This window comes from Barbatula barbatula (genome assembly GCF_947034865.1).
Source record: "Barbatula barbatula genome assembly, chromosome: 12".
Taxonomy (NCBI): domain Eukaryota; kingdom Metazoa; phylum Chordata; class Actinopteri; order Cypriniformes; family Nemacheilidae; genus Barbatula; species Barbatula barbatula.
The window spans coordinates 4,961,324-5,031,396 of record NC_136775.1 but is presented as its reverse complement, the minus strand read 5'-3'; the positions used below and the strand labels follow the sequence as shown (position 1 = coordinate 5,031,396).

General features: G+C 39.3%; 6 protein-coding genes across 16 annotated transcripts; 4 read left to right on the top strand and 2 right to left on the bottom strand.

Annotated features, from left to right (window-relative positions):
* The first annotated feature begins 4,920 nt into the window (after positions 1–4,920).
* gbp (glycogen synthase kinase binding protein) lies at positions 4,921–7,182 on the top strand. Its single transcript, XM_079468608.1, has one exon. The coding sequence runs from the start codon at positions 5,609–5,611 to the stop codon at positions 6,062–6,064; it is 456 nt and encodes a 151-aa protein (XP_079324734.1). The 5' UTR covers positions 4,921–5,608; the 3' UTR covers positions 6,065–7,182.
* Positions 7,183–18,069: 10,887 nt separating this feature from the next.
* Positions 18,070–24,022, bottom strand: kcnv1 (potassium voltage-gated channel modifier subfamily V member 1). The gene is made up of 3 exons (XM_079470327.1): positions 23,606–24,022; positions 21,623–22,594; positions 18,070–19,105 (listed from the first exon to the last, which is right to left on the bottom strand). The coding sequence occupies exons 2-3, from the start codon at positions 22,560–22,562 to the stop codon at positions 18,594–18,596; spliced, it is 1,452 nt and encodes a 483-aa protein (XP_079326453.1). The 5' UTR covers positions 22,563–22,594; positions 23,606–24,022; the 3' UTR covers positions 18,070–18,593.
* Positions 24,023–24,910: 888 nt separating this feature from the next.
* On the top strand, positions 24,911–30,633 carry dek (DEK proto-oncogene). Of its 7 annotated transcripts, none has more exons than XM_079469320.1 (11): positions 24,911–25,393; positions 25,834–25,983; positions 26,477–26,682; positions 26,775–26,869; positions 27,119–27,239; positions 27,491–27,820; positions 27,970–28,092; positions 28,191–28,305; positions 28,392–28,537; positions 29,525–29,591; positions 29,685–30,633. In XM_079469320.1, exons 2-11 carry the CDS (start codon positions 25,857–25,859, stop codon positions 29,708–29,710), a joined length of 1,356 nt encoding a protein of 451 aa, XP_079325446.1. In that variant the 5' UTR covers positions 24,911–25,393; positions 25,834–25,856; the 3' UTR covers positions 29,711–30,633. The 7 variants fall into 7 exon arrangements, with proteins under 7 accessions (XP_079325446.1, XP_079325444.1, XP_079325447.1 ...); XM_079469321.1 differs by having other exon boundaries at positions 25,297–25,389; positions 29,685–30,625; XM_079469324.1 differs by having other exon boundaries at positions 25,349–25,393; positions 25,834–26,288; positions 29,685–30,625.
* On the top strand, positions 30,556–54,969 carry scap (SREBF chaperone). 4 transcript variants are annotated; one of them, XM_079469315.1, is made up of 23 exons: positions 30,556–30,633; positions 34,215–34,415; positions 36,363–36,483; positions 37,741–37,898; positions 38,007–38,215; positions 38,311–38,416; positions 41,243–41,415; positions 41,771–41,897; positions 42,802–42,914; positions 43,125–43,219; positions 43,310–43,408; positions 43,507–43,719; positions 46,579–46,943; positions 47,278–47,424; positions 49,387–49,588; positions 49,674–49,789; positions 49,877–50,378; positions 50,705–50,790; positions 50,891–50,973; positions 51,288–51,454; positions 51,661–51,741; positions 51,859–52,065; positions 52,527–54,969. In XM_079469315.1, the coding sequence occupies exons 2-23, from the start codon at positions 34,294–34,296 to the stop codon at positions 52,770–52,772; spliced, it is 3,738 nt and encodes a 1,245-aa protein (XP_079325441.1). In that variant the 5' UTR covers positions 30,556–30,633; positions 34,215–34,293; the 3' UTR covers positions 52,773–54,969. The 4 variants fall into 4 exon arrangements, with proteins under 4 accessions (XP_079325441.1, XP_079325442.1, XP_079325440.1 ...); XM_079469316.1 differs by lacking the exon at positions 30,556–30,633 and adding an exon at positions 31,165–31,330 and having other exon boundaries at positions 49,886–50,378; XM_079469314.1 differs by lacking the exon at positions 30,556–30,633 and adding an exon at positions 31,165–31,330.
* Positions 54,970–55,476: 507 nt separating this feature from the next.
* On the bottom strand, positions 55,477–66,389 carry ptpn23a (protein tyrosine phosphatase, non-receptor type 23, a). 2 transcript variants are annotated; one of them, XM_079468669.1, is made up of 24 exons: positions 66,251–66,389; positions 65,455–65,529; positions 64,906–65,033; positions 64,738–64,814; positions 64,554–64,603; positions 64,291–64,422; positions 64,115–64,195; positions 63,766–63,897; positions 63,206–63,253; positions 62,847–62,962; positions 62,648–62,727; positions 62,280–62,394; positions 62,037–62,102; positions 61,809–61,954; positions 61,330–61,635; positions 61,096–61,250; positions 60,844–60,995; positions 60,543–60,722; positions 57,715–60,394; positions 57,410–57,594; positions 57,194–57,298; positions 56,948–57,086; positions 56,744–56,857; positions 55,477–56,660 (listed from the first exon to the last, which is right to left on the bottom strand). In XM_079468669.1, the coding sequence occupies exons 1-24, from the start codon at positions 66,332–66,334 to the stop codon at positions 56,067–56,069; spliced, it is 5,940 nt and encodes a 1,979-aa protein (XP_079324795.1). In that variant the 5' UTR covers positions 66,335–66,389; the 3' UTR covers positions 55,477–56,066. The 2 variants fall into 2 exon arrangements, with proteins under 2 accessions (XP_079324795.1, XP_079324796.1); XM_079468670.1 differs by having other exon boundaries at positions 56,750–56,857.
* Positions 66,233–69,583, top strand: LOC306901126 (uncharacterized protein). Its single transcript, XM_079468671.1, has 7 exons — positions 66,233–66,584; positions 67,551–67,916; positions 68,015–68,275; positions 68,346–68,424; positions 68,793–68,838; positions 68,963–69,030; positions 69,194–69,583. The coding sequence occupies exons 3-7, from the start codon at positions 68,029–68,031 to the stop codon at positions 69,264–69,266; spliced, it is 513 nt and encodes a 170-aa protein (XP_079324797.1). The 5' UTR covers positions 66,233–66,584; positions 67,551–67,916; positions 68,015–68,028; the 3' UTR covers positions 69,267–69,583.
* Positions 69,584–70,073: the final 490 nt, after the last annotated feature.

Below are 70,073 nucleotides of genomic sequence, written 5' to 3'. Positions count from 1 at the left end.
TGGGGTGTGAAAGTATGCCGGCGCAGATCCAGTGATAGTCCTGTAGGCAAACATCATTGACTTGAATCTGATCCGGGCTTCAACCTATGCTTTTCATCACGCCGGAGAGAGTTTATAATGTGTGGGGTTTGAGTTTTCTGTGCACGCAGCTAAGGAATTGCTATGCGTGTGAGGGTTTAAAACCAGTCCACGACTCCCATTTGGCAATCAAGTAATAACACGTGGGCATCAATGACACATTTGGATTAATAATACTGATTTACAGCAATAGTTTACTTTTGTCGCGTGGAAAGTAACAATGTTGCCAGCTGCATTGAATTTACACTCTGATAGAATGCTAATTGCAGTAACTCATGAGCATTTTCTAGCCATGTAAGCTTCTGTTTTTGTCCACAAATCCAGCTTGTCATAGATAAATGTGTAAATTAGCCCCGCCCCTAGATACTATGGTGTATCGGCGATCCACAAGTTGGCGATAGAACGATCTGACTGTAGAGAATATCCCCAACACTAATTTGTAAAACCAGCTGCTTCCACTGCCTCTTCAGCTTAAACCCATTCAAACAGACTGATAGTTTGGAACTATTGATAGCTCATTGAACCTCGTGACCACATCAGTGTGTCGCAACTCTGTTTTTCAACGGCACTGGCCTTCACCAACACTTTCTCCTACACTCTTAAAATAAAGGTCCTTCGCAATGCCATAAAGTAAAAATAATTGTCTAAATGGTTTCATAAAGAACATTTAACGTCCGAAGAAAATTCTTTCAGATTATAAAAAAATAAGAAAGAGATGTTTCTTAAAAGAACCCTTGGCTGAATGGTTCTTTGTGGAAGCAAAAATGTAACCAGTTATTTTATGGCATTGTAAGGAATCCCCTTTAGTTTTAAGAGTGTAAATGTGTTTCCAAGAATAGCTCTACTGTCCATTGTAATGCTACTCAATCGATAATCATGCCATTACATAGTCCACATCATTTGGGACTTCATGTCGTGTTTGTTCTGGCATGAGCCCAACTGGGCGAGAGGATGATGGTGAGAGACATTGAACTCACTTTAGAAACACACCAGGTTGGGAGTGAACGGCTGTCTGCTGAGTGCAGCGCTTCCCAGAGGCCTTTGGACTGGAAATTCAGAGAAAGTGAAAAGCAAAGGGTGGAAGTTATGCTGCTGTAAACAGCCATTAGACTTCTCGTGTTGGCTGAAGTTCAAGAGCTGAGGGCAGCCGGTCCATTGCTCTGACACGTGCGCCTGCTGTTTACAACACAAACATGGCCTATTATCAAGGGGGAGGAGCTACAGATTCTAGGAAATCATAACTGACTGTGGTAATGCAAGCTTTACTAAAACATAGCACGTGGCCTGCAGATACTAAAACATGACACGTGGCCTGCAAAAAATGTCTCTTGTTCTATTTAAGCAAGATGTTTGTATGTTTAGCGTTTCTTAAAATATGTACTGATGCTTTTTTAAGCACTTATTTTTGCAAGGTTGTATATCATGCTCCTCACTCTGGTAAACATCATCAGACTGCCATGTCTATTTTTATTTTGATGAGGTCGAAGAGAATATAAACTCTTGTTTGTTGAAGATCCCAAAACGGTTTTGGAGTTTTGAAGATGCATGTGCTTCAAAGCCATCATTCTACATTAATAAATAAATTGAACTTTAATAAAATGAAGACTTGGTTGATAAATCATGGCCCTTATGGTGCACTACACAGATTTTTGTTCAATTATATAATGCTTATTGTGAGAATGAACTGGTTATGGTCCAAGGTAGCCTGTTGGCTAGAATTGGGCATTATAACAGGCATTTTCTGTCATTTCAATAATTTCTGAATTAACACATTTATTTTCCAAGCAAATATTTCCCGTAACCACCTCACACAAACCACTGTGTTGTTCCTTGTCGTAATCTCTCTCGAAAGTTAGATTAAATGAGCTGTACTATGCAAGAGAAAGGTATGCCGGAAGGCCGGTCTTAACCCAGTAAAACCAAACCCCCCTCTGAACCCAGTAGACTCGAGCTGAGTAATACACTTGTTTAAGCAGCTACAGTAACACTCCCTTGAATGTAAAGGAGGAGCTTTGTGGGAAGTCAGAAGGATTTTGTACATTCACACAAAAACCAACCAACCACCCCCACAATTCACACAGGTTCACAACAATTCGTCATGCAATGCAAGGTGACAGACGGCACACAGCATAGCACACATGCAATGGAAACCGCTGCTAGTTAGCCAACACGAAATAAAAATGATCATATTTACTTTTTATTGTGATTGATTTATCGTTGCTGTTGCAAAAATAAGACACTGCAAAAAATATACTGTATATGTGTGTGTACACATAAAGTTTATATTTTACTAAACCCTTGTTGATAGAGTTTACCACAAGGTTTTCTATTTGAAAAACGATAAATAAACGTGCGTTATGGATGTTTAATGGCGTTAAAAAATGTACACGAAAATAAACACGTTTATTTTCATTTTCATGTGCGCATGTATGAGAAATATGTAGCCTGCATTAAAATGAAAACAAATCCATTAAAAACTTAAAGAGAGACATATCGATATTTAAACGACTGTGATATCACGATAGTAAAAAACTTTGGCAAAAACTACATTTTTTCATGGTTAGGTTGACAGTTTCATGGAATTGCCATTTGCTTTTTTGCTAATGCTAATTTAATTTGGCCCAGTTTCATAAACTGCTTAGACTAGTCTTACAAGTTAGTCACCTAATTTTTTTCTTCAAGATTGGTCATAACTTCTTCAAGTCAGAAGTAAGACAGATTAGTCCTAACTATTTGCTAGTTTGTGAGAATAGCTGTTAAGTATTAAAGTGTGGGGGCAACTGGCAACATGCTACTTTGGTTAGGCCTAAATTACCTGCAATCTGCAACTTTATAGTTTAAACAATAATAAACTAATAATCTTCATTTATTTAATTTGCTGTGTCAAGGCAGGAAAACAGGAAGAGATAAACGAGTCTCTCAGCTATATAAAGAATAGGGCAATAAATCAGGGAGGGGCTCTTGTTTTTTTCTTTCTTTCTTTCTTTCTCTCTCTCTCTCTCTCTCTCTCTCTCTCTCTCTCTCTCCTGTTTCTACATTGACTTGCTTGTGCATTTCTCCTTGGTTACTTGGCCTCAGTTTGTTTTTGGGTCCTTCTTGAAAACAAAGCCGGCACTCAAAACTGAATCCTTGTACCATGCGTATTAAATCAGGGTTCTGTCCTTGAAACAGACAGACGTCCTAATTGCTCACACCACGGCTCTGTGTGATGTTTTTCTGTTTGTTTTCATATCACCCACAACAAATAACTCCCCACCCACATAAATGACAAACCCGAGTGACCAAAGAGAGACGGCATGTTCTTTCTTTCTTGAAAATTGACCCTATATGTAATGATAGGTCATTAAAAATAGGACACCTTTATAAAGCATCTGCACATGCCACATTTTATTACTCTTTTATGATGGTATTGCATAATGGAAGAGGAGATTAGAGACTATCACTTGCTAAGCAAACCTGTCATGCAGGCAGGATAATGTATATATCACTGTATTAGAAGCGATAAGCCTCATGTGCCCAACAATAAGCCTCACTATTTGAAGTTTCATTCATGGCCACAGCAGACATTCGTTTACACTTTGACAAACAACGTGCCCTTGTAATAATAGAGCTTAACAATTTCATGTTTTACTGATACAGTATGTAGGTTTGTGTATATTCTGGTATGCTCACTGCTCAGATTTCAGAAAATATACTCAGACAGATGTAACTCATAAAAAGTAGGATGATCTCAACCTCCTTTCAGAAAGAGCACAGTGGGTTCTCAGTAAGATGAATTCTGAGAAACCGGGTCCCTGCGGTATACTGATGAATGTGATTGTAAGCAACGGCACACAGGCAGCCTATGTTTAATACTTCATTAGATCCTGGGTCTGTGCTCAAGTCTGTTCTCCCTGCTGTGAAGTAAACAACAAAAGCTTTGGATTTTCAGGTGAAATCCATACAAACAGATCCAACTGTGGATCATTGCATTTCAGACTGACATGCCTCTATGATAATTAAATGAGAAAAAATCATTATTTACAATTGCAGAACATTCTGTGCATCTAATCACAATTGTTTGCTCAGACATGTGCAAACTGACCAAACTCTGATACTGAAAATAAAAAGCGTAGCGTATTGCATTGCACACTGAGACCAACGTGCTCCCGTCCTGCACCATCCACCCCCTTTTGACAGAAAGTTATGTAATATTTGTAAAGACTGCATAAATTGGACCGAACTCCTTTTTTGGTTAGGATGAAAGCATCTGGTTAACACCTAAATAATGTTCATGTAAGATGATGTGCATAAATGTTATTTCTCCTTTAAAAGCTGACAGCATACATGATTACCCAAATCCTACTAAATATTTATGTCATGGATGCAATCCTCATGTTAGCGGTGCAGCAGCTTATGCAACAGCTGGTATGATATTTGAGCAGCCTTGAGCTGGATATTTTTAGAAGAATCGATCAGACAAAATGTTGCAAGTTATGAGACGCGTGGTCAGAAAATGTTATGTGATGGTACAAAGATTTCTGGGTAGCCTATGCAAAAATGTATTACATATTATGAACCACTCAAAATGTTGCTTATTTACTCATATGGTGTCATCCTTTGGTAGCTGTTGGGTAAAACTATTCTAAAGTTTTTCTTAGAAACATTCTGAAACGGGATGTGGTCAACTGTGTCAAAACAGAAAACACCGCAGCATTAAATACTCAGAATTGACATTCCTAAGAATGTTTAAGCAGTCATCTGTGAAGATAATAACAAGCAACGAACTGATAATATTGGGGTAATTGCAGTGATGCGTCAGCATTGCAAGTTTGAACGAACAAGTTTATTTGGTAAGATAAAAAGAACGTTGGGCACAAATCGGTTGGGATGGCACACGCCTTTTGTTTTTGCAACCGACCCATGTTACACTGTTCCACGGTTAAAAACTACAAAAATAAAGCCAAAAGGAGATACAATAACTGACCCACATTGTCAAGGCAGCTCATTCAAGTTCCATATACGGAAATGGTGTTCAAAAAGGTCGATTTTGATTTAACGACCATGTGTGCCATACCATTTCTCGTAAAAATAGCCGATGTGCCTGTGTTAAATCTCTTGTAACGTTATATACAGCTGCACCATCGTAAGACATAAGGGTGCACTGAGTTTACACATGTCCTCGAGTACTGAGTTTGTACACAGTCTTAACACCGAGACACAGGGGGTGACAAAAAGAAACAAATACGCTAAGAATGAAAACCGGGCACAGTGTTTCGTTCAAGGTGGCAATTTACCTTAAATGTCACAAATGGTAAGCAATTTGAAGTAGTTAACGAAACAAAACACACCCCACAATTTAAATGGACCGAACACGCCCCCTCTGCTTCAAAAATGGTACGTCCCGGATTCGGCGTCATCCATTGTTTACAAATCAACCCTCGGGCTGTTTCTGTTGGAAAGCGTGTCGAACGGGAACACCGGCGACTCGATCCCAACCGTTTAAACAAAAACAACCCTCGAGACCGGATATTTTTATATATTTGTAAAAATGCCTTGTCGGAAGGAGAATTATATCTTTTTGGAACAGTCGGTGACGGTGGATTCAAAGGAGGTAGACGCTCTCGTGTCGAAGATCGGCGAGGCGCTGCAGCTTCACAACAATAGCTCGATGTCGCGTCTGCACGGCGCAACCGGCGTCAAAACGAGCAACACGAACGGCAACGCGAACGCGGCGGGAGGTCAGCGGCGCAACGGATGCTGTATCCGTCTCCGCAGCCGGAGCTTACGCACCAGCCGGGCCAGTCCGTACAACCCGCCCGGATCCAGCGATCAGGAATGGGACCATTTTAAATCCTCGTGGAACCGAAAGAAAATCGACGAGGACGATCCGCATCAGCTTCTGCAGCAACTCATACTGTCGGGGAATCTGATCAAGGAAGCGGTCAGGAGGCTTCAGTTTCCATCGGAGCCGCTGGAGCAAGACGTCTCCAAACCCGTAGACTGACCTGAATTATTGACGTCGACTACACCAGCGAATGCATTGACGTCCTTTTTCACGTTTGATGAAATCTCGAGGCCGCTGATCAGTGGGGATGTTTTGTTTTTTGCTGGAACTTAAAACTTTCATAACTTTGATATCACACACTTATTATTTTCTAATGTATGTCGATGGGATGGAACTGTTTTGTAGCCTATTTTCCACTGTTTAGCAAGGTGACCCACCTTAAGTTCTTTTTTTATTTGGTTACTTCAGTGTCCAGATTGAAATGCAATGTGAACAAAATCTAGTAATCTACAGCCATGGATTTTATGAGAGTAGGCTATTATTATCTGGCCTCTGGCTGGTTTGTCCTAGAATGGATGGAGCATTTTGTTTTCGTTTTCGTTTGTTGCGTGTCAGCTGCATGTGATGGTAGCAAACTGCTCAACGGCTGTGTTTACAGTGTCGATGTGGTCGGACTGCTGGAGGTTGTCCACGCCTAGATCAGGCAACGGGTCCCATTTTTGTTTACTTTCTTGGAAGAACCTATTTTGGTTTCAAATTGGACCTCTGTGAACCCCACGTTGGGCCTTGTCCACTGTCCCTTTGATTGGAGCAAGAACAACACTCTTTAAAGTGGAATCCGTATCAATCTGTTATACATGGGAGTGGGATGTGATCAAACACACTAACACTCTGTGGCCGTTTCAGATTCCAATACTAAGTTCTCATGTTTTTTGTTTTCGTTTCCACTTATTGTGTAAACCGTGTATGCTTCGCAACGAAGTGCTTTTAATGGCTCTGATTGTTCAGGGTTTTGTGTCGAATAAATGTGGTGTTTTTGCATTATATTGTTTGTTTCAAATTATCTTTATTTTGTCATATACCTTTCGGGGATATTTTCTTTCTTTCTTTTGTTTAATTCTTACATGAACCAAAAATAGTCACCCACAAAAATTGCAAACATTTAGGCCTACTTAAAAGAATGGCGTAACATTATTAGTGTAAAAGCATACATTTATGAGTTGTGTGTAGGAACAATATTTAGAATTTGTAGGTCACCCTTTCGGTTTCATTCATTTATATTTAGCAGAAGCTTTTATCTAAAGGGTCTTAAAAAAGGGAATTTAACATCAAGTTAATCTATCAAATAAAAAAAACATTTCAGCAAAACATATTCAAAATTTATTTAAATATACATTTCTTTGTGTGTTTGTAATTTAGCTACAATGTCTACAAATCAAATGGTGCTCCTTGATACACTTTTGAGGACATTGAGCCATACAAAAGGCCAAATAAACACAATTAAGAATGTCTTCGTAAAAATATAGAATGGTTTGAGTGTGGGTTACAATTAGGGTTGGGCCAGAGACAATATTACATAAAAACAAGAATTAGTAGAGACAAATTTGAAACAGTATGCATTTGTGTGCCTCAGGTAGGCCTACTATTGGATATGAACTACATTAACAATTGAATACTTTAAGAGGAAATATGTGAATGGGTTGTTCAAAAATGTCACCATCTGTTAACAATCACCAGAACACATTGACTCTTCTTTATAGCTGTGATATCACGATATGCTCTTTGATCACGGTTTGTGGTTGAAAGTTAATAAATGCATAGGAATTTACAACCGCAGCATTAATAAATATACCTGAACCAAACAAAACGTTGGAAATTTAGCGACTTACTTCTTTGCTGAGATACTTTATCGAGTCTTCCAGCAGATGGCAGTGGACTACACTCACAACACCAGTCTGACAGGACAATCTCTACATCGGTTTAGTGTTTCAGAAACAAACATTAATTTACAGCATGAGGAGAATCAAAATGTTTTTAAATTGAAAAAAGGTTGTTTAAGGAAAGTAGTCCTGCCGCAAAAATACCAATTCGTTTACCAATATTATAATGGTAATCAATGGTTTACTGTTTACTAAAACCAGTGAAAAAATTCCAGTATCACGATTTGGAAGTTATAGGATGTAATAGTATTCTACATATCTGCCATATTACATTCCATCTATAGATCCCAACACAGATGATATTTTCCATTAAAAACAATACAATTCCCATCCTTACCAGTAAAACCATTAGAATTGTTTCACCAAAGGCTTGTTTCATACCTTGAAATGTCACAAATACCCAAGACTCAAAAAGTATACATAAGCCTTACATAAGTGTGTTTTTTTCCACGTCCTGTCCTACATTTTGGCCTACATGCTAACGTGACGATGATAAAATAGGGGTTCAAGATCGAAGTCAAAGGATTGCATCTGAATCTGACGCTGTGAAGGGGAGAATGAGTCACACTGGCTATATAGTTCTTCTGAGATAATGCGGCGGTGACTTCCCAAGTCTCACGATGGGTTATGCAGCTGGACACAATCGCTGAGTGACGTATCATGTTGTCAATGCAATGGTTTGGCATGTTTCTGTCTTCTGGATGATTGTTTACTGGCAAAGTCCTTGTCTCTTGGTTCTTAGATACAACCTGGGACACCTCCTTCAATATAAGACACTCTCCTTACTTATTATTAATGTGTTGTTTAATGATCTGGTCATCCTAAAAAAGTAATATCACAGTACTGTTTGGTAAACTGCTCATTTAACAAGAACTATAAACACAAAAATGCTAATCAGCTGATTTCTGAGTAAATATCAGCAGCACCAACACAGAAACACATTTTGGATGCTGAGTGGCATAATGCTGAATTCAAAGCACACCACATGCACATCCAGACACATATTGTAAGATCTACCCTAATTAGAGCTCATTGTGTGGCACCGTTCTCTTTCTCTCTGATCAGATATCCGCATGGTTCATATAGGGCCACTTCAGGGCACACCTGCGAGCAGCTGGAACATAACAGACTGTAGCTAAAACCTGAGATAATTAACCACACCATCAAGGTCCACCAGGGAATAAAGCGCAGATAGCTGCCAGTGACAATGAAACAGCTGTAAACAAATGAAACTAAAGAGGTACATTAAAATTTGATTGAATTGGCTGTCAATTCTGGGCCCTGATCCAGACACAGAGGCAGCACTTTAGATGAAACTATACGGATTTAGAAATTATTTTGCCTGTTCTTTCACGGTGTCCTGTGTACCGGGGTCGCTCCACCACAAAGGCAATGAAAGTGCCATATGCACTGAGTAGCTTAAAAGTACATAAAGTGAATGAACATAAAATAATGTGCTATGCTAATCCTTTGGGGAACTATGCTAATACTTCATATGCTATGATGTATGATATGAAAATCATTAACATAGTATTCCATTTAAAATGTCTTTTCTTAGAAATGTTCAAAATAAGTATTTTATAATAATATTTATAATATATAAAATGCTACATTATTTCAAACAAGACTCCCTTAGGTACCTTGAAATGTGCATCTTTGTTGATAGATGCTTGACCCCAATTGAGCTCCTCCCACTTTTCAAAATAGCCAATAGCGTTTAGTTTAGAAGCTGAAGTACAAATGAGATCACAGAAATCATCTGTAACCTGTTGGTAAAACTTGTTTTGTCAATTTTGTCAATGCACATTAAAAAAAGCCAAAAAACAACTTTTTTATTAAATATGAAATTGGCGATATGTTTCTTTAGATCTGTCGGCTTCCAGTTTCTTAAAGCACTATCACATTTCTGAAATACCAAAAGAATAAAAGTTCTTTGTTGTTTCGAAAGCGCCATGGCATTCTGGCTTTAAAACCATTTTTCTTAGAATCTTTCTTTTGAAGAGTTCAAAATAAAATAGGTTTTCACTGCTCTCTCGCTCTCTATTTCTTTCATTCTCTCTCTGTCTCAATGTTTCACCCCTTCCCATTTTCTGACTGGCTTGGTAATCTATGAATGGCCAGCCTCCTAAAATCTCTGAAAACATAGGCGAGCTTGCGACTCATAGCAGCATTTTTGGCAGGTATATAAAAGCTGTGAGAAATCCCTCGTACCATGTGTTTCTCGAGATTAGCCCCTAAATATAATTTGTGCTACATGTTAGTTTTTGTCTTTGACAGATATATTGGAGTGACTTCTTACATACAGCTGACAAGTGTCAAAATTGAAGTTGTTGGATATTCTTAAGTGTGAACAGAGGAGTGAATTGTTGGAATGCCCTTAGTTGTTATTGGAAGAAAAGCATGTAATTTGATTTAAAAGCTGTCCATAGCATTATAATTTCCTCCTCCGCAACCCTTAGTTCTGCACAGCCTTTTTTAACATTTAAAAATCAATGCAAACACTGTATACGTTATCTGTCCAAGCTCATCTAACACCCTTTATAACCATACACTTAGATTGTACTGTACAAAAACTTACACATGAATGTGTTCTCTGACAGCAGAATCTCCATCAACAGCAGAAATACAACAAGACAGGTAAATCACGAAAAACTCTTTGGCATTTAAGCAGATGTTCTGACACAGTTTTGCTTCAAATATGGTAAACATATTCCACCCACTGACACAAAAAACCAGGCGAACTTCTCCTGAGCTACATAAGTAGCACTAATGTTTGATCTGTCAGGGTGAGTTTATGGAAATGTCATACATAGCGGTTTAATCCATCGTCATTGGTCTGTAAAGGACCGAGGAGCTGAATTATTGAAACATACCCTCACCACATATCTCTTTGAAGAACTGAAGGGATTTAGTGAAATGTTATTTCTGCATAAACAAACATACAGTTGCAAAGCAGGAGGAAATGCAGTGCACATAGACGACACATAATACTGTGACCTGTGTGTTGTTGTCATCATCATAATAATCACAATTATGTCTTTGTTATTAAGAAAGAGGGATGAGATGTGTTGACATATAATATATAATGGTGGAAAGTGGGTCAGTATAATTCCTGTGATGAAAATGTAGTCATGCCGTGAAATTCGATTATGGTCATACTGAACCATATAAGACACAACTAATGCTTTATTAAAGAGATACTCCACCCAAAAATTAAAATTCTGTAAATCTTTACTCACCCTTAAATTGTTCCAAACCTCTATACATTTCTTTTTTTCTGATGAACACAGAGAAAGACATTTGGAAAATTGTTAGCAACTGACATTTCTCATTTCAAATGATTGTACATATTTAATAAAGAATATTTTATTATCATTTTGTCAATAAAAGATTTTTAAAGATATTTTAAAGAATGTATGAAAGTAAACAGTTCTAGGGCACCTTACCATTTACATTTTTCCTACTATGGTAGCCAATGATGTCCCAGAGATGTCAGTTTCAAAATTTGGGGGGGGGAGAAATTCGTGACAGAGTATCCCTTTAATAAAATTATTTACTATTAAGGCATTAAGGCTCAAGAGATCCAGATTTGTGCCTTCTAAGCTGTCCAAAGTTGAGTAACTTTAGATTAACTAATAGACTGAACTCGTGTTACAGTGGCAACCATTAGCACCAACCGGTTAACTTCAGATGCATAAAGCCGCCTCCCACTCACCCTACAGACAGCAGTCCAATTTTAGCCATCTGTGGAGCACTGGCTGCTTAAAGTACATAACAAAACTTAACATTGAGAAAAGGAATCGTTTTCAGTGCATGAAATTGATAATACAAAGTCAAAAGCTCACACCAGTGAGTTTTCCTTAAAGACACCGACTCTTGAAGAAGATGAAAGGATTGCCGTCAGCAGATGTGAAAAAGCATTCATCATTATTTAACCAAAGAAGAATTTTTATAATAGCATAGCAGAAAAAGATAGGAACCCTCTCACCACTTCTTAGTAAAATTATCCTAAGGCCAAGAGATGTGCATGTTGGATAGAGAGGGTAAGTAGTTCTCAGAAGCAGCAGCATAAACCTTTGCATATTTTTACGGTCACAGCACATTACTTGCACATTCCAGTACCAATGTTCAAGAACACAAATGTTGTGCACAGCTATAATAAGCATCTCTCTCTAGTTTCCGGTGGCCTTGTCTAACTCGTGTGTCCTAGCGATTTGTCTGCGTGTGTGCTTTGGGCTTTCTTGCCTTTGGCTTGTTCTTTTCTTTCATTTGCTCGAAGGCCATCACCTGACCTCCATTTTGACATTGCCGCTACCCTGTTGAAAGACTTCATGTACTCATTTACGAACTTTATGTGCTCATTTACGAACTGAATATTTCTGAACAGCATGGACTCACAGAAGCATTTCTTCACATGTAAAATGATTGACAGTATTTCATGTTCATGTCCAAAAATGGGGGTGTGGTGATGACAGGTAGTCACACAGTCCTGCTGCCGATCCATTTTCATGATCGAAGAAACTGTGGGGGTGTGTAACTTCATCCCCCTTAACTGGTAATAAGAAGCCAAAGACCACAATCCATATTGTGGCGCACAAATGCATGAAAGAAATAACCAGATCTATTTCTGTTCTACATGATGCCTTGTGCTTCTGTCTGCACGTATGATGTGAAATCCATCAGTCCGAGCAGTTAACTATGATCATTGAGGCAGCTGCAACAAAGTGGATCGATAACAACAAGATCTTAAACCATTAAGGTAAGTGAAGCAAAGTCTTTCATGTCTTCTCTCTAGAATCCTGTTCAGATCACAGGAGATTTTAAATCCTGTTTAGGTAAGGAAGACCAGATAATCATGGACAAAATTGGAATAGGCTACGTTCTTTGAAAATGAAGAGAAAATTGGGCAATTCCGCGAAAACGTCAACCGTATCTGTTTTTTTACAAAAGGTTGTTGTACTAAAAGCACAGATGTCAACATTTGGTGGTTCAAAATCAATGCCCATGTGATATCTCTCTTCAAGTTTTTAAAGCATTTGTTTTATTTTTAGTGCATGATTTTTCATAGTCAGGTAAGTGCCATTATCAGGATTGTCACATCCATGGCTGCGTTTCCGAAAAGCATTGTAAGCATAGCTCCATAGATGACTATGGTCTTAAGATCAACTTAAGTTATAAAATCAAAGACGTTATTTTGCAAACAAAAATGGAGCCACTATGCGCAAATGGACCAATTTAACAATGTCTTCATTACTTTCTGAATCTTGGCAAAATCTGACACCATGATGTCTATGAGGAGTCCTGTAAATCTCTTGGATGTCACCTTAAATATCTTTATTTGTGCTCCGAAGAGCGAAAAAAAATCACACAAAGTTGATTACGATGCTTTTGGGAAACGCAGCCCATAACGGTGTTCCTCATAAATGGACACATAAAAGTAAAGTAACTATTACATTCTGTAAAGTGAGATCCTTTCTCCCATCATTACTTCAGGGTTGTGCATTTTAATTCACAGAAATCCTACAAAGTCTGTCTCCCCAAAACCGGGTCCTTTTTGTCACATTCAAAACTCATATTTCTCTTTTTTAAATAGAAAACGTGTTCATAGATGGAATTTTTCTGATGTTTAAACAAGGGTTTAGTAAAAAATAAACATATGGTTGTTAGGGATCGCGGAGGAAGAACCCAATTGCAGGCAGTGCCGATGAAGGGGTTAACAAGACTTTATTAACAAACACGACAAAACAAACACCCCCGATGGGGAAACACTAACAAGACTAAATAAGAAACACTAACAAGACTAAATAGGAAACACTTCCGTCTTAAACACAGGGATGGTAGACAACGGGCAAGGCAAGTAAACAGTACAAGGAACCTGAACACGAGCAAGGACTCTGGTAACAAGGGAGGAAACATGTACAATGAACAAGCACAAGACAATAGACATGAGGGCATTAAATAGGGGAAACTAACAAGACATGATTACACAGGGCAGGTGTGGGCAATGAAACACTCAGGGGAAGCTAACGAGGAATGGAGAGGGGCGGGGTCAGAGACAAGACCGGAGAGAACGCATATTATGTCATGACTGACAATAATATGCTTCTCTCCACACAATAATATGCTTCTCTCCACACATGGCCCTGTCATGATCCTGCCACTAGTAAATCAAGACACGAGAAAGCAGGATCATGACAATGGTTCAATATATTTGTTAAAATATTCTGAACATGTTTATGTCACATCCACAATGCAAAATGGCATGTCCATAACGCTGCAATTGCCCAATGGCTTTAAATAGATCAATGGTGCTCAACTAGTTAAACCATGGACCTCACATGCTTAAATTTATGCAGAAGTATTAACATGAAATTAAAAGGTTGAATATTGAAAATAGACAATTTTGATTTTTAATTTGGTTAGCATAACACTTTTTAGTCTTAATGCAAGGAACAATATTTATGTATACATATTTATTCATTTATGCATGATTTAGTTACATGCTTCCATATTAAGTTACTATTTATTTTTTACATATTTTATGTTCATAATAATTCAAATGATTTATATTACAACAATAATTTACTTATTTTTTAACAAACTCATGCGAATAATTTTTTGACACACATTAAATATTTACATAGATTATTAATAAAACCAAGTATTTATGAGTCAGAAACTGAGCATCTTTTAGAAAACATTTAGACCTTTATAGTGATTGTGTTGGTCTGTCTCTTAGGAACTGGCCTTACCCCTCCATGGGTGTCCTGACCTATTTGTGAGATCCCATGTGGAAACGTAGGTCATTCTAGTGCTCGTTTTTCATCACCACTGTCAGGTCTCAATGGAAAAGAGAACAGCTTCACCAGTGTCCTTGACTTCAAACAGGAAGGATACTCTCTCTGTCCAAAACATCAAATGATTTGGCTGTGCCTTCCTTGCACCATAAAAGTGTTGCGTCTTCATAAAGTTCTTAGTTGTGTTTTATTCAAGTATCAACATAGTCTCAAACCTTTATCCTTAAATTAAATTGCTTAGCAGAAGGAATACAAATATACACAAACATAGACAATAAGACAATTGTTAAAATACATTGAAATTATGGAGCTGTAAATGAAAGTATAGTATTAAGGTCAAAACTATCTAGATTTGGAATGAAAAATGTTTGTGTTTATATTGAAATATTCAATAACATTGACTTTTGAATGCAGACTTGGCAGATCCGAGCTCAGTTTGTGCTTGGTAAGATCACTTGTGAAACTGTAATGGTGACATCTGACATTTTTGTGCCCTTTCTCAAGAGAAAATTGAGACTAGCAAAAGTTTCTATTTGCTCACATTTCATCTTATTTCCGTCTAGGAGCATTTACTGTAATATGAAAGAGATCTCATCAGTGATTTGTCCTAAATGACAACGTTTTCTTATCATTTTCTAATTGCAATGTACATAATATTTACGATGTAAAGTAAACATTTTATTAAAAAGTGGAAAATGTTTGAAGTGATATTTCGAATGAACTATGGGGGATTTGGTTAGCATTTTCAACAATGAGATAAAATACACTCAACTGCTCATGTGACATTTGTTCCAGACATTATTCTTCCCAGTCAAAACAGTCGCCAGCCTCAGGAACTGCTTCCCTGATTAAATGATGTCTGCTGTTGTGTTTGCACCAGTGAGAAATAGCGGTGACACATTAGGAGAACTGTGCGTCTGTCATTCTGCTCTTGATCTACAAAATCAGACCTTTTATACAATGCTGTTTTCTTCCTCATCACTGATTTGTGGCTCCCATGTCAAAATAGTTTTCCATCGAAGTGATACATAGTGCATGAAGAGTTGGCCTGCGCAGGGTAAACAAAGCTGTAGATCACTGCCTGATGGATTACATTAATGCCCCTATAGTGACCAAAAATCTCCTGAATCAGAGCTAGTTATTGTAAATCTCTTTCACAAACGACTTCCCTTTATGTCCTTTATATCCTATTTGTGCTCCACTTTCTTTCTGCTCATTCATGAATACATATACACACACTCACAGATAGACAGACGGTTCATTCTAATTGCACATGCTTGCTCGCATTCGCGTCTGAATCAGGAAGACAGGTCGGGAAGGCATCAGTCACCTGGGGAACACACAGCCCTTATCTCTGTAGATCAAACACATTCAAATGCACACTATATATAGCTCATGCAGGGTACTGCCGGGTGTTGTTTTCCTCTGATTGAGTCCCATATGAGTCTGTGAATTTGTGTTGTTAAAGGAATAGTTCAACCAAAAACACAACACAAAACTAGAAATATTTCACAGGTCCACACAGTAACAGTGAAACATATCTGTTATCTTAAAGCTCTGAATTGCAGTATTTTCTCATTTATATTATCATAAATATATGATCATGTTTACGTGAACTGATCTTGAAGCCACTGAAAGCAAAATAAAGAATCTAAATACTCAAAGGTTGTATGTTGAAAAAAGCCAACCACCTTTTGATACTAAACATTTCATCATACATGCAACGTGGAAGAAAATCTAGGACAACCTTCAAAAGGAGAGTGCTGGTTTCATAATATTCAGAAGAAAAAGAGATCCCACAGTATCCCATCTGAATATAATCCGCAATTGACAGAAACAGGACAGTGGAATGCACGCTTCAGTCTTGATAGATCTGTTTTATCAAGTGCCAACTATAATATAGTTATCATAATCTCTTTACAGTTCAAATTAAAGGTTTAAACAGAGTTTATAGTCCTTAAGGCATCTAAACATCTATAACAGTCAATGGTTATAGCCAATATTCCTTAAAAGTGCAATCTCTGCTGTAGGGGAACCCAAAAGTACAATTAATGGATTACATTGCATAGTTTGATATTTCATGTTCCAGGCTGTGGACGTTGCATACAGTGTATTTATAAGTCTGCTGATGTCTCCAAAGAGATTGAGGCTATTTGTTTATTTTTGATTATATTTTCTACAATGAAAAGGTGTCAGAGCTCAAGTCAGTGATATGATGCTATGGGGTTACTAAGGCGTTGTTAGCGGTTTTAAGCATGTTTAATGGTTGCTGGATTATGTACTAGTCAAAGTCAAATACGCTCACACTCCGGTCCTGAGATTCGGCTCTGGTGCCATCTTCAATCCACATCCGGATTTTCTCACTCTCCTCATCAAATGGCGACCGCAGTTCTCCCGTCTTACTGTGTTCCACAAAATAAAGAAAGTCATACAGGTTTTGAATGAAATGAGAGTAAATACATTATGATCTTTATAGACCACTTCACAAGATTCACTTCCACTTTTTTATAAAATCCTACAAACAGTTTGTAATTCAATCTTTAATTCAATCAAGATATGTGTTCAATGTTTTACTTTGGTTATATAAATGTTCTGTTGGTTGTATTCTGTTCAAACTGAATACTAAAATGGGAAACTCTTCTGCAGCATTGTTTATGTCTTCTGAAGTGGTCTTTAGGTTAAATCATTTAGAAAACAAAAAGCACATTAATTAAAACTTTAACCCGAATTTTATTATTGACTAAGACCGCCCGAATGTATTCGCAAGTAAGGTGGGTGTCAGTACACGATCGGTACAATTGCTTTGTAACCTGATGTTCCAAATATGGTAAGAGGCGTTACATTTTTGTTCTCACACACTTGCAGTATTTAACCAATCACGATGTGCTGGTTAACTGGCCAATCATAGCACACCTTGCGTTTCATAGCGATGAGTTTTGAAAAAATCTGCGCGTTTAAGAGAGGCGGGGCAAAGAGGAGATACAAAAATGCTCTGTATGTGGAAAATACAGCGTTTTCTAACCTTTAATCGTGTAAACAAATTGCATTTCATCTAAAACAAAAGATAATATTAGTTTTAGCCTTGTCATGACCCCTTTAAGTTATCATGAAGTCATTACCTGGAAATAAATGACTTTATTTTTAATATTTTATTTGTATTTCAATGTCATTTGACTGACATTTAGAGATTTAAGGCTTATTATATATTCATCTTGTAAAATAATAACAAGTTCATGCAGGGTAAATTATCGTTCCTGTCTAGCTGTCTTCAGCGAGCCGATTGATTCAGTAAGCTTTTAAGCTCTGAATGTCTAGCTGTAACTCTTTCAGAGCAACGTGTCAATTAAGCCATGCATCTTTGGGCAGGTCCCCAGACTTTCTGTGGGGAACTGTTGATATTTTCAAAGGATCAATGGGTCGCGGGAATTACGTGCAGGGATAAAATGTTGCTTTGTAAATGCATACCAAAAAACAAGCAAACAAAAATCAGGACATATATTTTATTAAATTGAACAGTATAAACTAGTAACTTATAAACAGTCAAAATGTTGCACATAGATAAACAAAACAATCTTTAAAAAATGTTATAAGGGATGATTAAATTGTATGCCGAAATTTGATGATAAAACGGTTTTAAACAGAAATGCACGCATGTACGTAGAGACAAGCCATGTGTAGGCCCCGCTAAAAATTAACGGCATGCATTGTAATGAGCCGTTATGAGCCGTTACTCTGTTATGAGCCGTACAGCATCCCTGACTCAACCAATGATGTGAGTTTGGAGCGGGGACAGCCTGCTTGCCGACCAATGGCAGACAGGTGGAGTGCTTAGTACATTTGTTTGAAAATAGTCATTACTTTTTGCAATTCCGTTTTTTGTCATGCTAGTGTCACAGAAATTACACACTTTCAGCTGAAAAGGCTTTGCTGTCCTTTTCAAGACCTCTCTCTCTCTTTCTCATCATCACGCACACTCACACACTCTTTCTCTTTTAGTATGTAGGCCTTCTGTTACCACCAGAGATCTCCTGCGCTACTGCGTGTGCTCGCTCGCTCTCGCCCCTGCAACCGCAGCATCTCCAGCACGCTTGTGGCGTAGGCGTCACGCAGATTCACCCCTACCGCCGACATATCCGAGGCCGAGTTGCGAGTCAGCCGCTTCAGAGCCTCTCCGTGCCGAAGCGCCGCCTCCTTCATTTTAAGAGTGAAGTAGCAGGCGGAGAAGCGTTCGTTGATGATGGCGATAGGCAGCGCGAGGATGAGGATCCCGGAGAGGATGCAGATAAAGGCCATCACCTTTCCCAGGGCAGTGTCGGGACGGATGTCTCCGTAGCCCACCGTGGTCATGGAGGTGGTGGCCCACCACCAGGCACTGGGCACATTGATGAAGGTGGTCTCTGGCATGTCGTGTTCGATGGCATATTCCACTGTGGCGAAGATGGAGATGCCGACAGAAAGGAACAGCATCAGGAGACCGACTTCCTCATAGCACTGAGCTATCGTCATGCCCAGAGATTTGAGACCTGATGAGGAGCACATAAAGAATGACATACCTGTATGATTTTTTCCTCTGCTAAATATAAGAGAGGATATTTTGAAGAATGTTTATGACCAAACAACATTGGGGCGCCATTGAATTCCATTGTATGAACAAAATAACATATTTCTCAAAATATATTATTTTGTTCCAATGAAGAATTCATTATGAACAGGTTTTTAACTATATGAGGTTGAAAAAATGACAGAATTGTTATTTTTGGGTGACCTATCCTTTTAAATAACGACCCAATGAGAAATAAGACCACATCAATAATACAATTACATAAATGCTGCTCCACCTGCTGAATTTGCATCAGTGACCACATGATTTTATTCTTGGTAAAACATTTTCCATAGAGATACAATTTCTCTCACTGAAGGTGGATACACGTCTAACAGATTTTCCTATGCAAACAAACTGAAACATTAAAGGATGCCTACAGAAAAACAGAGATACTGTTTCAGAACAGAAATGAAATATAGGCTGGCCTTTCAAAGATAGTGCTGTACAGTATCGCTTGTATAGAGCCTCTTGGATGCATACAATCTGTTGGGCTAGATTATATAGGTTACATCCCACAGGGCCAAATGTTTTTTTAGTGCATTTAAAATCTCAAATAGCATCTGTCAGTCTGTGAATCTTGATACCAGTCAGGAAGTGATATAACATTAATCAAAGTATCTAGGCTTTAAACATAGACACCTTAAAACAGCTGCTACACTTTCTCACTCCAAAATGGCACAGAGAAAGGCTTTATCATTTTAACCGCATGGTTCACAGAGCTTAACCTACTATGGTTTTAAAAGAGCTTAACCTACCATTTCTCTCTGCTTTAAATCTCGCCAACCGGAGGGTTCTTCCGTAAAACATGGAAGTCAAGAATGCATAAAGCCCATTCATTGTTATTTGGTTTGTCTTGCTTTGATCATTTTAGATCCTGATAATAAACACCTTCAAAGAAGCAAAGAATCCCACAGATGAGAGAGACTGTCTGAGGTTCCCTATGTGGATTATCTTTCATATTTTCGTGTGTCAGATTAGAATATTGTTAAAGAAATAGTTCACCCCAAAATATTCAGATTAATGCTGATAATCTTTTAGTCACCCTCACATTGTTTAAAACCTAAATACTAATCAACTTGTATATGGGCCAAGGTTGTTTGGTTGCCAACATTTTTTAAAGAGTAAATATTACAATGTCCTTAAAATTTCAGGCAGTGTGTAATGTTGCTGTGCGTGCTGATGTTGGTTGATGGTTTGTGCAAATATCATATGCCATAAACAAATGGGACCCCTTGAGTAGTTTATATTAGGCCTAATTTTAGGCCTATTCAGCAATAATTCATTAAACAATAATGACAAAAAGTAAAGAATACTGTGGCCTCAAGAGACTTCCATACAAAGCCACTATGACGCATCTCCGTCATTCAGCGTTTGTCCGCATTAATCCGCATGTAATAAAGGTGTTTGCAAACAAACACGCATACTATTACTATAGACAGTAACGGACATTTGTAAAATTTTAAGCTGTGTTTGGCGTCTATTCTGGACGGAATCTGGAAAATTATGTCCTGAATGAAGTGATCGCCCTGCATTTATAACAACCGTGTGCATGACGTAGAGGGCGTAAAGGATCCTGTTGCCTGGCTGTATGATGACTGAGCGCACATCCCAAAACCCCAATCAACCCCAAATAAATATAAATTTTTGCAATTTACGGTGATCCCAGTGAGGTCTAAAAATACGGAAATCCGTATGTTGAAACATCAAATTCCTGACATAATTTCCTTTATTTCTTCATTAGGCCTACTTTGTAGCTGCATTTTACAGAAGTATTCTTTTTCCCATAAATACAATATCAAAGCCTTCTGGGGCTCAGTAGGTTTTTGGGCCTTACGGATCTGCCTCTTCCTCCGAGTTTAGGAATACTGTCAAATTGTGAATGGATAAATAGTTTTACTCTCTCTTATACTAAAAATAGTCTGCCGGAGTTCATGAATTATTTCATACCCCAGGTTGAGAGTCTATGAGCATATGATGCTAAAAACTATGTTTTTTCCTTTTAAAATTCCTTCGCTGATATCATCTGGATGGGGTATGTTTAATTCATTTTCAAATGGGATTTGAGAGCTGCTATAGAGGAATTTTTTGTGAATATCAACTTAAATTTGTCGCTCACACAAACCTATTGCAATATAGTTCTTAAAGGATAGTTCACCTAAAAATTTAAATTTCATCTTTTCTCACCCTCGAATTGTTACAAGCCTGAATACATTTCTTTGTTAGATATTTTAATCACCACTGACTACCATAACTGGATTGACTCCCATGGTAGTCTTTATGGGCGTCAATGATGATCCAAAACGGCTTAGTTACCAACTTTAAACTCCCTTTAAGGCTCAATACACTTTTCCATTAGATTGCGGGTGTGCATTTTGTGCGTGCTTTCAATAAACACAAAATAGCAAATGAATACAATAAAAATGAGGAGGTTTGTCACCTGTAGAGTGTCTGCCAAGTTTTAGCATCCTCAGAGACCTCATCAGTCGCAGGACCTGAACCACCCGTCCGACGTTCTCCAGCTCCGTCGACTCCCCATGCAGGCTCTCCACAGCCAAAGTCACATAAAATGGCAAAATAGCCAGCAGATCTATGATGTTCACCACGCTCCTGCTGAACTTACACTTATCCCTAACACACAAGAACCTGAGAACCAATTCACCTGTGAACCAGATGATACAAATGTATTCAAGAATGTCCAAAATGGGAGCCCCAAATATAGTGAAGTCAAGCGAATTTAGAGCCATGTTCACAATAGACACCACCACAAAAAACATGGACAGTGTCCCAAACGTCTTGGCCGCCTTGGAGGAATCTGGCTTCTCCATGAGGTCCCACAGGCGTTTCCGCAAGTCCTGGCATATAAGGCCGCTAAAGTCCTCCTCCTCACTTTCCACGACTTCACCATCATTAATATCCAACGACTCCTTCATTTCCTTCCTTCTGTAGTATTTGTCCCTGCAACAGCTGTCTATGCGGAGCTCGTCGATGCCCCAGTATTCAATCTCCTGCAGGAAGGAGATCACACACAGCTCCTCGCGAACGTGCAAGTGACCTGTCTTGTAAAAGTTCATGATGTACTGGAAGGTCTGCGAGTTGCGGTCAAAGAAGAACTCGTTCTCCATGAAATCTGCATCGTCGCACAGGTCTAAAGCAGAGTCTCGGGTGGAGAGGGCCAGCTTACCCAAGCGTGTCTCGGGGTAGGAGGCCAGCAATTCCTGAGAGAGAATGTAGCGACTGCCTCCAACATTTATAAGGAAGAAGTCCAGCGGATCATCACTTGACAGAACGGGCTCGCTGAAAAAAACGCTGGAGTTGGAGGACAGGAGCGAAGCGCCATCCTCGTACAGCTCCGCTGGACTTGATGCATCTGCGATCATGGTGTCCTGTGTAACGTCGAGCCCTGAAAGACCTAGAGGGAAACATGTAAAGTGCATTAGTTTGACAGACCAAAAAATGGAGTATCAACGTGAACGAACATTATGGCTGTGAGTCTTTACAGTGAAAAACGATACATTGTCTCCAGATTAAGACAATAAAGGGTGTAAAGAAAGAGTCTGTGTATATAGTAGTTAAAAAATCAAATATGTGCATTGACTGAGCAAATTCCCTTAATGAATATTTTTTATTCTCTTTTCACCATCACTTTTCAGATATCATCCAGGGGAGGGAGAATAAAAGCCTTTGGCAGTGTCCTACTTGTTCAAAGCGGCTGGTTGAGATTTAAATATTTTAGCTGCCCTGTCTAATTAATGGAACTACTATTCTTGTAATCATTAATTCTCTTTGGTAACTTTGACTCTATAAAATTGTCACGATGGTCATTTTAAAGCCTGCATTTTTAACAAGAACCTTTGAGAGGCCACTGAAGAAAACTGTGTGTTGCAAGGACACAGAGATCGCTGTATAAACATTATCTATCAAAATGGCACATTTCATTTCTCAACATGTTAGTTTAATTCTTGAATTCCTGACTTTTTATTAGTTAAATGAATTTAGAGCAAACCACTCTAGCAATCTAGTTCGATCTGTCTTCTACATTTTAGGTTTAAACGTTTGCCTGACTTTCTTGCTTTCAACACTACCAGCGTAATACTCCTTAATGTGATCAAGCAAGAAGGTCCAAACGGAACAGAAAGCATTTTTAGAGAGGAATAATGAAGTAAAGACTTTGTTAGTCTGCTATAAATGTGAAGACTCAGTGTAATTATTCTGAAAATAACAATTATGCATGAAACAATTATTGTATTAAATATAAAGATTATCTTTTACTCAAGCTGACCCAAACACCATGTAATGTAGTGCAAGACAATTAAGGCACTCTACAAGACTTTAAAAAAAACATTTTCGTCTACAAATATATTGCAATGTAAAAAATAATAAAATTCATAATATTGATCTGCTAGTAAGTGAAGACACCCACCTCCAGACTATAAGCCAACCCTGCCAAGTCGTGCGCTTCCATCCATTTGTCTCTTCACCATTCAACCTTTCAAAAGATGTTGAGCTTCAGACAAAAAACTGACGTGCAATACACCCGTGACCTTCATAGTGCAAAACTGATGCAGTTAATGTTTCACTCGCTCACCGGAGTTGGAAACAGTTCTTTGGCGCGCTCACGCACCTTCCACTAGCGTTTTAAACGCGATGGAGAGGGTGCGAGCCATCAACCAATCAGGAGCTTCTCCACGCTGCTAGGCAACAAACTCCAGACACTTATTACAAGCGGTAAAAATTAGACGCGATTTAATCTTCTAAAAAAACAAAAACAAGTCTCCGCTATGCGAGACACCTGTATGCGCACCGCACGTACCAGAAAAGCAAACCGCGCTTGTTCCTCGTGGGTGGGTCAACTTTGCCCTTAAACCTACGCTTGATTCAAATAACTTTTCCCACACATTTCAAAACAAAGTCCATCGCTGGGTATGAACAGGATGGGCATGCAAATGCATGCAAGAACACTTTATTAAACTCAGATTTTATAGCCTGACTATATGTAGTTTTAAGGAAAGCACTTGTGCAAACTTGCTTCAAATGACAGACGAAAGAAAGATTTACAGTGACATTTTCTTTTAAAGGTTTAATAAGTATCTGCTACAATATTTAGAATAATCAGACTAATCTCTTGCTAGTTTTTCATTCATACAGCAAAATATGCAACATAAAGCGTGCAATTTGAAAAATATTTAAAAATGGCTGATCCCACAATAGAGTCGTATTGCATACATTAATGTGCTAAAGAATGGAGTTACAATATCAGCATAAATTAGAATGAAGCAGTCCACACATAAGCTTTTAATTCAGAATTTAGGTATTAGATTTTGCAACACTGCCCCCTGCTGTTACACAAATTGACCATACACTCTCGTGCTCTTTGTGGACAGTAATAGCTAAATTTACATTTATGCATTAAGCAGACGCTTTTAACCAAACATTGCATTGTTTTATAAATTTGTCTGACTATATGCAATCCCCTGAGATTGAACTCTTGACCTTTGAATTGCTAGTCATGCTGTAACCACCAAGCCAAAGAAAATGCGACAATTTCCAATCATCTATGAAGAGATCACATCACATAACATATAAATATGAACATTAAAAATTTTACACAATATTAAAACTTGCATATGGATAAATAGTCTTTTTTTAAGTTTAATTGCCATTTTTTACCTCGCACACATTGGTATATTCAAGGACTAGCCAAGACATCTGTAGACGCAAATGGGACACTGGATCCCTTCGATCTCACGAACCTTTACATAGTTTTATTTGCTTAAGGATTGGCACATCTAGAAGTGTCGTTTAATACCCGGGTCTACTTTTAGTGTAACAGCTGAAAATGAAAAATAATAAATCCTGCAGCTTTAAAAGTGTAAAAGTGACACGGAGTTTTTAGAGCCACAGAAGCGAAATTACACTTGCAAAATATTATGTTCCGATCCACATAAAAACGCATGAAACCATTTCGCCAAAAAGCTTTTCGTGTACCCTATAATATATATTTTGCACCATTTCATATTTCTATCATAACAATTTGATAAGGTATTTTAAAAAAAATGCGTGAATGGCGCAATCCTATGTTTTTTAGTGCCCTATCAGTGGACGTCTACTTCCAAGTCCGCGTGGTCACGTGACAGCCCGCCCTCTCTTTTCAAACGCCATGTTTACTGCGCACCTCCATCACAACCAATTGGCAGCAGCGCTAACGTATGTGAGTATGTTTATAAAGTATGAATGCAAGAGTCTAATTCCGTTTTACCATGTTCCATCATCTCTGTTTTGAAGTATATGCACGTAGCCCTATCCACGTCTTGGCAAATGTGAATTTAAATGTATTTTGTGAGCAAGTGGGCGGGACGAATAAGCTAGTTATCGGGCTCCTGGCGCCCAAAAACGTGGAGTCTTCAGTTTATAGATATGTAACGGTACAAGTGTGATAAACATGCATGTTTATTGATGTTTTACGTATTCTGCCGTTGTTACATAGTTTATTGTGCACGCGGTGGTTGTTGTTGTTAGCATACAAAGGGCTGAAACCTGTGCTGTAGCAACAAACACGCGCCAAATTTGTTATAAAAGGCTGCCTACGGAAGTCAGGTGTATAGAGATAAATTGCGTTTTAGTAAATCTGATTATGTTTCCCGATCCCAGGATGCAACTGGCTGATCCCAAACATGAGTGAAGCGGTTGATACTGTTAAGACGGAGGATATGCCTCCTTTGGATGAAGACGCTGGAGTGGTGCAGAAAGAAGAAAAGTACGATGTGGTGCCGGATGAATCAGAACCTAGAAGCAGAACTTGTAAGTTTACGTCTTTTTAATAATTCAAAGGATGTAAGTTCCCAAAATTAGTTTATTGAACTTTTGTTTGGCGCTTTGATGCAAATTATTAAAGTAATACTTCACATAAAGAAATCTAACATGAATTCACCTTCATGTTTCAGACCTGTATGGACATTTATATTTATGTGTTTGAGGGACTTTTATTAAAAATGACTTGCAGGTCATTTAATCTATACGTGTGTGTGTGTGTGTTTCTTGCGGATTGAACCCATGAGATGTGTTGCTAAGGCAATGCCTTTCCACAGCTACAGCAACAATACAAAGTACGTTCTTCTTCCGAACACAAATCGAAGCAGAATATCTGTGACTTATTCATGTAGCAGTATAGCTCCTATAGTGTAACTGCCAGCACACTGAACTTCATTATGAAGGGTTGATACTGTAAATCATAGTGATGAAATGTATATTGAATGGTATACCACTCTACCACCAATTGTCTTCTCGCATCAAGGTCAAATCGTTGAAGGAAAACGAGAGAAGAAAGTGGTACAGAGACTTGATATGCAGATGTGCAAACCAAAGGAAAAGGCGAAGATTGAGAGCACCGGAAAAGGCGTCAAACTTGGAGACATTGCACGAATTAATCACTGCATCGGAAAACTGAAAGCCCCCCTTCTGAAACCACTGCATAAGATCGTATATGATCGACCCGGAGCTGTAAGTTTATTATTTTAAGAACTCCTTTAGCCGTGTTAATAAACATGCTATTCTAAAAGGTTTATAACTAAATAATGCTGTTGTCTTTCTAGGCGTCAACGCTGCGGAAAAATCTTCGGCTGTTTAATGGGTTCATTTTCGATGTTGACAGTGACCCTTACAGCAAAAAGATGTCAAAAGTGATAAGGTAATCTGTTCAATCACTTTATGTTTTTATGAGAAATACTGTTAAAACTTTACGATGCGTTGTGTTTTGTGTATTTAAAGTCTTACATTTATTGTAATAAATTCTTGTTTATACGTTCTTAAATCTTTAGGAAGACAAAATGTTTTGCATTGACATATTAAGATCTATAATTTATTCCAGATGGTGTTGCACTTCTTTGGTAGATGATGTTTGATAAGATGGTGTAGTAATAGGGTTTTTTCCTGCCAGGCTTCCGAAAACACAGCTCAAAACTATCTGTCAAACTCTTGATCTGGAGAGGTCTGGAAAGCAAAGTGTTCTTGCGGAAAGGATCATGACGTTTCTTCTATGTCCAACCAACTCCGGGAAGGTAAGACGCATGCTTGACAGACAGAAAATGCAAATAGTTTAATACTACAAACCCATCCCCCCACACTTTACACACTTAGGATGGAATAGGGTAATGTGGGACACTTTTTGAAATTGTGTATTTCTGTATTTAAGTCAAAACAATATATTAACCTTAGATCATCATAAAAAATCTCAACTCTAATTAATATTTTATTATTATTTGATTTAATATTGAATTTATAGCAGTAATGTTTTGTGTACTCTTTGAAGCCTGTTTTAAAGAAGAAAAAGAGAAAGACAACCAAAGATGTCAAAGGTGACAAGTCTTCATCCAAAAGTAAAAAGCCACAAAAAAAGGCGGAAGGTGGAAAGTCGAGAGCCATTGTCACGGATTCCAGCAGTGATGATGACGACGACGACAATGATGACGATGAAGAGAATAATAAGAGGACTGAGAAGTCAACAGCAGTGAGTCAGAAGTGTAACAACAGCGAAAGTCAATCTTCTGATAAAGGGGAAGATGATGAAGACGATGACAATGAGGAAGATGGTGAGGAAGAGCAGGATGATGCTCCTGAGGAGGACAGCGAGGAGGAAAAAGTGAGTCAAATTAATTTTTCTTGTCTGTTAAAGAAAGTTTTCACTGAGTAATTAATAAATTATACATAATACATTTATGGCTAGTTTATGAAAGGCAGTTTTGCATTGTGCAAGTGCTTGTGTTGACCTCACTATTAAAATCCAAACAGAAATCGCCTCTTAAGAAGAAATCCCCTGCCAAGAAAGCCACAAAGAAATCTGAGCAAAAGTCTGATGAGTTAACAACAGATGACAGTGACCAATCCAGTAAGGAAGAAAAGACTGTCAAAAAGGTTACTAGTAAACACACTTGATGTCTGTACCTGTCATTTTCTTTCCCCGCTTTATCAAATTTTATTTAACTGGATCATTGTTTTCACCCTTTTCCTAGACAACAAAGAAACCTGCTGCAAAAAGAAAAGCTCCAGTGAAGCCCATCCCCAAAACCAAGAAAGCTGACAGCAGTAGCAACAGGGGGAAAAAGACCGCAAGCAAGAGCAAATGTGGTAATATAGTGAAGAAAAACCTTAAACCATAAAACCGTATATCGTATGCTTTTTTCCTGTGTGCTGACTGATGTGACTTTTTTCAGAGGATAGTGACAGTTCTGATGATAATCAGCCATTGATCAAGATGATTAAAAAGCCACCAACCGATGACCAGCTGAAAGCAACAATCCAGGATCTGCTCAAAGATGCAAACTTGGAGGAAGTCACAATGAACCAACTCTGCCGACAAGTATGTTAACAGAAAGGATACACATTGGTATTGGGGCCATAAATATTTTAGTTTGGATCACATAGAATGTGCTTTTTCTGATTGAAAATGCGAGGCGCGCTGCTTTTTCGTTGACTTTTTGAGAGCAGAACGCAGGCAACAACCAAACCAGCTGTACAGTCAGTCAAGGAATACAGCGCAACCTCTCTAGTCTAGTTACTGTTAATTGTCATATCAGCAGAAACTATAAAATAGGTGCAAGCAAAGGGTGGTCGCTCTGACCTTGCTCATTTAACCCGCGACAGCAGCAGGCAAAACAGTCCCTGCCAACTGAAAACAATTCAAAAGAGATTTGTCTAACAGCAAAAAATGCATTCTGTCTGATCAGCCCCTTATAGAGTGTTCACATGAAACGCGGTAAAACGTGCTAGTCGCGTGTAGTTGGCACTAACGTTTTTAGTTTACTCGCATCATTCGTGCGCGAAATTCGCTTCATTACAGACGCGCATTCGCATCATGGGAGGGGCTTCTGCCAGGAGGCTCCAGTCTTGTAGCGAAATGGCTGACATGGATTTTGTTAAGAGGATAGCAGCGCATTATGTGACACGAAAGGCCAAAGAACAACGTAGACTCATTCGGTGCCATGTCTGGGTCCATCAGGTCCTTCGAAGGCGCAGTCCTTCATTGTTGTTTCGGATTTCTGCTTCCGCTCGCTATGTCATAATCACGGCCCTACTAGAGCAAACTCCTGATTGGTTAGCACGGCATGAATTTTCGCCAAAGTTCAGATTTTTCAGCTCCCGTGAATCACGCGAACGCTCATTTCGCCACTTCATTCACGCGAATCGCTCCGCAAGTAGGTCTATCGCATCTTTGCAATGACTTAACATGTAAATCACTCGCCCTTAATGCTTCATTCGCGTTTGGTGTGAATGCAGCATTAGTCTTCAGCCATTAATGTTCGTTTTATTATTTTAATGACGCTTTTGTTGTGCTTTTTCTTTTTAGGTTTTCGACAAATACCCAGACTTTGATCTGACCACCAGGAAGGAGTTTATCAAGGACACTGTTAAAAGTGACAAAATCCTAGATTTTATTATAGGTTGCATTGATTTGATTTGTTGTCATCTGCATTTTCTTAACGCTCCACGTTCTTGTTTTTTTTTAGGTAATATCCTAAAAGGAAGAAACTGATGAAACCGCTTTATTTAAAAAGAAGGCGAGGGTGAAGATGGTGTATCAAAACTCTATTTTCATGACATCACTTGTTTTTTTTTATATGAAGTTTCAGATCTTTCCATCATATTCAGCTTTATTGTATTTTAATGTATCACTGTGTTGATTTGAGACAATTGACCTTGAATATTGGATTCATATTACAAAATTTATAATTATATTTTTCTGGATTGTAAAAGGGGTTGTGGGGGCCATTCCAAAATTGACCAAAGACCCTGTCACTACTACAACACCTTTAATACACATAGTTTTATAAGTCGAAGGTTCATCATAAATGTGTTCAGTGAGCACATTTAGCCCACATTGTGGGTTGCATTTGTATTTCTGTTGATATAGCATTACAAATGTGTGTTTGTCTGCCAGGTGTGTTTACACTTGATCGATTGGGTTATAAACTGTCATTAACACAGTGTTACTTTTCTGAGGGCCTGAATGTATGAAAGCAACACATTTAGAAACGTTGTTTTTGTGTCATGTAGATATCAATATTGGTCATCATTTAAGGTTTCACAGTGTTAGTCTCTCTTGTTCTTAATGGATGGATTAGTTTTTTTTCTATCTTGTATAAAGACTTTGCGGATTTAATTGATTTACATTCCCGTAATCTTTGTTTCATAGTTTGATTTTTGCGTTGTGTAAATACATGCTCCTATGTGCATTTGGATCATATTGTATTTTTAATACAAGCCATAAAGAACAAAGTCTCAAATCTGTCATGTTATTCATAGCCGCTGATCATCTGTTAATGATATAGTTTTGAGATAAGACTGGAATCATGAGTGATCTATTAAAGTGAAGCGGTTATCTGTGATAGTTTCATCACAACTAATGTTGCCACAAACCAGAACACTAAAGACATAGCAACTTTATTTATATTACAGGTAAGAGTCTAAACCTATATTAATAATTTACTTGCATTGTTGAGTTTTATATTTAATACATTGATAGCAACTAAAAAAAATCTAAAATCGGCAAGACATTTTACGTTCCACGGAAAATTTGGTTTGAGGCCGCACGAGGTTGAGTAAAATTATGACATGAAAACTTGTGAATACATTTAGATTAAATTCTTTACTGGGTAGTTTACGTAAAATATCACGTTCCCTGACCGGGAATCGAACCCGGGCCGCGGCGGTGAGAGCGCCGAATCCTAACCACTAGACCACCAGGGACACGTCTAATGCGCCCATCAAGTTCCTACACACTCACTGTATACTAATAATGTTCATATGATGTACAGACATTATTCAAATATGACCAGTTACCATGCCTGTTGATGTCAGTGAAGGCTAGTTCAAGAGTAGTTCTGCTAGTTCAAGACTGGTAAAAGATAAGAATACTTATATTCCCAGCACACAGCATTGTCATATCTCTACGTGACCTATAGAGGACGCAGTACGCGTGTTTGGTTCAGAGCTGCTTGAGGTTGAAGTTAAGGGGTCATGTTGGTTAGTGGCTTACAGAAGCTGACATGATGCAAGCAGAACGGTAGAGACCTGCCACCTGACTGCTGGACCTTGCATGCCATTTCATCATTAAAACAAGCCCCCGAAGAGGAAGACAGAACCTGTTAACAGGGTAAGCGATGATCTGAGCGCTGTTGTGTATATTCATATGATTAACTCATAAAATTTGAGCACTTTGGAAGCATCGTAGGGCCCCCGGTGCTCAGTGTTACTCTTAATGACTGATCAATGAACACGCTGTCAAATCGTTGTTTGGACACATGTGTATCTTATCGCCACAATAAGACTGTAAACCGGTTTATTTTTCATTGGGTTATTCCCGTTAGTGTCTGTCTTTAACGCTAGCCTCGTGTAGGAAAAGCAACAGAAAGTGCTTTACACATGAAGTGCTGCTAATGCTAATGCGCTAGCCGCTCGGCTATAGTTAATACCATGTTCATCTCCAGGAAATCATAATAAATAATCAATGTAACGTTATGTGGGTTTTACAAAGATTATCAGGCAATGACGTGATGAATTATACAGCGCACGTCGCGAGAGAGCTGAGTTGAAAGGGCTGCTTAACTTACTGTATTTACATTATATGTTGTTCAATGTATGTTAGCTCTGAATGTAGCTTTGTTGGACCGATCCGCTGGTTTCCACCAGTCCATTTACTGGCAGGTTATGGGTCGCAGTAACAACAGAGAAAACAGGGTATTTCTTAAGTCTGTGCACCTGCTCATGAGATTATACAGTTGTGCTGTGTGATATGGGCTGGATTGTGTAACGTTATTACAAACAAAAACGTGCCACGTATTTTTACACCTTGAAGAACCACGTAAATACTGTGCACCTTGGTTATTGTTCCACGGTTTTGCTGTCATATTGTTTTGTAATGGCGTGAAGCTGTTTTAACTGCACTGCTGTGTGCTGTATGTTGTTGTTTGAGTGCAAATGAATTTGACTGATGCAAATTCTCTTAGTACATGACAAGGTTTCTAAACCATTAAGGGATGATCACATTTAAGTGCTGATTCTTAATGTAAATAAAAAGTAAAAAATGCTCACTTTGTTATAGTTTGGCTGTGTTTCTAGTGTGTGTTTTGATGTTTGACCCGATTGTTTGCACAAATACGAGGCATCACTTTTTTTCCATATCTCAGCTATGCTGGTGCTGCTTTAGATCCAAATGCATTGTGCTAGACAAATTGACAAATCACATTGCTGTAAACTTTACAGGTAAAATTAAATTATAAAAACAAACTTGGATTTATTGATTATTTTTACCTGGCATTATATACACAATAAGAGTTTTTTTATTTAACTGACTAGTGTGAGCTCCAAGATGGTCTTGATGGTTGTGTACAAAGCAATAACTGGCCACTATAGTCGTGGTCTGACTTGCATGACAGCATTATTCGTTTATTGTGTCACTAGACTGCCAAATAACACAATATTAGTTCAAACCGGTTATTCTGTTCAAGCGCAGCTGCACATTTTGACCAGCCTGTGCCTGCATAATCCCACAAGAATTTAAAGTCTTTTTTTGTCATTGCCCTATTTTTTTCTGTAGCATTTTGGTTTGTCCTGCATTTGTAGTGTCTGTGGACTTGCCCTTCTCTTGTGAAGGAGTGTGTATGAGAATGCAGGAGAGATAGAGATTGCATCAGTTGAGAATATTTCTCTTAATGTTATATACTTAGCAAGTCATAAATTAATGCATTGTCATGTTTAAAAAAAATGTGTACCTGACACTTATGAAAATATGTTCAAATTCCTTTTTTTTCCTTTTGCCCCAGGGGTTGTGAAAATGTTGCCAGGACATGTTTTTTGGTCCTGAAATGACAGACAGATTTGTCACCATGCTCGCAGTCAATTAAAACTCATCTTTTATTTTCAATCAAGTGCATTAGTCATTCAGGTGAATAGACATTCACCATCAGACTTCAGATGTTGTGCACGCACATTTTAGGTCGATAGATTTTTTTATATAAAAGACGTTGGAGGCTACACCACAACTACAATACAACGATAAAGACGCCAGAGCAATTATATTCAGAAACACTTTCAGACTGTGTTTTCATCTGATAAACAATGAGACATTGATAGACAATGCATTTGGTTGGTTGCTTTAAATAAATACGTTATAATCTGTTGGTGTGGATGCTTTTATAGTAATAACAGTATAGTTATATTAAGTGATGGTTCTTGGGGTGAACGGGTAAAGCAGTGTTGATGTTGGTTATCCTTATAATGACATTTCATTCATTCACATTAGCATAATTCTTGTAATGTCTCATCTTTGTTTTGAAATGAAAGAAGTGCTTGGATCTTAAAATAAAAACTTAACCGTTGGCATCAGTCATGTAACCTATGTTGTGATATTCAGCGCAAGGTGATGTAAGACTTATTTTGATCAGTTTCAGTTAAATGAAGTTGCCTTCTGTGTGTGGTACATCATAGTTTCCTTTTATTTCAACCTCTCGCATCATGACGTTATGCAAGTTGCCCACCATCATGGGCTTGACTACTGCTCTTTGTTGGGCTGTGTCATCTTGTTTAATGAATATTTATAGAAATGAGTTGACTCAGGAGGTCCGCTGGGCAGTCGTTGACTAAAAGGGTTCTTTGTAAACCATAGGCTACCGGTACACCTAATAACCCTTGAACCGCCTGGTTCACTGTGTAAAAGTCTAGAGTCCACTTTTGTGAGCATAGGGTTAACACGAGCTGGTTTTGCGCTGAGAAAGCTTTGCGTCACCGAACTTTGTTTGTTGTTTTGTTACATTCGTTGTGTCATCTATCACCAGAACATTCTCATAGAGAGAGGACCGTACATATGTGCATTAATAGCATAAATAGGTTTGGGATTTTAACATGACTTGAATTTCCAGGCTTTCTGAGGAATTGTATTTATTTGACAGAAGGGACACTATTGACAGAACCTGAATCTCCGGAAGAGTAACTTGCTCGGGGGCAATACTTACATTTGTGTATATGCTGTGTTTGCTCAGATCCCTGGATGCCCGCCGGTGCCCTCGCCCTGGCCGCACACGCAGACCCAATGGCCATCAGCTGACCCCGCCCCCCAGGATGACGGTGAGAGAGCGGCTTCGGCAGAACATCTCGGCCGCCTTTTACCGGCATGGCCTGCTATGCGCCTCCTACCCGGTGCCCATCATTCTCTTCACCTCTGCCAGCATTCTCACCTGCTGGTAAGTCTCCAGGCAACTTTCAGCAGGATACTCTCATAGTTGACCCTACAGGAAAAATCACATCATTGTAAGGAAAATGATGACTAATGATGTCAGTCCCAGTCTCCATTCAGCTTTATTGTATTTAAAAAAAGGAAGTTGTGACTGAGGCTGTTTGTCCCCACACTTTAACTTTGTTGTACCTTTTTGAATCTAAAAAAGGTGAGAAAATGATGTACTAGTATACGTCTGCGTGCCAATAGGGCAACTGGAATTACTATGGAAAGGACATTTTCAACCTTGAATCTATCTGAAAGGGTGAGAGAGGGCAGCAAAGGAATATAATTGGCTGGAAGTGGGTTGCTCTTCACAGTTCTCATTGGAAGGTGAGATTAGTCATGAAGTTCTCATGCCAGAAGAGACAGAAAAATAGCTTGAAAAATCTGTCAGCAAAATGTGAATGAAATCTCTGACGCTTCAGCTAAAGGACAAAATAAAGAAAATAGTGTGAGAAAGTCTCTGCAAGAACGACCCAGTGTTTCTAGCCTCCTAAAAGAACAAAACCATCCTTTGTCAAGGGAATCGAAACAGTGTTTTCCTTTACATAGTGGATTTCCATTGTGCATTATTGTACGTAGACTAATCAGTTTGAACCAACAGTCTTTCAATACATTCATGTATGTATGTATAATATGGTTTGTAATAGGGCTTTTATACGATGAGCAGATAGGAAGCAGGGTCAGGAAATATCATAAACTGGATTTAAATATGTTTGACCAGCATGAGCACAGTAAAATGCCTCTGACACAGATGATTGTTTTGTTTCATATGTAGTTATTTACTAGAAAATCTTCAATAAAAACCAACTGACCTCAAGAGGGGGGAAAACAAGATCTGTAAATGTTTAGAAATGAGCTACACACATAGACAGGACATTAAAACTCAATAACTTTTACAGTCTTTAGTTTCCCTGTTAAATAAATCAGCCTGTGTTAATCTCTGTGCTTCACCCAATAAAGTCATTCAGGCCTTTTCAAGAACTGAAAGCAGAGAGGACTAACAGATGTTCCTTTTGTAAGACACAAGCTGTCAGATGTCCATCTGGAGGGTTTTTCTTTCTTGGTGACTCTTTGTTTCAGGGACATGCCAAACGACATGTTTTTAAAACCACCCTGTAGTCAGTCCCCAGATGACCTGTATAAATAAATGATCAAGGGTCATCAAGTACACACATAACCGGTATTTAAAGGGACAGTTCACCCAAAGAGTCTGTCATCATTTACTCTCCCTCAGGTTGTGACAAACCTTTATAAATGTATTTATTCTGCTGAACACAAAGAAAGATATTTGGAAGATTGTTTGTAACCAAACAGATCTCATTCCCCACTTACTGCCATTGTAGGGAAAATTAACACTATGGGACTCAATCGTGGATGACATTGGTTACGGACATTCTTCCAAATATCTTCCTTTGTGTTTAGCAGAACAAAGAAATGTATACAGGTTTGGAACAATCTGAGGGTGAGTTGACAGAGTTTTAATTTGTGGTTGGAGTATCCCTTTAACATTTAAATAGGCTAAATAACTAATCTTTGGCCAATCGGAATGGCCTGTGTCCAGCATGGCAGAGTTCAGGTCCAGTTGACAAAACTATTGGGTCATTGTTGTCTTCTTACTTAGTTGTGTTGATCTTGTACATGTTGAAGTTTGTACATCATTTAAAACATCTGTTCTCACCCCAGTTCGACTGTATTTACTGTACTTGGACGTGACTGTAAGATGCTGTAAAACTGTCTGACAGTAATGGGCGAAATGACATATTGCACCCTCTCCTTTCAAATATGAGTTTTGTTATGGGCCCTTTGACAGGGAAAGCCTATCAACTGTTCACTTGACATTCACGTTGGAATGCAGATTGACGTTAATAATGATGAGTGATTTGTCATCTGTCATCACTTTTTTTCATAGTTACCCTCTGCTGAAACTGCCCCTACCTGGAACAGGACCAGTGGAGTTCACCACTGGAGTACGAGATTACTCAGTCCCGTCCCATGAGCCTCAGGGTGACTTGTCGGAGCGCCCTGATTGGGTAAGACAGAAGCGTCTTTGAAGTAAAGTGTGTGTTTGACCTTGGAACAGATTTATACTTATAACCTAATAAAATATCAACCACATCTCTCACAACCTTCAAAAAACTACTCCAAACACACGGCGAATACTTGACAGACAAACGAAAAGTACACTAACCCTCTTCTCTCAACAGGTTGTGGTCTAGCTTTTGTTGAAACTAGTAACTTTGTATTAGCACCTATTGTACTATTGCTCTTTGTATGACATATCGCTTATAGTTCCCCGAACTCTTTGTAAGTCGCTTTGGATAAAAGCGTCTGCTAAATGACTAAATGTAAATGTAATATATCATAGTTATATAAAATGACAAAACTTAATATATTTTTATATAGTAAAATATATTATATTCCAAAGCTTGAGGTTGAGTAATTCATTTGTTTTGGAATTTGAGGAAAGAGGTCAAGGCTGAAATTGTTTAGTAACGCTTGCAAGCAGGAGGGGCGGAACTAAAGCACATGCGCACACATTGCCAAGAAAACACAGATATCGGTTTCACTTAACGGTTCATGTCCGACATCTTTTAGCGCTGGGACCGCCACTCCATCTATCAGTTTTAAAAGATCTCCAAATCCAGTGATATATCCACGGTCTATATAACATTGTGACTTGTGCGCATGCTCCTCCTGCTCTCCATGGTTGATGCGTGGGAGTGCCGCGTGCTTCTGGAGAATTGTCCAATAGGGGACTTAGAAAAGTTGTTATGTAACGATTTTTAATGTTCGAAAAAAACTTTTTGAACCTGTACGAACGCTGGGGAGTGTATCGAGCACAGAAATACTATGTAATACGTCCAACTCGTTTTTGACAAGTTGACCATGTTAAGCATGAAAAGACAACATGTTTAACATTGTAAACTCAGAATGCATGACACACCGTTGCACCACCCCTTTAACCTTTAAGTCATAGGCACATTTCTACTATGAATCACTTTCTCAGGAAAAAAAAGTATTGTCAAAGTTAAGAAACACTTATCTATGTACAGTATATGCATGTAACTAGCTTTGCTAAAAGATGATTGAATAAAACATCATTGATTAAAGATGATTGAATAGAAGTAAAGATTTCCATTAGATTCAATATTGGGTGAACTAACATTTTAAAGTTGGGGGTTTGCTCAAATGTGAATATAATAATCTTAGGGAACTACTCGGATACTGTAGGGCTCTAGATCCCTTTTAGGACCCTATTAACACCAAAAATTTTGCTCTTCTTGCAGTATCGGGGTCCTCCGGTGGCGTACATCCAGCAGGTGTTGGTCAAGGCAGCCGTCTCACCATGGGACAACAGTCTGGTTCCTGTAGATGTCTTCCGCTCTCCCCTTGGGCGTGTTTTCAGTCTTTTGGAAGAGATTAGAAACCATGTTTACACTGACAGGTCAGAGATTTCTACTCTTACATTGATTTTGACAGTTTTTCTTTCCTCACACTTTGTTTCCGAACATTTCACAAATCTTTCCTTCCTGATTTTCTTGACCTCTCATAGAAGTTTGGAGGCGCTGTGCTTGCAGGTGACAGACCTGTTGCCGGGGTTACGGCGCATGCAGGCAGTCCTTCCAGAGCACAGCTGCCTGCTGGTATCCCCTGGCAACTATTGGCAGAACCGGCGTGACTTGTTCGATGCAGATCCAGACCTCCTAAAGACAGTGCACCAGCACGAACCCAAAGGCCTTCACACGTCAGCGACCCTGAGAGGTGTTAAGCGCATTGAATTTTTCCCGGCATTAAAAGTGACCTGCTGTTGTTTGAGGACCTTTATGCTAATCCAAGTGATGCTGTGTATGTTTCAGACTTACTCTTTGGTGTCCCAGGAAAGCAGACGGGTGTGAGTCTGTACAGCAGGAAGCGAGTGGTCACATTCACAATCACGATTGCACTAAGCACCTATGACGCAAGGTCAGCCTCACTGGTGTTTAAAATAATGACCTCGGACCTTTTCAATGAAAATAAAAAAAATCTATTAATTATTTTGTTTCTGATGAATTTTGATGATATTTAAATATCATTTACATTATGTATATTTCTAAAATATATACATGTACGTTTGTGTATTTATATATACAACCAAGTATTCACCTCTACACACATACATTATTATAAATTACGTACATGTTATTTTTTTATATATTTTATGAACGCAAACATTTATTTTGTTCACGATTAATAGATTTACCAGCGCTAGTTCCAATATTCTAAAACCCTGTCTACACCTGACGCAACGCAACATGAAAAAAGACAATAGGACCCATTAGAACCCATTATAATTTTTAAAGCAAGACTATGTAACATTGGCTTATGGTTCCCCCACGTGGTTGATATGTGTAAACAGTGTCCTAAATACTGACGCTGTATAAGCTTCCCTGTGGGCATCGCATTGCATGTGAATTTGCTGACTAAGATGATGGAACCGGCAAATGTTATCACATAGCGTGCTGCCTACATAGCACATTTGCATCCACCCAAAACACAACACATGAACTTTAATGCGTTTAGTTAACACAGAAAATAGTACTTTTCTGTAGTTATATTTTCGGAAGTTAATAAACACACTCGCAACCAGACGCTTTGTGTAATAGCATGGTAGCTTACCTAGCATGGTAACTACAGATACTGATAACATTAGCCTACTAAAAAAAATTAACTGCTTAACAATTATGTGGATTCCGTGCATGAACTAAGGAATCTGCTACTTTGACCATAAAACATTTATTGTGGTTTGGAAGACTGGCAAACATTACCTTATCTCTCGGCTAACTTACGGTTATAAAATGTGAGCCGGTAGTGCACCAATGAACAACCCCCAACACAGCCTAATAATAAATGAGCTAAAAATTTCAGGACAGAAATAAAAATATTATACATTAGACCAGTTGCAGGATGGCTAGGTCTCCATCCATTTTGCAACCTGTTCCCTCTTTCAGCTTGCGCCACAGAGTTTAAGCACTTCCTACATTTATTCGCGCTCGGGCTTGTCCGATCACTCTGCTCCCTTCAACAAAACTCTATTTGGTTTCTTTGCTCTCTTTGCCATGCCGTTGGTTATTAGACTTGCATATTAGATTGTTTCGTCTCATAGTTAGCTGTTGGCTAACTTTCCCACTGGTTAATCAACATGTAAATACACAGATAGTACCGGTGACACCGGGGGTGGGCCTATATTAACAAAACGAATAATCACGGCAAACACTGTGCAAAAAGCAAATAAATAAGAAACAAATATGAAAGGAATAGCCAAAACGTTCACGTTGAATAAATGGCAAAGCACCGGCATTTTTCAAATTTACATTTAGTCATTTAGCAGACGCTTTTATCTAAAGGGACTTACAGAGAGTTCAGGGAACAATAAGCGATATGTCATAAAAGAGCAATAGTACATTAGGTGCTAATACGAAGTTACTAGTTTCAACAAAAGCTAGACCACTACCTGTTGATAGAAAGAGAGAGGGTCGTTTTTTTTCTATTTTCATTTGTCTGTCAAGTATTTACAAAAGAGATTGGTTTAAAGTAGTTTTTTCAAGGTTGTGAGAGATGTGGTTGACCAGACAGGGTTGGGAAGAATGTTCCACCAGGCAGGAGTTGTGAAGGAGAATGAGCGGGAAAGCAATTTAATGCCCTTATGAGAAGGCAATTCAAGATGCCGCTTGTTTGCTGAATGCAGGGTTCTTGACGGGGTGAAGGAGTGTAGGAGGGCGTGAAAGTATGCCGGCGCAGATCCAGTGATAATCCTGTAGGCAAACATGAGTGACTTGCACACTAGTAGTTCTGTCTTGGCAGGGTTCAGCTGGAGGTGATGCTCTTCATCCAAGCTAAGATGTCTTTTAGGCAGGCTGTTATGCTGCTACAGTGGTAGAACGAAAATTAGAACGAAAAGAAAATGAAAACGTAACCGGCTCTTGATGACAGTCAGTGGCGGAGCCAGTCAATGGTGTTTCAGAACTGTTGGTTTCTAACATTATTCCACAATATCTCTCTTTTGTGTAAGACCGAACAAACAAATGTATACATTTCTGGAACAACTAGAGGGCGGGTAATTCATGACAGAATTTTCATTTTTGGGTGGAGTATCCCTTTAAACTATGTTTTCAGCATTTTCATTATTTATCATTTATTTCATCTGCATACATTTAAAATAACATTAATTTCATTACGTTGCGAAATTGTTTTGTATAGATTTATCACATTTGTGACAAACTCTGGGAAGTAAATGATCACACCTCTAATCAGCAATCCTAGGATTTATTTATATATACAGTTTATAATTCGATGCCAGGTCAGGGTTACACACACATTTTCTGTCATGATCTTTGGACACCCTGAAGTAGCCTTGGCCACACACGACCGATGTGAGTAAAATATGACGTGTGCTGTAAAGCAGGTCGCACTCTTCCACATGCAGGAGATGGGCGAGGCTGTGTGTACCACCAAAGTTAAAGAGTGGGGTTCTAGCCACTAGGAGGCTGCTCAGGTAGCAGCGGCAGTAGAATTAGTCCGGTTAAGATTTCTACCACTGAAATAGTTAAAAACTAAAATTATTTTAAAAACTACATAGTGTGGCTTTAATTTTGTCCATACAGGATGCGACATGACAAACCCATTAAGATCAAGGCATTCGTTGCGCCGCTCGCGTCTGGTGTACATAGGGTGTAACAGTACCCTTTGACATGAAATTAACTAAATAATATTATTTAATTTTCATTTGTATCTGTGTGTGTGGTCGAGCAGGTTTGTAGCCAGCCTCAGAGCGCGTCTGAAACAGCTTCATCCTTCAGAAAACTGCAGCCTGCGGGAAGATCACATGGTACATGTCCATTTCAAAGAAGAGATCGGCATCGCTGAGCTCATCCCTCTAGTTACCACTTACATCATCCTCTTCGCTTATATCTACTTCTCCACACGTAAGCAACATCTGCACTTTCCCTCTTTACAGTGTTGTATTGAGCCAGAGAAGAATGTGTTGCTTTTTATTGCTTTGTCCGTTTACTTATTTCCAGGACTTTATTGTATTGTCCTTTTATTAATGTTTGGCGATATTACGACACGGTGTGTAAATTGGTCATGTTGCCAGGTGCCCTGTGAACATAGCGTTGGCAGCAGAAAGCTTTGGGATTAATAAGGCTGTTCACTTTGTCGGATTATCTCCAGAACAGAAAATTCAGCATTTAAATTTTTGTTTATGCACATGCTTTATTTGGATTGTTCTTATGAAATCCTCCTTGGAAAAACGTTTGTTTTATCCCTCTAACTTTACAGGAAAGATTGATATGGTGAAGTCCAAATGGGGCTTGGCACTAGCTGCCGTGGTCACGGTTCTCAGCTCCTTGCTAATGTCCGTGGGACTCTGCACCTTATTTGGCTTGACGCCTACGCTCAATGGAGGGTATGAGATCATCCAATACACACCTTCATACACAGCTTTCTAATAATGTGAGGGGATGTTCATCAAAGTGATGGAAAATTGAAAATCATATCTGTGACATTTTGTGGTGTTATCAGCGGAATCAAAATGCCACGATTGATTTAGGTTGATGTGTAACTTATTGCCAGTAATAACGGCAACATGCAGATTTAGAGGAACACATTTGTTAGGAATGAGCAGGGATGATTCTCCATTGGCCTATAAGCTTGCACGAGTGGACTAACAGTCACGGTGGTGTGAGCTCAGGCTGTCCAAACAAATTCAGGCTGAGTTCACCAGGTCATTCTACAGTCAACACATACACACTATCTGGGCCAAGGCACAGCAGGCTTACAGAAGATCAAGTCCTCAGCGTATATTTTATTAATAATGCTCGTGCCTGTTTAGTTTCCCTCTGACCAATCACAAGCTAGTCCTCACTTTAAAGCAATTGTTCACCCAAGAATGACCTGTGTGGCTTTCTTTTGCAAAACACAAAATTAGATATTTTGAACAATATTGGTCCTCCGTTGACCTCCATTGAATGGACACAAAACCACTGAAACATTTCTAAAAATATAACTTGTGTTACACAAAATAAAAAGTCACGATTAGTAATACATGAGGGGGATAAATCATGACAGGATTTCAATTTTTGGGTGAACTATCCCTTTAAGTTCCCTTCAGTACAGTTTAAGGTATTCTTTTTTTAAACATTCACCTTTTATATCACGATTTTCTTTCAAATGCTTGTTTTTGTTCCTGTTTCTTAACCATGGGTTCAATTATCAGGAAAAACAGGAATTTATCAAATGTTTATGACTTTCTATGTGGCTTTACATAAATGTAAATGTAATGGAAATTTTTATCTGCTTCTGGCTTGCAGGGAGATCTTTCCGTATCTAGTGGTGGTCATTGGTTTGGAGAATGTCCTGGTTCTTACTAAGTCTGTTGTGTCAACTCCTGTCGACCTTGAAGTCAAGCTGCGCATTGCTCAAGGTCAGAGATCTTCCAAACTGGCACGATGTGTGCGATGGAGTTTTGTGGCCATATTATCTGGTATAGACCATTGTTTGTGTAGACACTATGGTTAATTTAATGCCAAAAAACGGGGATTTTAAAGTTTATTCAGTGTTATACTCTTGTACATCTGGATGTCAATAAATAATAAATAATTATATTTATTTAACTGTTTATTTGTCCTTTAAGGTCTAAGCAATGAGAGCTGGTCCATCATGAAGAATATGGCTACTGAACTAGGCATAATCCTCATTGGATACTTCACATTAGTACCAGCAATTCAGGTGAAAGTCTTTAGAAAAATAAAAGAGATATTCCCTTTTTTTGTCAATTTTGAAGACTGTACCATTCCTTCTGTTTCCGTTTGTGTGTAGGAGTTCTGTCTGTTCGCTGTGGTTGGTCTGGTCTCTGATTTCTTTCTTCAGATGTTTTTCTTCACCACGGTGCTGTCTATTGACATCCGCCGGATGGAGGTGAGAATCACCCACGCAATGATCACTCTCGAAGATGTTTTTGGAATTTAATGAGAAACATTGAATCTGAATATCTTGTTCTGATTGTTTCACAACAGTTAGCGGATCTAAACCGGCGACTCCCTGCTGAAGCTGGAATGCCTCCTCCTAAACCAGGCCCTTTACGTCCTCGAGAGACTCCCCCACCACCCCGGCCCTCTCCCCACACAATCACCCTTCAGGCTCCAGCCTTCCGTAACCTCCGCCTCCCCAAAAGGCTCAGGGTTGTGTACTTCTTAGCCCGTACTCGCCTGGCACAGAGAATCATCATGGTAAAGATTATCACTTAAAAGCTGAAGTGTGCAATTTCTGAGGTACTAACAGCACCAAAGAGAATTGCAAAAGTAGTGTTTGTTTCCAAACAGTATCCTCGTATTAAAAAAAAACACATTGCAGTTCTGTTTAGTTGGTTCTGTTGAACATAAAAGATTTTGAGGAATGTAGGAACCAATATAGATATTATGCCTCAAAGCGACGATGTCACCGATCACTATCTTATAACGGGTACTTTGCGCACGTCTGGAATCAGCCCTTTAACACGTTATCGACAGGGTAGAACAATCACCTCTGCTACTAAAGATAGCTTCGCAAAGAGCTTGCCAGATCTGACTCCTTTAATAACCAGACCAATAAATAACGAATCGCTCGACGTCATGACCAGGAAATTGGGCACTATTTTCTCTAATACATTAGAAGCTGTTGCACCTATGAAGTCAAAAAAGATTAATGAGAAAAATATTGCACCCTGGTACAATAGCACCACTCGCGCCCTTAAAAGAGAAACACGCAAACTAGAGCGCAAATGGATAAAATCGCAATTAGAAGTCTTTAAAATGGCATGGAAAGAGAGTGCAAATTGTTATAAAAAGGCACTAAAAGCAGCAAAGGCAGAGCACCTTCGTAACCTCATAGAAACCAACAAAAACAATCCAAGGTTTCTATTTAGCACAGTTGCTAAATTAACAAATAAACAGACACCACCTGACCTTGTTATTCCGCCGCACCTTGGTAGCAATGAATTCATGAAATTTTTTACAGAGAAAATCAAAAACATTCGTGACAAAATTGTAAAAACTCAACCTCCAAATCTGTCCTATGAATTAGCACCAACCATCGCTCCAAAAGAAAGGCTCCAGCGTTTTTCAACTATAAAACAGGAAGATTTAATTCAACTTATCGCAACCTCTAAACCTACAACTTGCTTACTAGACCCCATACCAACTAAATTATTAAAAGAGTTACTACCTGTTGCAATTGAGCCCATCTATAACATTATTAACTCGTCAATTAATCTAGGCCATGTCCCAGGTCCCTTTAAGATGGCCGTCATTAAGCCTCTAATCAAGAAACCAAACTTAGATCCAAATGAACTAGGAAACTATAGACCGATTTCAAATCTCCCATACCTGTCTAAAATTCTAGAAAAAGTAGTGTGCACTCAGTTGTGCTCTTTCTTACAAAATAACGACATGCACGAAAAATTTCAGTCAGGCTTTAGATCTCATCATAGCACTGAAACTGCGCTCGTTAAAATTACAAACGACCTGCTTATAGCATCAGATAAAGGTCACATCTCACTCCTGGTCCTGCTTGACCTTAGTGCTGCGTTTGATACCGTAGACCATAACATACTTCTAGATCGCTTACACAATTATACCGGTATTGAGGGACAGGCACTACAATGGTTTAGATCTTACTTGTCAGACAGACATCAATTTGTCCATCTAAATGGGGAATCATCCTATTTAACGCAAGTAAATTATGGATTACCTCAGGGATCGGTTCTGGGACCCGTGCTGTTCTCCATATACATGCTTCCCCTTGGAAACATTATTAAAAAACATGGAATTAGCTTCCATTGCTATGCAGATGATACTCAGCTATATATCTCATCAAGACCAGATGATTCCTCCCAGCTACCCAAATTGGCAGAGTGCATTGAAGATATAAAACATTGGATGACCTATAATTTCCTTCTTTTAAATTCTAATAAAACAGAAATATTACTTATCGGACCTAAGACACGCAAACCAAATATTTCTGATTATAAACTGCAAGTTGAAGGATGTACTGTTACTCCAACAAATACAGTAAAAGATCTAGGCGTTATATTAGACAGCAACCTGTCATTTCGAAATCACATCTCAAATGTCACAAAAACAGCCTTTTTCCACCTAAGAAATGTTGCCAAGTTACGAAATATTCTGTGTGTTGCTGACGCAGAGAAGCTTATTCATGCATTTATGACCTCAAGACTTGACTACTGTAATGCGCTACTTAGTGGTTGTCCTGCATCATCAATAAACAAACTACAGTTAGTTCAGAATGCAGCTGCCAGAGTTCTAACCAGGACCAGAAAATATGATCACATAACCCCAATTTTATCAACCCTTCACTGGCTACCCATTAAGTATCGTATTGACTTTAAAGTTCTTTTAATCACTTATAAAGCCTTAAAGGGTTTAGCCCCTACCTACCTAACAGAGCTTCTATCATACTACAACCCATCACGCTCTCTAAGATCTCAAAACGCAGGACTTTTGATAATACCTAGAATAACTAAATCCACCAAAGGGGGTCGAGCTTTCTCATACGTAGCACCTAAACTCTGGAATAGCCTTCCTGATATTATTCGAGGATCAGACACACTCGCCCAATTTAAATCTAGATTAAAAACGCATCTTTTCAGCCAAGCATTCACTTAATGCAAATATGCTAAATAAACCACCAGGAGATGCTGACATTAGATATTATTTTACTAGAATAATTGGATTTATTATATAAAACACCATGTAGTGTGTTTTACCCTTTCTTGGGTTTTTCGTTTTCCCCTGTAAAGCCGCTTTGGAACAATGCAAATTGTGAAAGGCGCTATATAAATAAAATTGAATTGAATTGAATTGAATTGAATGTAGGAAAACAAACAGTTCTGGGGCACTTTTGACCCCCATTTAAATTGTTGCACTATGGCAGTCAATGGTGCTTCAGAACTGTTGGCTGCTGACGTTATTTCTAAATATCTTTCTTTGTGTTCAACCGAACAAAGAAATGGATAGATGTTGGGAACAACTAGATATTTGACATAAAATCCAAACAGGATTTTCTTTTTATGTTTGTTTGTTGTTTCTTAGGTGGGCACTGTAATCTGGATTGGGATCCTGGTTTACACCGACCCTGCTGGTTTAAGGACATTTCTCGCCGCTCAGGTGTCAGAGCAGAGTCCTCTTGGGGAGGCGGGGCTTCCTCCTCACTTGGGTGTGGCTCCGGTATTTCCCGGTGGAGATCCAACCAGCACTCTGAGCGTGCTCCCTGCCCCTGAGCCCACCCCCATACCTGAGAACCAATCCCAAGGTCACCGCCCACCCCATCCGGGTGCTCCCCCTGTGTCAAGCCCCCAGATCACCTGGGGCCCTTATGACGAGGAGCTGTGGAGGCGACTTTCTTTCCGGCACTGGCCGTCTCTCTTTAGCTATTACAATATCACTCTTGCTAAGAGGTACTATGTTTTCTTTATATTTTGAATGAATGAGGCATTTATAAAGCGCTTTATTGTGTATTGCTGAACACCCAAAGCGCTTTACAATCATATGAGGGGGGTCTTTCCTCAACCACCACCAGTGTGCAGTATCCACCTGGATGATGCGACGGCAGCCACAGTACAACGGCGCCAGTGCGCTCACCACACACCAGGTGGAGAGTAGGAGATTGAGAGAGAGAGAGAGAGAGAGAGAGAGAGAGACAATCCATCCAATTATGGATGAACTCATAAATGAGTCTTTTCTGTATGTAAAAGGACTTACCTTGTGTATGCCCTTCTCTGATGCCCACAGGTATATCAGCATTCTGCCAGTCATCCCTGTTACACTGCATCTCACCCCACAAGAGGCCATAGACACTCGCAATCCTCAAGATACCCATCACGCTCCTCCCCCCAGCATCAAGACCTCTGATCTGCAAACAGATCTCACGCTTTACAAGTCAGTATTTTTTTAAGTATCATATTCTAATGCTTTTACCAACAATGTTCGGATATGGAGCGGTGTAAGCTAGTGGCAAAAAAGGCTGGTCAATTTAATGAGTTACTCGCCATCTAGTTGTTCCAAACGTGTATACATTTCTTTGTTCGGTTGAACAAAAAGAGAGATATTGTGGAATAATGTTGGCAACCAACAGTTCTGAAGCACCATTGACTGCCATCGTAGGAACAATTTAAATGGTAGTCAAAAGTGCCCCAGGACAGTTTTTTTCCTACATTGCTCAAAATATCTTCTTTTGTTTTCAACAAAACCAAAAAAATCACAAAAAAAGTTTTCCTACCTAGCATTCCAAAATATCTCTCTTTGTGTTCAACCGAACAAAGACATTTATACATGTCAGGAACTACTAGAGGTTGAGTATTCATTTTTGGGTGGAGTATCCCTTTAAATATTGCAAGTGCAAGTCTCATTTCAAAGGATCTTAGCAACACCCTACCAACCACTCAGAATACCCCGGCAACCATCAAGATCATCCTTACATTGTGGGAGTAAGTTTTGCATGATCAGTCACCAACCACATTTATCTCTAGTCATATCTTGCAACAACACAGAAACAAATTCCCCCTACCACGGTTGCGTGGTAATAAAAAACTATTATTTTTCTTTAAACTCCTCCACAGTTTGCAAAGCCACCAGAGGGCTTTGAATAAGATCTTAAAGGAGTTTCTTATCCCCACCCTGTTCTTTATTTAAAACAGACAGCATTCACGCAGTCATTGTTAAGCTCTAGTTGCTCAGTAACTTTTCTCGGAAAGACTCTATCAGTGCTTCCCTTTGTGGTCTCTCTGTGTGCAAATGTCAAGAGCTTTCAAACCACAAGGCTGAAATATTCCCCTTAAAAATAGGACTTTCAAGTTCATTCATATTGTACGTTGGAAAAAGCTGACATTGATTGAAGAGCTCTCACTTGTATCTCATACCAGCACACTCGGCATGTCCAACGATGTTAATTCGAAGATAAACAATAGCGTACAAACATAAACACCGTGTTGAAGGTTGCTGTTCCAAGGTCTCACAGGCTTATCTACAAGGCCGTTGTGGTTGAGATATACATCAGAGAGATGTGGGTCAGTTCAATTTAAAGGCTTTTTCTCAGTAATGATTCCATTGGGCCCCAGCTAGATGTTCTTTGTTCTTTCATACCTGAACCCTGATCACGGTTTGTGCGCTGTGTGTAAGATTAAACTACAATGTACAATGTCATGCTGACCTTTGAGTCACCTTGGAGTTTGCAGACATGAGTTTAATAAATTATTTTTGTATTTAGAAAAGTTACAACTTTTGTAGTTACACACGCTCACGTGTCGATTTGATATTAATTGTCCCATCCATAAGAGAATAGAACAAAACTAGGGCTATAACAATACATTCACTTTATGATTCGAGACAAATTGAGATTGTTATTGTAAATTGTTAAAGAATTGACAATGTAATGACAATACAATCATTCATGTTAGTTCGTGATGCATTATTGTTAACAGTTACAACGTTTATTTATATAATAAAATATTTTATTCATTGTTAGTTTGTTAGCTAATGCATAATCTAATGTTAACAAAACAACCTTATTTTAAAACGTTACCAAATTACAATTAAAGAGGAACTGAGAAAGCTAAACCCTGTAAAGATCAGATTTTAAATCGGTTAAAGCACAAAAAACATGAAAATATTAAATAGATGGTTTCAGTAGCCACAACATAAATGTTATGTGGACTAGACTTAACAGTTTTTGATTATTTGCTGGAAGTTAAGTAGTTTTAATATGATTTAATACAATTAATCTGCAATAAAATATCAAATAATAGTAATATAAATTAAATATAAAACCAAATTATTATTAATATTATAACCAAACACATTCCGGAAGTTCATGTATAACGTCACTGTTTTTTTTGTGCGCAGGGTGGCGGCTCTTGGACTTTTCGCTGGCGTGGTGTTGGTCCTTCTGCTTTTCTGTCTGTATCGAGTGCTCTGTCCTCGAAACTACGGGCAAAATGGGGTATCCCACGGCCGGCGTCGCCGTGGGGATCTGCCCTGCGATGAATATGGTTACTCGCCACCGATCAGTGAAATCTCTCCTCTGCTGCTGAGAGGTCATAGCATGGTAAGAGTCCTGCTGAAATTTTCCATTATTGCTGGTCAGAAATGCGCTCTGACTTATATAAAGTAACTTAGATACCTCTCCACAGGACATTGAGTGTCTGGCCAGTGATGGCATGCTGCTGGCCAGCTGTTGTCTGGCAGGACAGATCCGTGTGTGGGACGCGCAGACAGGAGACTGTCTTACTGTTATCTCCAACAAAGGGTTAGAAACGCTGAGCTCCTCCGTTGCACTTCTAACGTTATTATAATTGTGCTCTAATGGCTAAATGTGGTGTTGTTTTTGTGTTAGTCTGCGCAGGAGTAGCAGCAATGGTTGCTGGGAACATCGCGATGGCTGGGATCATGTAAACACTTGTGAGCCTGACGGCCTCCTGGGGGCGGAGTTCCGGGAGGTAGGGGGTGGGACTATGGGAGGTGCCGATGTAGATATTTTCCCAATTAGGAGGAGGATCACTCCCACACACCCCGCCCTCTTTGGGGACCAGCCTGACCTTACCCCGCTCATCGACACCAACTTCGGGACATTGCCCCCTTCTCAGACCGCATGCAGCGCCGGCTATGACTTCGGAGGATTGGTTGAGAAGGCGTATCAAGAGCACGAGACCTCTCCCCCACTGGCCTTTCCCCCTTCTCCTCCACCATCACAACGAAGGCGACGTAGCCTGGGGGACCAGCCCGTCCCACTGCCAGATCTTTCCCCGCAGAGCAGTGTAGACTGGGACAGCTCGGTTTGGGCCATGGAGCTGAGGGGGAACCTTATTGCCACGGGTCGGAGCAGCGGCAAACTGGAGGCGAGCAAGTCTTTGTTTACACCTGATGCAAAATAGTGGAAATTACTTGAGATTCATACATTTTCAGTGATGTGCACATCACATATTTTCTTTAGCTTTATCAACATGCAGGGATACATTTAGGTAGGGTACTGTATGTTCTCTAGTATTGAATTAAGAGACCCTCCTCCTGAAGTCTAGATCCATGAGATGCATTTTACGACCAAGTGTAAACGATCTGCAAGTTAAAAGCTGAGCGAGAGATGATTAGGGCTTTTAAAGTAACAACATTTTGGGTATCCATGTCATTTACCCGCCCTCTCGCTTTCTCTTTCTGTTTTTATCAGCTGTGGGATGCAGTAGAGGGAACATTAAGATGCTGTAATGAAGATGGCGTATCGGGTATCACTGCTTTAGCTTTTCTCAACAACAGGTGCATTCACAGTCTCAACGGCACACACTTCAAACCACATGAGTTTCACGCTTGACCATTAAACATGTGTTCTCCTGCTAACTGAGACGTTTTGTGTTAGAATTGTGGCAGCCCGTTTGAATGGCTCTTTGGATTTCTTCACCGTGGAGATCAACAAACCTCTTGGGTTGCTGCAGTATCGGGGTGAGTTGGAATAATGGTATGGTAATGCAGTGAAATGTGCCAGTAGGCGTGGAATGGTACCTATGGATTCAGTAAAATGTAGAGTCATGATGTGGGAAGTAAACATTTGAGTATTTTCCAGTCAAAGATGATTTGATGAAAATAAAGTTGAAATAGTATCTTCAAAAACTCCCGATACTGAAGACACTGAATGGTATTTTTAAAGCTCTATTATGAACCTTTGGTCATCGATGCAGAATAGTCCAATAAAGTCCATCTGTGCATGTATGAGGTAATGAATCTTATTTAAGTGATGCTAATTTTGTTTACATTAGGTCCACCGGGCCGGGGCAGTCTTCCACCCTCGCCCTGTTATAGCAGTGAAGATGTAATTAGCTGCCAGCTGACACGCTCGGTGCAGTGCGCCCACCAGAAACCCATCACTGTGCTCAAAGCTGCTGCGGGTAGGGTGGTCACCGGCAGCCAGGACCATACAGTCAGGGTAAAGGACACAAACACATATCAATTGAAAACAGTGCCCACATAACATTTTCACACTTTTTAGGGTTATTTGCACTGATTGTGGGGATTTCTACATTGTTATTTGAAGCAATATCGCTTTAGCATAACCCAGCATAGTCTTTCTCCAAAGTTTGCGATGACCTCATTCTTTGGTTTGATGTTTATTCTGTCCTTTTTCCTTTATAGGTATACCGTTTAGAGGACTCTTGCTGTTTGTTTACCCTGCAGGGTCACTCGGGTGGCATTACTGCTATCTATATAGACCAGGTAAGGATCACAACCACATGTAAATCGTGCATTTACTTGGATATTTGTATTGCTCTGCTGTCATGTTGCTTTTAGCACAGTTTTTTTTAATAGTACTCCTCCTTTGTTGTGTCGTAGACAATGGTTTTAGCCAGCGGGGGCCAAGACGGAGCCATCTGCGTATGGGATGTCTTAACGGGCAGCCGGGTGAGCCACGTGTATGGTCACCGCGGTGATGTAACCTCGCTGGTTTGTGCGACTTCCTGCATCATAAGTAGTGGTTTGGATGACCTCATTTGCATTTGGGACCGTAGCACAGGCATAAAGCTGTACTCCATACAACAGGTGCGTGAATATTATAAGACACCTTCACTTGTTATTCATTGTGGGGTGGTCTCAATAAGGGTTGGGTATCGAGAACCGGTTCCAAAAACAAAAACAAAACAGGGATTCGATAGGACTGCAACAAGGACCTAATCTCATTATGCAAATGCTCAGTTTATTACCATCTGCACTATGAACGCAGCAAACATTCAAAAGTATGGTTAAACTTTGTTCAAATAAATGATAGCATTCGTGAAAATGAGGAAATGTTGTTTATTTCATTATTTGAAAAGTTACAGCCTACTGGTTACAGCCTTATGGTTTTCTTTAACTATTTGCAATTTTTTTCTCTCCCCCCCAAAAAATTGGAAACGGAACAGAGAATCGATAAGAACTGGATTCGATAAGCAAAATCGGAACCCGAATCGCTTACATTAAAACGATACACAATACTAACCTCTTGCCGCCCCTCTCTGTTTCAGGAGGTGGGATGCGGGGCCAGTCTAGGCGTGATCTCCGAAAGCTTACTTGTGACGGGAGGTCAAGGATGTGTGTCGTTCTGGGACCTGAATTACGGGGACCTTCTGCAGACTGTGTACTTGGGCCAGAGCAGCGAAGGCCAAAGCGTAAGGCAGCTCCTGGTTCTGGACAACGCCGCTATAGTCTGCGACTTCGGTAGCGAGCTCAGTCTGGTCTACGTACCCTCTGTTCTGGAGAAGCTGGATTGAAATACACAACAGCCCGTATACCTCTTGGCCGGCGGAACGGCACTCACCCTTTAATTAGCATCACAGGAGGTTTATTGTAGACATTCCTGATGTCGTCTCATCCACTGGCCTTCAAGGAGGGAGGAGTTACTGTTAAGTCTTGATCTGTTCTTCTGGAGCATTTTCGACCTTTTGGTAGAACACGACTCCATCGTACAGTACAGTCTGTACATTTCCAGGTAGCGTTACAGCTGCTGACCGTGAGAGGTGGCTTACTTGGCCTGCCTTAAGATGTCCGTTTGAGTGTTGGTCTAAGTTATGGCGAGCATGTGGTAAGAATGCCACGCTGCCTGACACCGTAACCGTGTGACGGCTTGAGACTTCACATAATGTGTACGTTGGTTGAATGAAGAGAAGAAAGGAGAGAACAAAAGGACGAGGCTTAGATGTTGGTGAAAGAATGAGTTTGTCTTGGTGTTTGTTTAAAGGAGTTTAACGCTTTTGTGAGTGTGGTTGTGTGTGTGATTTCAGAGATGCGTTGTCAAAGAGCAGATGTTTGGAGTGGGAGGTTGTCAGTTTTAATGTTGAAATCAATTATTTATTAGTAAACAATTTCTAACAGTTTGTATGGAACTTGGCTGATAGATAAGCTAAGATGGAGAATTTAAGTTTTAATATGCAAGTAAACCTGACTAACTTAAACCTTAATATTATAGTCAGTAGCTGTAAAAAAACATGTCGAGCCTGTATTCCAGGTGTATTTTTGTATTTCAGCCATCAGTACAAATGTCCCAGAGTCAATTAAATCTTAATGCAACAAACGATGTTGAATATTAACACCTTTAATGGAGAAATGGTAGAAAGGCTGCTTTTTTAAGGTGTATTTTTTTCCCGTCTTGAAATGTCTGTTTGTTTTAGAACCATGAGCAGTTTACAGTCACTGAGATTATGTTGAGCTTTAGTTGTAACTGTATGTTAATGCTAGTCAATCAAATCAAGCCCTGAAGATCCCATTGAAATACATACCTTTGGTCCGGCCTATATTTAATATAGCCATAATAACCAATTTGTATTACTGTGTTTGTCTGATGTGCTGAGACACAACAAATCCAGACGTTTGTCCTGAGAACTGAAATTCAATTAAATATTAAAGCACACCTAGATAATGCAAAACACTAGCAAAGATTTATGCATTGTTCATTTTATTCGAGAGTGATGTATACGTGTTCATTCCATTGAAATGTTTGAGCATTTGGGTTAATGGGGTTGTAAAAGTGGACTATACCAGAATGTCCCTTTAAATGTAAATGTGTTTGGGTGGTTTGTATTGCACCTTAAAACTAATTGTAACATGTTGCTTTAATTAACGGTTTATGGATTACTGTTTTAATAAATTGGGTTACATTTCCATCCCCAAAGGTTATATAGTACTGCTGGACTGTATACTGCAATTATGGCCAAGATCTGTTGAATCTGGATTTCTGAATGATTGGGACAACCAACAAAAACATTTCCCAGCTGTAAGTGAACAGAAATCATGTGCATTCATTTTACCTTTACTGTCCAGTTTTCAAATATGAAATGGGCAGATTGAAAACATGAGGAATAGCAAAAATGAAATATTTTCAAAGTGAAAATGTGTGGCCAGTTATCATTAACACCAAGTAAAAAACGCATGGATAGCCCGAGAATACTATTCATGTGATTTTTATTTTTTCTTTAGTGCATCAGAAACCCTGTGTGTACAGAGTACTGCTTTAAGATTTATAATAATTTTCCAGACATGCATCATTTCCTTGTAGGGCTGCTGTCGGATACAATTGCAGCCATTATGATATTGGGAGGAGTGATAAATTGTATTCAATTTACTGCTGTCTCACCCTTCCCTTAAACTGATGTGATGTGTGCGGTGTTGATGTAGTATACTGCCTCATCTCGCTGTACCTTACAATGACTGCTGCTGATGTAGAGGATGTTTTGAGTGATGTTAAATGTCTGAATGTTGCACTGTTTATTCAGATAGGGAAGGGGCAGAGAGATATTGGGTGTAAATATTGTTCTGTGACTTTTTTGGGCCTGCTCTGCCCTCTTCAGTTTTTTTCCGAACACACTACATTGTGTAACCAGACTGGAGGATGTAACTAATGCTCTGTTCTATTTTTAACACAGGAGAAAAACCTTTTTACTAATTTGCAAATAAAAAGGCTTTAATACCTTGTCTATTTCAGTTTTCATTCTTTGATGCAGATCAAACGTCTGTAGACATTTTTTACCTAGTTATCATTAAACTTAGACATAAGGCATGTGATGATATGACATGCGGTATTATCACAGTATTTTGTTTCATTTATTAGTCTAACATATATTCACTAGTCGTCAAAAGCATCACGTTTTTATGCAAGTGATGTCAAGCTTTTCCCCAAGGGTTGCATTTGAGCATCTTAATTTGATTTATTCACAGAGAGTAAGCAACTAGGATTTTGGAGAAATGTAATCAATTATGCTAATATGTTTAGACATTTTGGCCACGATAACAATATTGTGAAAATCAATATAACTATAAACCATATTATATAATATATCGCCACAAGTCTACTGGAGATACTAAACCCATTTGTCTTAACAACATGCTTATGGGAAACACGTACAATTGCATAATCATTTAAGTGAATGAATCAATGTGCTATTCATTATTTGGCGTTCGAAAAGACAACAGGACACTGTTATTTGTTAAGATTTATTTACACAGTTTAAAGAGTGGCAAGTTAGAATCAATTCATAAAAATGCTATAATTTCTGAAGCGCTTCAGAAATGTAAGTGTCTTAAGTGTATCTTGTGGATCTTCATCACCAACTTCGATTTTTCCCTCCATATAAGTTGCAGATCATTGTAGCTTAAGAACAGTTGGAAGTGAATAATAATAATATACAATCCACAGTGCAATGTGGACAAATGGCAAGCAGTCAGTCTCAATCTGCTTCATACAACTACTGAGAAACAGTAGCCTGGATGTCAGTTCTTAACACGCTATCCATTCTGAATGTTGACATTTTTGTTAAAAGTCAGAGCAATGCATTGGAGTCAAAACTCAGGCACATTACAGGCAATCACGAACATCATGGCATTAGGAGTGCATGCTTAGGAGACAAGACTCGATTCACAGAATGTAACCTGAAACACCGGGATCAATGCTGGAAAAGTGCCAACTAAAACTTGTCAGGGCAGAAACACATGGTGATGAGGTCCTAGAGGCATGAACGAATATAACAATCGCCTGTGGGAGAGAAAATGAAAAAGAGCTCTGTTGTGTTGTTTCAGCTTTTGCTGAGTGTCCACAGAGGATCCAAACTACTGAGCGGATCGTCGCCTTCTGGAGGCCCCTGCAGACCTCGTCCCTCCTGCGGTTGAAGAAAACTTTGTTTGCTGATCCGCTGCTTTCCTCGATGGGCGCTGTCCAGCGTGAATGCTTCAGGTGTCAAAGAAGCCAGAAGGTCTAGAGATGAAGCAGTGGGTGGACTGGGAGCAGGAGGCGCTGCTTCTATGGACGGGTGGTGAATTGAGATGGGGGAAGCGGGTGTGGACCCAGTGAATCCATTCCCATGACTGCTGGGAGGTGAAGGAGACTGTGTTTTGCTTGGAGAGGATGTGCAAGAGAGGGGGGGACTGATGAAATCAGGCACAGCCTCGTAAGAAATAGGATACAGAGACGTTGGAAGAGACGTATCTGTAGGCTCTGGGTCCCCTGTGCTTGGTGCTTCAGAAGCGGATGACATTTGGTCTTGATTGGGATCTTGTTCATGGTCGAAACTCGGTGGTCGAATGCTAAGTTTAGCTACCGTGGCCTGTATGGAGCTAATGGTCATGTCTCCTCCCAGAACAATGTCTTGACATTCCTGTCGTGGGTATAACTAGAAAAACACAGAACACACTTGTCAGTCACACTGGTTGGTCTAATTTATAAAAGATAAGCTTGTAAGTAAAAGAAGATAACCTTAACTGCAACGTTGTTTGGGGTCTTTGTGCAAGGGGAGGTTATGATTCCATGGCGCTGCAGAACCTGCTCTGTGTGTTTCAGCACTGCCTCATAGCAGAATTTAAGGTGAAGCTACAAAGAAAACATTGAGGAAAAATAATAAATATATGTACTGTACTACATTTCTGTACTTGCTAAATATTATGCTGAGTGGGACGTTACCTTTTCTTGCAGCATGTTCTTTCTTTGCTGCCTCATCTTTTTCACAAGCTGGGTCAGGTCAGGTATACCATTGCCAGCTTCGATTTCTTGCAGTGCTGCATAAAGAAGGCAAAAGGCACCAGTTCGCCCAACACCAGAGCTGAAAGCAAAGTCAAGCGGAGTCAAGCTACATTCATTCTCCGTTTACACTCTTAGTATTGTTTAATGCCATCTAAATGTCATGAATGTATGTCAAACATACAGTACCTGCAATGCACCACGACTGGAGTATGTAGCGGGCGCTGAAGTAGGTAATGTCCATGCACTTCTTGGATGAACCGGATGAGGTTGCTTTTACTTTCTGGAAGACAACTTTTCAAAAAACAGTCGCAAAAAACAAGCTGTTATAAAAGCTAAAAATCAAAATAATTTACAAATATGTTGATTTGAAGAATAGTCTGTATATGAAAAATTATTTCTTACAACTCAGGCCATGAAGTAAACTGAAGGTGCATGACGGTGCGTCTCAGACTCTGATCTCGATACTGTAGTCCTATCATGCGCTCTATATGGGTAGGAGTGCTTTTCTGGGTGGTCAATGTCAACGTGATTGGTCCCTGGGCAAGCTGTTGCCCCCTCTCTGTTGGAAAGTAGCGGAACACCTTTTGCTGAAAATAAAAAATGCAAATAATTTATATGGCTGGTTCTTAAATTTGGCCCTTTCACTTTAAAGTGATTCCAAAAGCCAGCAAGATGAATTCTGCTGTGGTGCACACTATCCTATTTACCTTCTCCAATTCTTGCTCGGACACAAGCATGACAATTACAGACACCTTCTGCTCATAAACCATAAGCCAGAAGTCAGCTGCAGTGCCGGTGAGGGGAGCCTGTGTTCCAATGAGGCGGGGACAGTATGGCGATAGGTCCTCAATTAAACTTGCATTGATATAGTCATCTTTACCAGACTGCAAAATAATACGATTGCAGTCATATGGCATCACGTCCTGATGAAGATTCTTCATGGTGTAGCATCGAGCGATGGCGATAGATAGCTGTCGAGTATCCTTCTCCTGCTGCTCTTGCAGCTCTTTCCATCGAGCATCAAGTTCGGACAGACCTCCCTCCCCTGGACGCTCTAAGGATTGGACTGTTGAACGAAACCGTTCAAGCTGTGCGCTGAGCTTTGAGACCCTCTCTGGTGCTTGGTAAGGGTTCCCCTGAATAAGTCTCACACCCTCTGCTTTCTTTCTGTGATGTTCCTCCTGAGGATCGGCTTTGGTGGGTAGTAAAACATTGGCAGTGTCCTTAGTACCTCCATGCTGGCTCTCTGGGCTTGAGGAGAGCAGATCATCAGTACTAGAGTTCTGTCGTGGAAACAAGCCGGAGTCAGCTGGAGGCATGGGACCACTGGCAGCTGGAGTGGTTACAGAAGACTGTGGCAGTGCTGCTCCAACTGGGGTAAGAGCAGGAGATGGCCTCTGAGTGACCATACCCAGGGAGGGAGGACCAGGAGAGGGAGATGGTGATGGGGCAGGAGAAGGCAGCACATTGGGCTGTGGAGCACCTGGTGGTGCTGAGGATGGGGCTATCATAGGATGCTTTATTGATCCTGGAGGAATATTCCCAGTTTGTGAAACAGCAAAAGAAACTGGGCCTCCTGGGGGTAACTGTTGTGGAGCCAAAGGCTGTGAATTGGGTGGCTGTGACTTAGGTTGTGGAGTGGCTACGGATTGGCTGGGAACCAAAGGAACACTTCCTGGATAACTCATTGGAGCAGAGCTGGGAGGAACAGTTTGCTGAGGGATGTAAATATTGTGAGGGAGCACTGGAGGACCGGGTTGGGGAAGCGTTTGGTGCTGTGAAGGAAGAGTGGTGGGGTGCATTTGTATCTGTGATGAATGTGAGGCATGGGGTATCTGTTGTTGAACTGGAACGGTAGTCCTCAGACTGACTCCTGGATATGCTGGTTGTTGGTTGGATTGATGAGTAGGGATTATTTGGGACTGGGGGCAGTGAGATAGCGGCTGGGAGACTGAGGGCATTTGTGGATGAGGAGGAGGCATGTGAGTGGACGGCAGAGGAATTTGTGGCTGTTGGGGAAGAGGCCTCTGATTTGAGCCAGGAGGTATCTGCATATGGGATACTAGGCCTAAATGATGAGAGGATGGGGGAATTTGAGGATGAGGCAACTGCTGACTGACAGGATGTGTTAATGGTTGGGAGGCAGGGGAAATCTGTTGATTAAAATGTGCTATGTGTGGCATTGACACAGGGGGGACTCCCTGGGACGGTTGCATTTGTGAAGGCAAGCCGTGACGGGGAATCTGACTTTGAGTAACAGTGTTAACTTGTGGAGGCTGGGAATTGGGAATAAATGAGACAGAAGGATATCCCTGATGGGGCTGTACATGGGCAGATGAAGCTGGGTGTACATTAGTTGCAAATTGTCCATGGATTGTTGGTCCAGGTTGTCTTGTTGGGGCCATGTACAGTGGGAACTGAGGGTGGGTATGCTGTGGAGGATGCGGCCCTGCCAACAGTCTGGGCACTTGCTGTTGAGCTGGTACAGATGGATAAAATGACTGTGGTTGGCTTTGACCACCCTGCTGAGGAAACAGCTGCTGAGGGTGTGGGATGGCCTGTGGAGGTTGGGCCATGGGCACTCTAGGCTGTTGCATGTACTGAACATGAGGTGTCATATGATGTGAAGCTGAATACAATGATGGGGCAGGGGGCGGCATAGGCTGGTGTTGAGCAGGGGGAGGCATATGTTGGTGTGGGGCATGAGGAGGCATAGGCTGGTGTGGGGCATGAGGAGGCATAGGCTGGTGTGGGGCATGAGGAGGCATAGGCTGGTGTGGGGCATGAGGAGGCATAGGCTGGTGCGGAGCAGGCATAACTGACTGGGAAGATGCAGGACTGTAGCTCGGAATAGGTGTTTGTACACTATCCACTGTTGTGGTGGAAGGTCGGACAAGAGTTCTTGGTTGTCCAGGCTGGCTCTGTGAAGATGGAGGGCAATACCCTGACACAGATGGTGGTGGAATAACCTGAGGATTGGGCAGCTGTGGGAACTGTTGCCCTGGCAGAGGAGGTTGGGGCAGACTAAAATGACTAAAATTCTGAGACAGCCGAAGCGATGGAAAATGGGATATTTGAGCAAGGACTTCAGGCGGAGGTAAATTTGCAGGAAATCTGGGATGTGTGTACTGTAAACCTGAGCCAGCTCTGGATCCAGGCCAGTGCAGAACAGAGCTGGAAGCAGCCCCGGAAAGTGTAGCAGGTGGAATTGTAAGTTCAGGAGGCAGACTGCGTAGCTCTTCCGGAAGATCCCCACCGAGGGCTAGGATAGCAGCACTCAACTGGGCTAATTCAGGGTCATCTAGAATGGCAGGATCCACACTCTGGCCTTTCTTCTGAGGTGGCTTTGGGGCAGTGGGTCGTTGAGGAGTCTTCTTTTTGAGCTCTCTGTCAGATATGAAGCAGAGTCAAATTAAAAGAACTTGGGCAAGTCAATAAAACAACAAAATAAAAAGAACAGGTCTGATTTAGAGTTGCTATTCTTGCACAAATAATTATATAATGTAAATAACTAATAATCAGATCTCTTAGTTACTTTTCCATAATGACTTGTCTCCCCTCTTTTCGAGCCTTGGACACAGTCTTGGCTCTCTCTAGTAGTCGAGAGGCCTTGGTTTCCAGGTCTTCGTAAAACTCTTTTCCCTCTTGAGATTTCTTCATTAGGTCTTCATAGGCCTCATAGGAGGCCACAAGCATCTGTATAGTGCTGTTCCATCTAAAAAGTAAGCACATCATACATATCAAAGATTTATTTAGTGAGACACAACTTGACAAAATCTCATTAAACTCTGTATTCGTGTTTGCATTACACATAAATGTTTCTGCTCAATGCTTACTTTTGTTCAGTTTCTGCCAGGCCTTTGCGCACCGAAGCATACTGGACATTAGCTTCTGTCAGTGCTTTCAGTATATTCTCCTGAGCCGCTACGTTCTGGTCAATGTACACTTTCACCTGCTCATACTTCTTAAGCTGCTCCTCAAACAGTTTCTATAAAAGTAAGAAATTAACATGAAACTTTAATGCAGAGTTACAAAGTAATTATACAATTTCCTTAAAAACAGGTGGTAAAGTCTTGTAGGGTCTATACCTTTAAGTCAGCTCTCTCAGTTGTTACCAGAACAGTAGTGATGTCATCCTGTTGAATGTGGTCTCGAAGCTGCTTCTCCAGGGAGTTTCGTTGGTCCCGCATCTCTTGAACTTTACCCAGAATCCTCTTCATAGTCTGAAGGCTTGCCATCTCATCTTAAAATATAAAAACTTGATTTCTCAGATGTTCATAATAAAACATTTTGTGTACCTTGTGTAAAAAATAAACACCTACCCTCACTAAGTTGAGGCCTTGGTAGTGCTTCTCTTAGGGTGTCCAACGGTCCACCAAGGAGTCTTAGATTGCTGATGTGCAGATTCATGGCTCGATGAAGTTCTGTGTTGGTGAAGCTGGCTTTCTCGTGGGCTTCTAAATATTTCTCCAAGTCCCTTCGCAGCTCGGCAATGGTTGAAGGTCGTTCTGGTCCAGCCTGCTTTCCAGCAGCCTGTTCCATGCTCTGTTCACCTGCCTCATCCTCATCTAATACGTCCCTGATCTCCCGCAGAGAGCCTTCTACATCAGTGAAGACACCTGAAAGGACTGAGGATAGGAGGAAGAGTAAGATTAATATTGCAGGAACTTTACAATAGAAAGGTGCAAGTTGATTTAGAAATTAAAGCTAGAATGTTGAGACTTAATCCATAATACAAAACAAAATTACATGAAAATACATCTCAAAGTCACTCAAAGGAGTGTAATCGAATGCCACTGACCTTGCATTGCTTGGATGAGGTTTTTAACAGTATCTGGTCTCACGCTCAATGCAGCACATTTTTCCATCAACACAGTTGGAATGGTATTATACATTTCAAGATTATCTACAGAGTCTGGGTCCAGACCAAGGGAGTCCATGAACTGTCTATTCAAACATGACATTTGATGCATTTAGATACAAACCGTGTTTTACAGATGTATTATAATTAAAGTGTGTTTAAACTCACTCTAGTGTCTCATTCTTGTTGTCTATTTTTGCCATGACATCCCGTAGCAGCTTGGCCTTCTCTTCACTGTAATTTTGACAGAAAAGGGAAGATGACACGGACTCATATTTGAATTCCTTTAAAAATATACTGCAACAGGGGAATAAATAAACTGAGGAACTATAAAACAAGCATATGTTTTCACACCCTACATGTTAAAATGTTTCCTTTTTAATTAAAATTCGTGCAAGACTTTAAACAAACCTGTAAAGAGAAGAGGCCTCATGAGCAGCCATAGGCACCAGCTTCGAAAAAATATCTGGGCCAGTGACACTGGGGTCTGTTGGGTTTACAGGCAATGCTTTGACCAATGGGGCACCTGTATTAGACAAAAGTGTGTTTAGAAGCTCACAGAAAGTTTTTATTTAACTACAGCACTGTTTATAGCAAATCATAACGTGACAAAAGGACTTTCTGCAGCACAGTCTTAGTTCAATTTAGACTGCATTTCTTTTGCGCTGTAGATTCATAACAGCGGTACAAGTAACAACACACTATTAACTAGTCGTGTCTTCGGAAAATCAATAACGTCACAGCAATCACAGTGAACAGAACAATGGTGACCCAAATACCTTTCACTGAGGTCAATGTGTCTAGAGATGGCACAGCATCATGATAAATGAAGTCATTGTCTTTCTTGGCAGAGTTAAATCTACAATGAAAAGTGACAACATATGTTTCTGAGCTTTTTTTGATAACATTGACTTTGGTAAGGAAAAGTAAATGCATATTGGATCAATGTTAAGCATAAGTATGATTATATTTGCTTACTTTCCCCCAATGACATCCATTGTGAATCTAAGGGTTTCCTGTACACTCTCTGGCTGACCCTTAGCCAATTTAATTGCCTCTGTGAGTTTGTCTACTGAGCTTTGAAGGTAAGCAACCTGTCGAAAAGTGAAAAATATAGGGCTGTCAATCAATTAAAATATTTTACTGTGATTAATGTAGACTTAAATTGTAGAAGTATTATGTTTGGCCAATTCAAGCTAAGAGTTATTTCCTCTTCTCACAGATAAGCAAAATAAACAGCAAATTCGGTATTTCGAAGAAACACAATCATTATCAATAAATGTTTTCTTTCTGGTATGTTTTTTCTGTCATTTCTTTACTAAAATGAAATAAATTACCCTCTCTCCATACTTCTGCTGCTCTTCAGCCTGTTTCCCCATGTGCAACTGTTAATAGAAAGTACGCATTTATTAAAAACAGGCTTTTAATTATGAAATAATGATTTTAAAAATAAAACTTCTCTCATCATTTACTCACCCTCAACTTGTTCCAAATCTGCATAGATTTCTTTGTTCTGATGAACACAGAGAATGATATTTGGACGAATACATGTAACAAAACAGTTCTTGGCCACCATTGACTACCATAGTAGGAAAAATGACAAAGTGCCCCAGAACTGTTTGCTTTCCTACATTCTTCAAAATATCTTCTTTTGTGTTCAATGGAACAAAGACATTTATAAAGCAATTCTTCCTACTATGGTAGTCAATGGTGGCCAAGAACTGTTTGGTTACAAGCATTCTTCCAAATGTCATTCTCTGTGTTCATCAGAACAAAGAAATGTATACAGATTTGAAACAACTTCAGGGTAAGTAATTGAAGACTGTTCCTTTAAAAATAAATGTTCAGTGGAATAACCTGCTTTCTAATTTAATCATAGTTTGAATAGAACACTTACATGTGCGACAGCAGCAAAGTAGTAAATCTTCATTTGCACTAATTTCTTCCAGTCTTTCTGTATCTTTCCCAACATTGAGGCAGTTTCAGAGTTCTCCAGAGCTCTGCACGCTTCTTTGTAGTAATCCACCACCTGAGTACAAAAAGTTTTAGGCAAAATGTTCACTTTCAATGTGTATACTTCATTTAAAAAAATAAAGATTAATTGAAAGCAACTTTGAGTTGATTTTTGGAACCACATAATTCTGAAATATCACCACATTTTTATTTTGGGGTGCCGACTATAACTTTAAGCTTTGTGTGCAGACCAAACCGTCAAGCAGAGCAGTATTGAAGAGAAAAGTGCATACCTGGGCACTTATCCGAGCAACAAGGAAGCTCTTCCTGTTATCCAACATGGATTTTTCCAACAGGCACTCTTGGGCCTGACCCTGAAATAAAGCATAATCATGAATGAATATTTGAGAATGAATTTGTTATGAACACTTCTATGAGAGCAGATGGACAAAACCGACAGAGATCATACCAGCATGAGGTTGATGTTGAGATTAAGGATCTGGTGACTCATGTCCACACTGAAGTTGTGGCTGAAATGATCCCTCAGGTAGGTGAATGCTCCCGCTGAGCACTGGAAATGTGTGCAAGATACTTTCATCCCCTTAAAAGTGAAGGGAATACTTTGCTCAGGACACAATCTCTTATAATAGAATATCTCTCAAAACTTTGCTAATTGTGTCAACATTTTGCACATTACACCACATCTTGCTTTGGTAGTATGGCTGAGCTCACCTCTTCGGACACCCTGTTGTCCATGGCTCCCAGCATTGAATGAAGTGCTCCTAAAGCATTGAGAACATGACTTGAATTAAGAAACAAGCCTGACCTTGAACAATACTCTTTCTCAACAACACAGATGTATTTCAGTCAAACACAATGCTGCTCATTTAGGGGAGGATTGTTGTCTGGTACTAACCCAAATTATAAAGAATGCAGGCTTGCTCATAGCAAATGTCATCATGGGTCACGGTCTTCCCAGAAAATATCTCTGTCCTGTGTGTTAAACAGGAAGTTTGTTGTCATTACAGAATAAAATAGGAGGGTACAAGACAGGGTTAAACAAAGGTTGGTTTGGCAACCATACCAGGAGATGGGGACAGCAGCTTCTTCCCCCGATCCCAGAGGCACGCGACTTTGCAAATAATGCAACTGCCCAAAGTATTTCCTTAACGTACTGCAGCCCTCAAAGTCTCGTGTGACATTCACTGCGCTCTAGTAAAACAGATATCAAAGAGAATGAGGAAGGGATGCATTGTCATATACATCCTAACTATCAACCTGTATAAAATATGAAACAAATTGTATCTTTATAATCCTAATGTTTTCCCACATTTTTCATGGTTGAGAGAGCATTGTTCTGGTGTAGTCCGACTCTTCATTTTGACATTTATCGGATCTTGCAATCTTTGCTTTGAGTGCAAGATGGTCTCGGCAATGCCCGTCTCAGTGCCTGATGGTGTTTGTAAAACGTACCCATACCACTAGAGACGCCTTTGCCGCATTACTTACATGATTTTATTATTTATTGTATTATATGCTTTGGAAAATCCATTAATGATTTCAACTACCAATAAACGTGAATGTCAGCTACTTCTATTCCTTTTAGCATCTATAAATAAAAGCAGCAGCTAACCTGTCGCAGCTGCTCCAGTTTCTTCATCTGCTCATTATAGTTGTCAGGATCTTCACCGTAGTTTTTTTGTATGAACTTGAAAAGGGAAAAAAGTTGTAACAATGTCAAGGAGAAAACAATTCAATTGATTCCACAATAAAGATGTGCATGAATGAATCCACGCTGCAATGATACCTGCAGCTGCAGTCACAATGCATCATTCCATTTCAGTCATATTGTTTAGACACTTTACTGTTAATAATTACCACGAAACATAAACAAACAACACCATTGAACAACTCAAACCTGATATTCTTCCTTGGCATAGTTTCTAAAGGATGAATCTGAAAACTCACATGACGCAAGCAAACAAATTCCTGACTGCTTGGAGGAAGTCGGTTTAAGACTTTGTTTAGCAAAGTAAATAAAGCAAAAACAGTGAACTTATCTTCAGTAAAGGAAACTAAGTAATGACAATAAACCGGAAATAATAATAACACAAAAAACAATGATGAGTCACTGCTTTTAAAAAAGGGGTTTTGTACATTTAATACAATGATCTATTAATTGAGCAGTAAGATCCTCTATAATAACAAACTATGATAAATCAAATGTGCTCCGTAACATAATAAGGTAAAAGTTAAATCATACATGTTTTCATACACCTAAACAAAACAGGTCAAATAAGATCACGTGCCAAGGCTCGATCGAACCTTCAGGCTAGATCATCTGTATTTCGTGCTTTGATGTTGATTATTTAGTGTGTATATGATTAATGACAGTATTGTTTAGCTGATTAAGGCCTGTGTGATCTCACCTGTCTGACAGTCGTACTGAACTGAAAGTCTCCAGCCTCCTTTAGATCCAGCCAGATCATCGGCATTCGCGGCACCGCCTCCATCCCAGCCGGCGATTTCTCTCAACCAACTAATGTAAAATGGTATTACCGCGTTGATTTGCTCGGAAAAATACCCAGTGGAGTATTATTTTAAATTTTACTGCTCTAAACGACTGTGTCATATCCCAATTCACACGCCTACCGGAAGTAATTGCGCCTTCCGGAAGTGACGCCTTGACGGCTGGGTTCTGACTCTGGATTCTGGAAAATGTAGTCCTGCATTGAGCGTCGTTTCTTGTGGGCCTGGCAAGAGGTTTGTCAAACTTTTCCGGTCCGTGTAGCCACTTCTCTATATAAAAAGCTTTTATTAGCAGGATTACCATTAACTAAACATAGATCAAACTTGTGAAAAAACACCATGGTGTGGTAATTATAAAACCAACAAACCATGGTTGCTATGGTTCATGTAAGACGTGTTATGCCAGTTGTAGTGAAGTGGTCAACATCGTTTCTACACTTTTATTATTATATCATGGCTGATTTTCTTAAGCACCTTTAGAAATAAATGTAAATTTGGTTGACTACCCCATAACAATATGAAAAGGGTGTTATAATATCTGTGATATATATACATATATGACGTGTAATGTCAATAGAATGTATTTGTTCACACAATATGTGAACAAATGTGCACAATGTATTACAGTTTTATTAAAACAGGGTGCAGCTGTAGTCTTCACAGGTATGTAAAACATTCTGGTGGGTATTTGGAAAATATGTAAAAGAAATAAGATGCACTATTATTGTGTTGATTATTACCAAGGAAATGACTGGGTCTCAATTGGTAGGAAACTGCTAGAGACTTCTTCTTTTAATATTCGGGAAAAAGTTTCTAGTTCTCTCACTTTAACTGACTGCTGACACAGTCCCGTCATAAACAGCTTCTACAAATAACGGTGAATAACTGAGAAGGTCAGTTAAAATGCTACAAATGATTCTGCTTTTCTTGCCTGGTAAGCGGTGATTTTCTTAGCTTTTACCTTTATCTGTTGTTAGTTTAGTTATTAATCTAACTTAAATCACAATGGAAGCAAGATGATAATTCGTGAAATAAAAATATCTGCTTATTTTGTTAGTCCAAAATGTTGTTTAAGGGTCACGACATATAGTCCTAAATGAAACAAAAGTTTATACTAAATGGATTTTGGTGAAATTACTGTATGTGGTATTTAGTTGTACTGTTTCCTTTATGCCAATAAAATGAAATACCTATTTTCAGGTGTTCTCAGTACTAATGGTTGGAATGTTGTAAATCCTGGTTCGATCTGTGGAGTGCGAGGATCTGATGTCAGTATTCGCTGTACATTTACATATCCAAAGGATCAGAAGATTAAAGTAACTGATGTTTCATGGTGCTTATCAAAAGAAAACCCCACATGTGACAAACAGGGTCCGTTTGTTTATAATAGTTCAACCGAAACAAATCAAATCAACTTTCATTACACTGGTGATCAAATTTCAAACTGTTCTTTGTTGATCAGTAATATTAATTCATCAAGTTCTGGAGTATATCTATTCAGATTTATAACCAATACTTCACTGGGACTTTTTACAAGCAATCCTGGAACAAATGTTACAGACACAGGTAAAATCTAAAAGTTATTTATATTAAAACACTTTATTTTCGAAATAAAGAAAATACCTATATGTATATGCTCTTGTCTTTCTCTTGTTCTCTGGTAGATTTAAATGTATCCATGAGCAGGTTGAGAAACAATGGAAGCATAAGAGTGGGAGACTCTTTGAATTTGACATGCACAGTCTCCTGTCCTGGCTATTCAACAGAGCTTCAATGGTTTAAGGATGATGAGCCAACAAAATATTCAGGCCCCATCCTCACCTTCAGCAGTGTAACTTCTAAAGACTCTGGAAACTACTCCTGTGCTTTAAAAAACTTTAAATCAAGTAAATCCGAACAAATCAGTCTTCACGTTGAAGGAACAGGTAAACATTGGAACATTTGAAAAATAAAAGTCTGATACTTCAAACTGTTCCTCATTTTCTGTCTTCCCAGACACCACTTTCTGGATTATGATTATTGGAGTGTCTATAATCTCAATCATTATTATTGTTACAGTTTTGATACTCATAAGGTAAGTTATTTCTTAAATTCTAGTTTTGTTTGTAGTTGCACACCAATTATTAAGAATTCAAAGACTCTGAAAGTAACAATCCTCTGATAACTAATACAATTGAACATAGATACAAAAGAGTTGTAAAGTGAATTTTGTGCAGTTGTACATGATGCAGAAGGCTAGCGGTTATTGTGGTTAATGGTTGTGACATGAATCATATATAGACAAGAGATGTTAATAAAACTTTAAACAGATAAAAGACAGTAAACTCACAAATCAAACAGACAAATAAGAAAATATTTTTGAAAAATATATATATATTTGATGAATTACCTTAACATTCGATGTAAACATCTAAATGTCATTTATGCATCTTTACACATTAGGAGGGCAAAAACTCATAGGAGACGGAAGGAAGCAGAAACAAACAAGGTTTGATTTTTAAGATGGACATGACTAGCCCTTATGTAGCATTATAGAATTAAAACATATATATATATATATATTTATATATAGCTTTAAAATTATTGAATTAGTACTATGTAATTATCTACAGACAGCAGATGATGTACTGCAGGATGAGGAAGTGCTATACGCTTCTGTCAGCATCAAACCCAAAGAACTGTGAGTATACAACACCGCAGCCCAATATTGCTTCATATGTATTTCTTTCAGACATTTGGAATATGTTTCATCATTGTTGACTGTTTGTGAAATAAGCATTGATTTGTAAGATCTCTACATTTTCATAGTTTCTAAGTGTCTCACTTTATAACATTACTTTCAGGACGCCCAACACTGAAAACCAACAAAATGAAGAAGCATCCATTTATAGTGCAGTGAGGTTTTCTGAAGCTTAAGGAAACAAGATGTAAAAAATATTGATAAACCCATAAACCTATTAAAAATACATTGTCAAATATTTCTAAACTATTTAAAGGTTTATTTAAAGGTTAAACATTTACTGATTCGCTTAATAGGATTTTTAATAATTGTTTATTAATAAATTCAGCAATTTGTGTGTCAAAACATGTTCAGTAAATGAAAATTCCAAACTGAATTTAAAGTTTTTCAAAATAATTGATATGCTAGATGAAATATTATCAAATGTTTTATTGCAATTACAGTAAGTCACTGTTTTATTGTAAGATTTTTTTATCAATAAAATTAATCACAGAAAATAAAACTTTGTATGAATCTTTCTATGGGCTGTCAATGGGAATGCTTTTCTACCATCCAGTCATTTTAAAAGTCATCAACAGAACTTAAAAAATTATCTACAGAAGACCAATGCTTTAAAAAACACAATTTCACTTTCATAACACATAAATGTATAGCCTTTCACATGGTTATAATGGTGGGGTGTTAGTTTTATCAGAAGTTATGACACTGTTGTCAAAGGTATCTGTTATTTAATACTGAAAATGTAAATGTTAGGGGTGTATCAATATACCGTAAAACAATATAAAAATACGATATTTATTACAGAACTATCATATTTTTATATTTTCTGTTATAAGGAGAGTTAACCTAAAAATAAAATTCTGTCATCATTTATTTGAACATGCACGCACACACCATATTTCACAAAATGTCTCAGTGGTTTAGTATCCATACAATAGAAGTCAACAGGGGCCATGTTTAGTCACCAATAATCTTCAAAATAT

What these genes read in the sequence shown, in the direction of transcription:
- LOC306901126 (XM_079468671.1), top strand. Translation starts at nt 68,029, where the DNA reads ATGAGCAGGTTGAGAAACAATGGAAGCATAAGAGTGGGAGACTCTTTG. An exon ending in ACAGTTTTGATACTCATAAG is followed by an intron (nt 68,425 to 68,792) that starts GTAAGTTATTTC and finishes TTTACACATTAG; the next exon opens with GAGGGCAAAAACTCATAGGA. An exon ending in AGGAAGCAGAAACAAACAAG is followed by an intron (nt 68,839 to 68,962) that starts GTTTGATTTTTA and finishes AATTATCTACAG; the next exon opens with ACAGCAGATGATGTACTGCA.
- gbp (XM_079468608.1), top strand. Translation starts at nt 5,609, where the DNA reads ATGCCTTGTCGGAAGGAGAATTATATCTTTTTGGAACAGTCGGTGACG.
- ptpn23a (XM_079468669.1), bottom strand. Translation starts at nt 66,334, where the DNA reads ATGGAGGCGGTGCCGCGAATGCCGATGATCTGGCTGGATCTAAAGGAG. An exon ending in CACATTGACCTCAGTGAAAG is followed by an intron (nt 62,395 to 62,647) that starts GTATTTGGGTCA and finishes TGTCTAATACAG; the next exon opens with GTGCCCCATTGGTCAAAGCA. An exon ending in CTGAGAGAGCTGACTTAAAG is followed by an intron (nt 60,996 to 61,095) that starts GTATAGACCCTA and finishes TTACTTTTATAG; the next exon opens with AAACTGTTTGAGGAGCAGCT.
- kcnv1 (XM_079470327.1), bottom strand. Translation starts at nt 22,562, where the DNA reads ATGATCGCAGATGCATCAAGTCCAGCGGAGCTGTACGAGGATGGCGCT. An exon ending in ACTTGGCAGACACTCTACAG is followed by an intron (nt 19,106 to 21,622) that starts GTGACAAACCTC and finishes GCTCCTCATCAG; the next exon opens with GTCTCAAATCTCTGGGCATG.
- scap (XM_079469315.1), top strand. Translation starts at nt 34,294, where the DNA reads ATGACGGTGAGAGAGCGGCTTCGGCAGAACATCTCGGCCGCCTTTTAC. An exon ending in GCCAGCATTCTCACCTGCTG is followed by an intron (nt 34,416 to 36,362) that starts GTAAGTCTCCAG and finishes TTTTTTTCATAG; the next exon opens with TTACCCTCTGCTGAAACTGC. An exon ending in TGCTGAGAGGTCATAGCATG is followed by an intron (nt 49,589 to 49,673) that starts GTAAGAGTCCTG and finishes ACCTCTCCACAG; the next exon opens with GACATTGAGTGTCTGGCCAG.
- dek (XM_079469318.1), top strand. Translation starts at nt 25,857, where the DNA reads ATGAGTGAAGCGGTTGATACTGTTAAGACGGAGGATATGCCTCCTTTG. An exon ending in AGAACCTAGAAGCAGAACTT is followed by an intron (nt 25,984 to 26,476) that starts GTAAGTTTACGT and finishes TCTCGCATCAAG; the next exon opens with GTCAAATCGTTGAAGGAAAA. An exon ending in TGAACCAACTCTGCCGACAA is followed by an intron (nt 28,538 to 29,524) that starts GTATGTTAACAG and finishes TTTTCTTTTTAG; the next exon opens with GTTTTCGACAAATACCCAGA.